At 40.3% G+C, this 72,089-nt stretch overlaps 1 pseudogene; it reads right to left on the bottom strand.

Annotated features, from left to right (window-relative positions):
- Positions 1-21,727: 21,727 nt before the first annotated feature.
- LOC112298057 (UDP-N-acetylglucosamine--dolichyl-phosphate N-acetylglucosaminephosphotransferase pseudogene) lies at positions 21,728-33,280 on the bottom strand (annotated as a pseudogene).
- Positions 33,281-72,089: the final 38,809 nt, after the last annotated feature.

The following is a 72,089-nucleotide window of genomic DNA, read 5'->3' as shown; positions in this document are numbered from 1 at the left end:
GAAAAGCAAGGTCAAGAGTTTGCATTTAGACTGGACAGAAGACAATTGTCCCTAGAAGATTTGGAATAACTGATTTATGTCCTCCATACAGCACATGCAAAGGATTGTTTTAGTGGCAATAAGAAGTAAGCAAGAAGAGATTGCCATAACTCATGGAATGAATAACCTAGATGTAAGCAGGGGCTTGAGAGAAGAGGAAAAAATGAATGACATGCAGGGGGAGCTGCTTGGACCTGCAACCTGATCTGTATAACAGACAAAGGAATGGGGGGATGACATTGTCAGTGATACCAGAGCCCAGGGGGGAAAGAAAGGATTTGCCTTTGCCCCATCCAAATTAGGATGGGTAAACAGAGGAACTGTATAATCGAAGTACGTAATGTGAGTAGGATGGTGAGAGATCATCTACTCCCTAGTTCCAGAGAGATCTTTCCATGGGCCTCCAGCTGAAGGGAAGCCTTAAGTTTACATAGATTTGGGGCTGGGGAGTTGAGTTATCTTTGGACTTATGAAACAGAAGGCCACAGGTTGGAAACGAGGAGCACTGGGTTCTAGAATCATCATGTCTTTTATCGCAAGCCACTGACTTCTTTGAGCTTTTGAAAAACAAGAGGAACAAACCCAATAACTTCTAAACAAGCTTCATATTCTGTGTTCTGTACTGAATTTCAGCTCACCATTGTTTGAGATTTGACAGCATGGTTTGGGTGGAAAATATAGCTTCTGTGGATTCAGCCTAGATAGCTGCACAGAACTCCTAGAATCGGAGGTCATGTTATCCAGTACCTACATTTTGTAATATGAATTAATTTGCATTAAATTTTGTTCTGGAATGTTTCTTTCAAGATTGCTTGTAGTTGACTTTGCTGCAGGGGAGCTATGTCAAATGTGACAGTGATGCAGGGTACTGGAAGACAGACGGGGAAGAAAAGAGAGATCTTGGAAGGAGAGCCACAATTTTAGTATGCTTTATTTACATGGGACTTTTGGGAGTGTGGGATGAAGGAGGTTGATCAATGAAACATCCAGAAATATGTTTACATCCTTACAGATGAGAGTTCAGTGTCTGTGCTTGCAGACCCATATTGATGCAGTTTATTTTTCTTCAGCTTGGAGATTTTAACTGTGTGAGTTTCAACACCCTTTGTTTGGGTTATTTGTTGTAAATGAAATGGTGCCTCACTAGAGCTTAGAATTTCCCAGGCACTTTTTTGAATGTATTGTGTATATATAAGATATCAGTCAATACATGAATACATTTTGTTGACTGATGGTTAAAAATACTATTCATACTTGAATCTGATGAGGCTTCTCCCTCCAGCTACCAATGTACAGGAGAGAGGAAAATGTTAAACTGTATTAGGGGATGCAATCAGCTACATCTAGACTACAGGAAAATCTTTAGACCATGCTACCTGATTTCTTAACAAATGCATTATAAGAAAGACAAAAGAAAAATGAGATGAAACCCATAAATCAAGAGACACGTCAAGTACTTATAAATGAATTGCAATATGTAGACTTCATTTGCATCCTAATTCAAACATACAAATTTAAAAACTATGACATTTATGCAACAATTGTAAATGGAAACACTGGCTAGATAATTTGATAAATATTTTTTAAATATTGCCAATTTTAAAGGCTGCAGCTGGTGGGCAAGGCAGCAGCTGGTGGACCTGGTGAGGTGGCAGATTGCGGACTGGGCAGTCCCACATTTGCGTGCAGATAAACTGGGAGGAACAACTGGGGAGTGAGACAGATGGTGCAACTCAGGGTTCCAGTGTGGGGAAAAAAAGACTCCAACCACTGATTGAAAACACTTGTGGAGGTTGAGGTGGCAGCTGAAGAAACTCCCAGCCTTGCAGGAGAGTTCGTTGGAGAGACCCACAGGGTCCTAGAATGTACACAAACCCACCCACCCAGGAATCAGCACCAGAAGGGCCCAATTTGATTGTGGGTAGCAGTGTAAGTGACTGAAAACCATCAGAGAGTGGAACAAGTGGCACTGTTCCCTCTCGGACCCCTCCCCCCACATACAGCATCACAGCACAGTGACATGGGTTGCCCCACCCTGGTGAACACCTAAGGCTCTGCCCCTTACTACATAACAGGTGCACCAAGACAGAAAAAAATGGCCCAAATGAAAGAACAGATCAAAGCGCCAGAAAAAATACAGCTAAGTGATGAAGAGATAGCCAACCTATCGGATGAACAGTTCAAAACACTGGTAATCAGGATGCTCACAGAATTGGTTGAATATGGTCACAAAACAGATGAAAAAATGAAGGCTATGCTAAGTGAAAAAAGGAAAATATACAGGGAACCAACAGTGACAGGAAGGAAACTGGGACTCAAATCAACGGTGTCGTCCAGAAGGAAGAAAGAAACATCCAACCAGAACAGAATGAAGAAACAAGAATTCAAAAAAATGAGGAGAGGCTTAGGAACCTCTAGGACATCTTTAAACATTCCAACATCTGAATTATAGGGGTGCCAGAAGGAGAAGAGGAAGAGCAAGAAATTGAAAACTTATTTGAACAAATAATGAAGGAGAATTTCCCTAATCTGGCAAAGGAAATAGACTTCCAGGAAGTCCAGGAAGCTCAGAGTCCCAAAGAAGCTGGACCTGAGGAGGAATGGGGCAGGGACCTCCTCACTCTGGGGAATGCACGTCACCCTGTTCTCTGTGCTAACCCCAGAGGACTGCAACCTCAAAGAACTTGGCATACAGAAGTTACTCACTATCCCCCAGGAATTTAACCACACTGGCAATATATACGTACAATTTTTTGAATTGTGATGATAATTTAAAGTCATCCATACACAAACACCTTATGCAAAACAGGCCTGCAGTCCCACACCCCTTGGTCTTATACAAAGACCATTATGGGAAGGAAAATGGGAAGGCCCAGTTGCACTATTAACTTGGGGAAGAGGGTATGCTTCTGTTTTCTCTCCAGAAGGACCTTTGGAGCTGCATCGAAGAGGACAATGATGAAGTCATATGCGAAAAGACTTCCCTGGCAGCGACCCACCTCCACCCCATTGGACTCTTCTGATCCAGGATTCTCCAAGCTGTACATCACCCACCCTGAAGTGCAATTCCATCCAGTACTCCTGGAGTCATATTCAACATCACCTAGAGGGACTTTTCCTACCAATTTAAAAGGACAAATTGATAAGTTGCAGCTAGAATTACATCAGCAGCTGCAAGACATTCGATGCTTGATTAAGCAAGAGGTTTTTCAAACCCTCTGTGATAATCTCAGCTGGCTAAACCCAAACAACTTGTTTGATGAACTTAACCAAAATGTGGGTCTTTGGAGCTACTGGTTGCTTACTGATTATAATAATGGTCTGTGTACTTTGCTGCATTTGCAAATTATTTTGCCAGGGTCGTGTGAGAGACCAGCAAGTAGCAAGCTTTATGGGATCTATAGTGGTCCTAACTAAAAACAAGGCAGGGAATATAGGGAACTATTTCACCAGTGGGAAATGTAGCCCAGCTCCCACTTGGAAAACCCAGTGGGTGTGAGGTCCAGCACACGGGACCCATGCCCATAGACAGATTCTCCCGTGGGGAATCAGGCCTGCATTGTACCTAGGCTGCTATGAGACTTGCTTTTGCTAAAACTCCCTCACCCTGGATTGAAGCAGCAAATGTTTACTGAGTATCTTTAACTTCCTAAAGTTTGTGTTAAACCTCCCAAGTATGGAGTGTAACCAGTTCAACCACTTTTTCCCTTGATCTGTAACATCCTTCTCTTTGAAGTAATTAACAGCATTCTGTCCTTTGTTATCTGTAAAAGGTAATCACCTACAGCAATCTGTGCATAGTAAATGGGGACCATTCTCAATGTAATGTGCCCAGAAAAGCAATAAAAGCCTGTCCAGGCAGGGGTTGGGCTCTCTCTCTGGCCCTCTTGCCCTCTCTCTCACTTAGATAGTGGCTGTGCAGTCCCTTTTCTCCACAGGATTTCTGTAGTCCATGTGAATTTGTCCATTGCTGCCACAACGCACAGATTCCACGGGCCAGGATCCGCATCAGAGAAATACACCAAGACACATCATAATTACATTAGCTAAGATTAAAGATAAGGAGAGAATCTTAAAAGCAGCAAGAGAAAAGGACACAGTTACCTACAAAGGAGTGCCCATAAGACTGTCAGTTGATTTCTCAAAAGAAACCTTGCAGGCAAGAAGAGGCTAGAAAGAAGTATTCAAAGTCATGAAAGGCAAGGACCTACATCCAAGATTACTCTGTCCAGCAAAGCTTTCATTTAGAATGGAAGGGCAGATAAAGTGCTTCCCAGATAACGTCAAGTTAAAGGAGTTCATCGTCACCAAGCCCTTATTATATTAAATGTTAAAGGGACTTATCTAAGAAAAAGAAGACATAAAATATGAACAGTAAAATGACAACAAGTTCACAGTTATTAACAACCACACCTAAAACAAAAACAAAAACAAAATAAGCAAACAACTAGAACAGGAACAGAATCACAGAAATGGACATCACATGGAGGGTTATCAGTGGGAGAGTGGAAGGGGGAGAAAGGAGGAAAAGGTACAGAGAATAAGTAGCATAAATGGTAGATAGAAAACAGACAGGGAGAGGTTAAGAATAGTATAGGAAATGTGGAAGCCAAAGAACTTGTATGTATCACCCATGAACATGAACTAAAGGAGGGGGAAGTGGGTGGGACGGGGTGTGCAGAGCAGAGGGGAATAAAGGGGGGGGAAATGGGACAACTGTAATAGCATAATCAATAAAATATATTAAAAAATAAATATTGCCAATTTAAAAAGCTGTGATAATGATATTGTGGTTTCTTAAAGATTCATTATCTTTTAAAGAGACATGAGTTATATACTGAAATATTTAAAGATAAAAGATATGATGTATAATGTGCTTCAAAATAATATGGGAGGGGGTATGGCTCCCTCCTATATTATTGTGGCTAAACCAAGATTGGCCACAAGTTGATTATTATTGAAGCTGGATGATGGGTATGCAGTAATGTATTGTATTATTCTGTTTGAAATTATCCACAATCAGAAAACAATTTTAATGCCATAATTTTGCATTGAGCATTTTTTAATTCTTTGAGCTTTTTAAGCATTCCCTCAAGTGACAGGTTAAATTGTTCCTAAAAGAATGGTATATAGATACTATTGCCCTTTGGGTAGAAAGTGTTATTAATGCTGAAATGGGGGAGCAATTGCTAACAGAAAATGTAATTTTTATTGTAAGAATGGATTTCTCCCCCAGTTTCCAAATTGGGATCAGGAGGGGAAAAAAAAGAACCTCACTGTTTCTAGCACTGTTGCTTCTATAAGGCAGTCCTTTTGGCCTTTTGTAGAAGCAAGTTTCTGACTGAGAGGGACCCCTGCATTGACCAGTTCTAGCTTGTAGACTCAGACTTAATTCCTGGATTTTATATGATTTCCAAGCAATCAATATACTTTAGAGAGACTTGGGACATTAGGAATTCAAATCAGGCAGCCATGGCTATGGTTTCTCTACCCTTTGCTTCCTGAAGCCCATAAAAAGTTGGACTGAGCATGCCTATTTGCCCTCACCTCCTTCCCAATAATCTCTGTCATAATATTTGTTGTCCTATGAGTATCCTGACTTTTACTGGTGGATTCTCTTCTCTTCTCCTTGGTTCTGCTAATGGACATTAGAGTAAGCTTATCCCACTCCCTGCTCTAGAGGTGGACTTGGATTGGTTTCTTCCAATCAGTACATTCCACTATCTTGGGTATGGCCATTGGTCCAATCAGTGTGTATCGCAGCACTGTTGTAACAGCAGGGCAGAAGACATCTCTCCTATTGGACTTGAACAAGGATAATTGCGTTCCTGACTTTGTCAGGCAGTTATTCTGCTACAACAAGGAGAGTGCATATTAGGATGGCTTCTATTGAAGATTGCTGAGTAGAAAAATAGAAAGAAATTGGGTCTTTGGAGACATGACTGAGATGCTGAACCAATCGACCACAAAGCTGCCTTTCCTTGAGACTATTGGTTTTGAGGGCAAATAAAGCTTGATTGTTTCAGCCAAATGAATTGTGTTTTTATCTGATTTGTAACTAAGAGCGTCTTATCACAAATGGAACATTCTTACTTATTAATGTGGAAATGATGGAGACACAATACCTTGATGAAGAATCCAGGGGTGAGAACAGACTGCTTGTGTGCCTCTTGAATTGGTCTATGTCACGTATCAGATATATTAAGACATATTGAGAAAACCTAGTTGGAGACATCAAATAAGTAAACATGTTAGGCAATTAGACAAAACTATACGCATGATTTTGCTGAGTCTGACCTGTCTGGTGAACCTAGAAATTTCTGAATAGTACCAAGTGAAAAAAATAGAGGTAATACTTCAACATAGGCAGGGTAACCTGTGTGGTGTTACTAGATGTTTGCGGCTAGGAGCATAAGGAAAGCTAAGTTTAAGCTTTTATTGTTTCTGTTTCCTCTTTGATAAAAAGCATGCCAGCTGTATAGGTCAGCATGCATGTCTCAGTGGCACCAAATTGCTCAATGGGCTGGGCTATGCTTGTCTTATTCACCTTTACATTCATTAAGTATTTTGACTGAATGCCATACATATGCTAGGCACTGCCCAAGGCACTAGGAAACATTCTAGTGTAAAGGAATTGGAGCAAGAGGCTAGACACGTGGATATATAGTCTCTCAGAGAGCATTAAGTGCTGGGGGGGGGGGAAGTAAAATAAAGCGGACTAAAGAGTACCAAGGAGGTGGGATATAACATATAGTTGTCAAGAAGATGACATTTAGCCCTGGCTGGCGTGGCTCAGTGGATTGAGTGCTGGCCTGCGAAACAAAGGATCACCAGTTCGATTCCCATTCAGGACACATGCCTGGGTTGTGGGCCAGGTCCCCAGTTGGGGGAGCACAAGAGACAAGCACACATTGATGTTTCTCTCCTTCTCTTGCTCCCTCCCTTCCCCTCTCTCTAAAAATAAATAAATAAGTAAATAAATAAAACTTAAAAAAGGATGCTGACACCTAAACAGAAATCTGAAAGACATGTGACGATCTGGAGGAAGAGCATTCCAGGAAGAGGAAATAACCAGTGTAAAGGATCAGGGGTGGGAGCTAGCTTAGCACATTTGAGGAATTTAATGAGTATGCAGAGGTAGTGGGCAGTGTGAATATGAGGGGCTTTGGATGTCCATCTAGGGACTTTGTCTGAATTATCAATTCTTTGGGATGCTATCAGAACAAGTTAAATTTGGGAACCAATTGTGTTTTACACACTTCAGTTTCAGAAGTGAATTCAATGCAAATTATAAATGTTCATGAAATAAGCCAAACAAACCGTTCTCTGCAAATTACTTTATTTATGTAACAATTTATTTATGTAACTTTATTTCATTTACCATGTCAATAGACACCTAATGCCATCCTGCCTGTCTTGCCACTTTATTGTTCCTCATTTTCTTGCATGTCTCATGCTGGAAGATGGGAACAAATGAGACCTATGATGTAAGTCAGTCTTCCTAAAACTTTCTCATATACTATTCCAGATGATGGAAATCATTGGAAATACTAAGAAACTATTTTGTAAAGATAGCCCACTTTTAATGCTGAATCAGAATTTCTTCCTATCTACCTATTTATCTACTTATCTATCTATCTATCTATCTATCTATCTATCTATCTATCTATCATCATTGGTTTTCACAGGACCCCAAAGTTATTTTGCCCAGAAATTTGGGACAAAAGTCACAAACAAGTATACATGAGAAAGAACCACAGAATTTTAGAATTAAAAGGTACTTAAGATACCATCTAAACTAACCTTGTTTTATTAATTTGGAAAGTATGCACTGAGTACCTAGTACTCTGTTGTCATCATAAAAGATGTTAGAGACAAAAAATTGTCTAGCACACAACCTCAGTATTCGTATTAACAGAAGGGCAAGCAAAAGCTCAAAGAGATTGGTAGGGTTTTCCAAGACATACTGGAATTGACAGATGAGATTTGAACACAGACCACCTGGCTTTTAGTACAGGGCTCTTTTCGTTGTATCTCATGGTCTGTGGCAGTTTTTAACAGTAATTAACTGAAAGACCAGTCCTGAGTGCTACCGTTTGTAAAAGGTCTTAGCCATTAGAAATCCGCATAGTGAATGAAATACTAGTCAGACAGCTCACATTTATTGGGAGCTGGTAATTTACTCTGAATAATCTTAGTGTAAAAATCTAATTTCAACCCATTTTCTCAGAGGGTAAATTTTATTCCATTTCCTTTTCTCAAGGCTCTGTCATTAGCATGTTAAACTAATGAGTGAATCAATTATTTAAAACTGGCAATATTTTTTATTATGTCTAATTAAGTGTTTAATCAGGACATTCTGGTCTTTAGTCTTCTGAAAGCAGCATTCACAAGAGGAGGAATGAAATGGCTGGGTGGAACTTTACTAAAAAACTCTTGTACTGAGAGGACTAGAGAGGAAGCTGGAGTCCGAAAGGGAAGGTGAACAGGAACAAGTCATGGAAGAGACAGGAAGAGGCAACAAGTCTTACCAGAAAGAAGCCACTGAAGATGATGATGAATGGGTTTAGCAGTGGAATAAGTGGGGGAAAAATGCCATATTTCGACTGAAACCTGACTTCTCAACAGTAACACTTAAATGACAAGAAAGTAATAATATCTTGGCTACTTACAAAGACAACGTTATTTTACAATTGCATGCCTACAAAAAATATCTTTCAAGAATAAGGCCAGGGTAAAAATATTTTAGACTGATACTAAGAACTTATCACCAAAGGAACCTCACAAAGGAAAGGCTAACAGATACACTTCAAGCAGAGGAAAATGATCTCAGATGGAAGATTTGAAAATGAAGGATGAGAACAAAAGTTGAAATGGCTAAACTTCCGCATTGACTATGTGAAATGTCAATTATGATATCTTAGCTGGTAAAAAACAGTACATTGAAACAATAGAATTAAGTCAAGAGCTGGATGTTATTTTGGAGGAAAGGAGAGTAAAGATATTGAAAAAATCAAATTTTTGTGAGATAAGCAGGCACAATAAATGTCTAGAATCAAAATATATTACTCTAAATTAGGAATGGGATAAACTAATGATAAAAATAGTTAAATTATGTAAAAGTCAGCAAGAAGGAAGAGAAAGAAATATTTTTTAAAATAGGACAAATAGAAAAAAAAAACTACCCTTTAGAGAACCAAGATGGCGGCGTAGGTAGACACACTGCGCCTCCTTGCACAACCAGAACTGACAGAGAATCGAACAGCAAGGGGGACCAACACCAAGAAAATAGAAAATAACCATTCATCCAGACTGGTAGGAGGGGCGGAGACGGGCACCGGGGTGGAGAGGACTCGCGTGGCTGTGGCGGGACTGAGACTGGCGGAGTGTGGGACAAATGGCAGTCCGAGCACTAGCAGACCCTGCGGCCCCACATCTGCGCAGATAAACCGAGAGGGCCGGACTCAGAGTGGCGGAGAGTGGGGCAGGCAGAGCAGTGGGTAGCACCCCGTGGCACCAAATTCGCCCACAGATAAACCTGACGAACGGCAGGCAACGAAGCAGACCGTGCAACCCAGGGCTCCAGCTCTGGGAAATAAAGCCTCAAACCTCTGATTGAAAGCGCCCCTGGGGGTTGGGGCAGCAGCAGGAGAGACTCCAAGCATCACAGAAGAGGTTGTTGGAGAGACCCACAGGGGCCTAGAGTGTGCACAGGCCCACTTACTCGGGAACCAGCACCAGAGTGGCCCAGTTTGATTGTGGGTAGCGGAGTGAAGGATTGAAATCCGGAGGAGAGTGAGGCGGGCGCCATTGCTCCCACTCGGCCCCTCCCCCTCGTACAGCATCACAGCTCAGCGACCAGCGTTACCCCGCCCTGGTGAACACCTACGGCTCCGCCCCTTAAAGTAACAGACGCGCCAAGACAAAAAAAAAAAAATGGCCCAAATGACAGAACACTTCAAAGCTCCAGAAAAAATACAACTAAGCGACGAAGAGATAGCCAACCTATCGGATGCACAGTTCAAAGCACTGGTTATCAATATGCTCACAGACTTGGTTGAATCTATTCGAAAAACAGATGAAAAAATGAAGCCTATGCTAAGAGAAACAAAGGAAAATGTACAGGGAACCAATAGTGATGAGAAGGAAACTGGGACTCAAATCAATGGTGTGGACCAGAAGGAAGAAACAAACATTCAACCAGAAAAGAATGAAGAAACAAGAACTTGGAAAAATGAGGAGAGGCTTAGGAACCTCCCGGACGCCTTGAAACGTTCCCACATCCGAATTATAGGGGTGCCAGAAGGAGAAGAGGAAGAACAAAAAATTGAAAACTTATTTGAACAAATAATGAAGGAGAACTTCCCTAATCTGGCAAAGGAAATAGACTTCCAGGAAGTCCAGGAAGCTCAGAGAGTCCCAAAGAAGCTGGACCCAAGGAGGAACACACCAAGGCACATCATAATTACATTACCCAAGATTAAACACAAGGACCTACATCCAAGATTACTGTATCCAGCAAAGCTATCACTTAGAATGGAAGGGAAGATAAAGTGCTTCTCAGATAAGGTCAAGTTAAAGAAGCTCATCATCACCAAGCCCTTATTATATGAAATGTTAAAGGGAGTTACCTAAGAAAAAGAAGATCAAAAATTGGAACAGTAAAAATGACAGCAAACTCACAGTTATTAACGGCCACACATAAAACAAAAACGAGAGCAAACTAGGCAAACAACTAGAACATGAGGGTTGTCATTAAGGGAGTGGGAGGGGGAGAGAGGGGGAAAGGTACAGAGAATAAGTAGCATAGATGATAGGTGGAAAATAGACAGGGGGAGGGTAAAAATAGTGTAGGAAATGTAGAAGCCAAAGAACTTATAAGTATGACCTATGGACATGAACTATAGGGGGGGAATGTGGGAGGGAGGGGGGTGGGCAGGATGGAGTGGAGTGGGGGGGGGAAATGGGACAACTGTAATAGCATAATCAATAAATATATTAAAAAAAATAGGACAAATAAATAGCCCATAATTAGATGCTTAAAACAATTCAAATATATTGGTAGCTATAATAAATGCAAATAAACTGAAAGTTCCAGTTTGTAAAAAATTGTTAGCCTAGATAAATATTCCAAACATCACTATACGCTGTTTAAAAGTCTTACAGCAAACCTACAAGGTAACGGAATGGTTGAAAATAATCAAATGGAAAAGGATATGCCAAGGTAAGTTCTAACTGAAAAAAGAGTATATGTATTAACATGTAGTAATGACAATATATATTATTTCATATGTAATAAAAGTTTATTATAATTAAATAACAGAATGTAAAGTAATGTGTTTTAGTAGGGATTAAGATGATCTTTACATATTAATAAAAGGTTAACTAGGCATATATAATAATTCCACCCTTCTGACAAACAAAAATACAGCCTCAGAATATCTACAGTGAAAACGAACAACAGTGTTATAGGGATAAATTTAATAATCAACATAGGGAGATATTTAATATACTTCTTTCAGAAACTGATAGAGCAAGCAGATAATAATCAGTATGGACACAGAAAATTTGCATGATGTAATTAACAGCTTTATTAGGTGGACTTATATAGAACAATGCAAGAAACAAATGCGGAATATTCTTTTCAAGCAAAAACATAACATTTACTAAAATGAAACACATATAATGGATTATAAAGCTAATTAATAAGAGTTTCAAATGAACAGTCCTGCTGACCACCTAATTTGACCACAGTGAAATTCTCTGAGATCAATAACAAAGCTGACTGGAAAAAACTTCATATATTTAGAAATTAAGAAAAACACTTTGACATGAATTGTAGGTAAGTGAATTAGACTACATTAAATTTAAACACAGAACTGCCAACATTCAACAGTTTTTGATGCACCGTGAAATACTATATAGCAGTGAAAATAGATGAACCATAGCTACGTATCTCAATGCGAATGGCTCTTGAAAACATACTGTAGAGGAAAAGAAGGAAGTCTCAGAAGAGTAGTTACAGTATGATTATATGTGTGTATACATATATAATCAAGAAGAGTGAAATCTAAATAATAAATGGTTTAGGAATATTGTTATATGGTAAAATCCTATAGAAAACTGAGCAAATCGCCCTGGCTGGTGTGGCTCAGTAGATGGAGTGCTGGCCTGTGAACCAAAGGGTCACTAGTTCAATTCCCAGTCAGGGCACATGCCTGGATTGCAGGCCAGGGCCCTGATAGGAGGCACAGGAGAGGCAAGCACACATTAATGTTTTTATCCCTCTCTTTCTCCCTCCCTTCCCCTCTCTCTAAAAATAAATAAATAAATCCATAAAATCTTAAAAAAAAAAGAAAAGTGAGGAAATCTAGGACAGTGGTTACTGCAGAGGGTGAGGGAGAAACACTCAGAAAAATGTGTAGGGGGATTCTCCTGTACTAGTAATGTTGTATTTCTTAAGCGGGGGATAAATGCACAAGTATTCATATTATTATTGCTTTATCTATGTTATACATCTACGTGATATGTACAAATATTTTATAATTTGCATGCATATATATTACTACAAAAATTTAAACATAAAATTTTAAAAAGAAAGGGAAAGGGCACGCCACACCCCATGGACAGCATATGCTAAGGTTCAGAGTCATGGTTCCATGAACCAAAGCTCACTCTTTGTCCTCACTTTATCTTCTCTTTTTGTACTTCAGTTTTGTAGATTTAAATCTCTCTTATATGCCGATAACTTCCAAATTTTGTGTCTCTCATTTACACCTCTCCCTTGAACCGCAGACTCACATGCCCAGTTGCCTTTTTGCCATGTCTGTTTGGGTGTCTAATAGACACCTCAGTCTTAGCCTGTCCACACCAGAACTCCTGCCACCTGCCCTGCACCCCCACCCCCAAGCCCTGCTTCCTTGACAGCCTGCCCCTTCTCCACCAGTAACAATGTCATCTTTGCAGTTGCTCAGGCAAAAGCAAACTACCTTGGATTCTTCCTGGACTTCTTTTTCTCACTCCCCACATGAATTCTATTAGTGAATCCTCTTGGCTCTACTTTCAAAATACATGCAGAATCTGACCACTCTCTTGACTTCTGTCACTACTGCCAGTGACATCTTTTCCCATATCCTACCCCTTTCCCCGTCTACCCACCTCTCCTTCACGTGGCTTTCCACATCACTCAAAGTCAAAGCTAAATTTTTAAGGATTTCCACGATCTGTACAACCCTTGCCTCCTGACTGCATCTCCACCACCCTCTCCCTCCAACACCTTGACCTCCTCACTGTTGAAAAGTCAAGCATGCTGCTTTCCCAGGCTTTTCGCACTAACTGTTCCCTCCGCCTGGCATGTCCTTTCCACTGACACACCACTTGGCTCCCTTCCTCAACCCCTTCGGTTTTTTGCTCCAATGACCCCTCTACTAAGTTTGGCCTTTCCTATCCACCCCTCCAACTTCACCACCTTCCCTGTTTGTGTTGCAGGGTAGTTACCACTATTTGACATGCTGTATAGTTTACATAAAGGGTGGGGGGAAAGTAGGTTTATAGTTGTTCATATGGAAAGAATACAATAATCAATAAATAACAATACAAGAACAAACTCTGTGTTTCACTTACAGTTGTAACCCTACTCTTGCCCCACCCCGGGTATGTTTATTCTGTCATTCCCAACTAGAGCGTCGCTCCAAGAAGGCAGGGAGTTTTGTCTGTTTGAGTCTCCTTGAACTGAGGCTCCTGCCTGCCACATAATACACGATCAATACTAATTTTGTGACTGAAAAAATGTGGTGCTTTGAGGGAATTTTTTTTTAATGGTTTGAATGTAACACAAAATGGATAAGAGACCAACTTGGAGACTTACACTGGAACCAAATCAAAATGCATATTTTTTGCCTTATTAACATGAAATAAGAATTACATAAGCTACATCTCTCAATTTAACAAACTTTCATGCTGCTAATAAAGAAAAGTCGATTCTGTCTGTACCCACAAGGGGTGCTGGCTGCCATGCATAGCGATTTTAAGTCTGAAATCAAAATATTCTGGTGCGGGTATTGTGTTTGAAGTACTATCTTTAATGCACATACACATAAATATAAATAGATCCCACATATGCACACACACATATACATACACAAAATGTATTCACTACCTACACGTACACATGAGTTTTTGAAATAAGCAAGAAGAGAGAGATGCAATCAATATCCAGAGCTCTCACGTAACAGCAGAAAGGTGAATAAAATGGATTGTTTGTTTGTGATCTGTTGAACTCAAAAACAAATGGATGTATAAACAGCCTTCCTGAACTAACCTATTTGTAAGTAGAAGATATTGTCTACACAGAGTTTTACTTAGTTGTAGTTTATAACCTGACTGTGGAAAATAATATCTTATAAGCTAAGTATCAGCAGGACAGAATTTTCAGTTACCTACAAGGCATTTATCCTGAATTGATTGGTTCTCCCATCACATACAGGCGTTTTGGCTGGCCCATTCTAAGCAAGAGTACTATTTAAAAAGCTCACTGCGGTAACCCTTTTACAACACTCCGATGGACCATTTGGAAAGGTAGACGTTTTGTTGGAACTAATATGTCCTAATCCTCAATGGACTCTGCCCAATAAGTTCACCTGGTAATTTCAGATTTATTTTTATCACCTTAGACTGCTTGTGTATTGTAATAATGTAACAACTAGTTTATCCACTTTCAGAAGGTCTGTTTGACTGTCCTGATATTTTTAGGGAATTAAAAAAAAACCCTGCCAATGAAAAGGCACTCTTTAAATGCTTTCACTACAACTCTTCAAATCTTACAGAGCTGAGGCTCTTTAGAAAACACGACTTACACACATATGCGAGTTGGCACCCTAGCTTGAGATGTAATTAAAGACACATTTCTCCATGGATTGAAGTGTTTTGTTTAGAAATACATTTCCCATTATACTTTTTGCACATTTTTTTCAGAAACGTTTCCTTTCATGGTTTTCTTTTTAAAAAATCTTATGTAATAGTGTGAGAGAAGGTCTGTTGTGGTTTGAGTGCAGCCACGCCAGTTGTGGTCCTTCAAATATTCCTGCATTGTAACAATCACAGCCTCTTTTACTGGAAACCATTCTGTTTTTCTCAGAAAAACTCATGAACGTTTGCTTCTTCCATCTTCCCTAAATCCGAGTCAATCGGGAGTGTAAATCTCAGTCAGGCTCTCGGTTTATACGACTCTGGGAACGAAAAGGCCCCGTATTGTTTAAGGGCTCCCTCCTGCGAGTCCAGCAATTTTGTGATATGGTGTTACCACCTCTTCTCGTGGCCTCTTCTGGGACAGCCACTCACTTGTGGGGGAAGGGCAAGAACCCACCGTCTCTGGAGAGAAGAGGCCATCAGCAAGAGAACATCTCGTTCACTGTTCAGCCCTACTCTGGGGAACAGTGCTTTATGTTGCTGGTGGAAAGTCAAGTGTGAAGCTAGTTTTTATGCTCTAGATGGCAAAAAAAAATGCAGCTAATTCCAAAGGGTTTCTCCTTCTTCCCTGGCAGCTGGTATGTTTACATAGTGGGGATGAAAGGCCTGACATCTGTGTTTACATTTCTACGTACAGGGTCCCCCCAAACCCACAGTTAGGAATCATTTATATCCAAGCACCTCTGCCCCAGAATTACAACAGCAAAGTCTTTCAACTTCTCCTCGGCAAGGGCCTTTGATCTCCCTGTGCAAAATGCTCTCTGATGAGTTGTGATTGGAAGAGGAGACTGGGAAGGTTTTATACTTTGACAACTTCCTCCTCTCTCTCCACCCCCAACCATATAGGAATATGACCCAGACTCCTAAGCACCCAGATCTCTTTCTAGAAATTCCATGGAGTCATCAGAATAAAATAAAAACCGACTGCTGTGGCCAAACTAGTGGGTCTCAAAAAAAATTGCATTTTAAATCAGCACTCCAGTTGACTCTGATTTCTGACTCCAGGTAGATTAGAATCACTTGAGTTGCTTATTAGGCATGAAAATTCCAGAACCCTATGCACACTGACTGAATGTGAATCTCTAGGTGTGGGCCCAGGAATATGTATTTTTCACATCTTGAGATGAATTTTATGTGTACATTTGGTTAAGAATCCTTCAGCTAGTTGGACACTGGGGGGTGGGGCTTTTCATTTGAGGGCCAGGTTATATTAGTCTCTGTTGCAAGACAGCGTCTCAATCTCTGACGCTTTCAATGAAATGGCGGTGGTCTTCCCAAGTTAGAATCACGTGAGCTGATTAGATGAAATAATTTTCTTTGAATGTTTGAGTGCCCTACATAATTTTGGACCACATGATATGATTTTCTATTCATAAATTTTTGGCTTGTAAGTTGATGCAAAGCAGTTTAGCAGAAGAAATATTTATGGAACCAATACTTCTGAAAGTTGATCTCGGACCTAAGTTTGCATTGCTTGGGTAAAGCTGTATCATTGAAATGATATTCTTCTTTTTTTAAGTCAAGTTTTTATTGAGGTAATCATAGATTCACATGCTGGATTTGTAACAGATAATACAGATAGATCCTCTGTATCCTTTATTTAGTTTCCCCCAGTGGTAACCTTTTCAAAAGTATAGTACAATATTATAACATGGATATTGAGATTGATAAAGTCCACAGATTTTATTCAGATTTCTCCAGTTTTACTTGTGCTCATTTGTACATGTGTGTTATGTAATTTTATCACATGTGTAGGTTTGAGTATCTGTCATAAAGTCAAGATACTGAACACACCCTGCCCTTACTGTTGTGGTTCAGTGGGTTGGGCATCATCTCCCAAACCAAAAGGTCACTGGTTCAATTCCTGGTCAGGGCACATGCCTGGGTTGTGAGCCAAGTCCTGGCAGGTGGCGTGCAAGAGGCAACTAATCAATGTTTCTCTTGTACATTGATGTTTCTCTCCTTCTCCTTCTCCCTCTTCCCTTCTCTCTAAACCTAAATTAATTTTTAAAAATTAAAAAAGAAGATACTCAGCACTTCCCTCATCACAAGGAGTCCTGGGGTTCCCTTTTTAACCATACCCATCTTTTTGCCCCCTCTCTGAACCCTTGACAAGCACTAATCTGTCCTCTGCTTCTAAGTGTTTGTCTTTTCAAAAGTGTTATATAAGTGGGATAATACAGTGGTTCATCTTTTGGGACTGGCTTATTTTCACTCAGCATAATTTGCTGGAGAATCATCCAAGTTGCAAATATCAATAGGTTTTCATTTTTACTGCTGAGTAGTATCCCATGGTATGAATGTACCACAATTTGTTTAACCCTTCACTTTCTGAAGGGCATCTGGAATGTTTCCAGTTTGGGGCTATGGTTTATAAAGCTTCTATGCACATTCATGTGTAAATTTTATTGTGCAGATGTTTTAATCAGCCTTTCCAAGTTTTATAATTTTGTAGGCCAATCACAAACTCTATCATATCTATACAATCTTTCTAGTTAACTTCAGTTAACCTATACCGTCTCCTTCCTGGATGCCAAAGCAACACCTGCCTGAACCAAACGTTTTATCATTTGCCTAAAGTCAAAATATTTTATGTTGTGTTGCTTGCCTTCTCAATGAGACTGAAAGTAGTAGTTTTTTTGTGTAGCCTATAGTGTTTACTACAGCTTTAGACATAGCAAATGAATAACCAAACAGACAATATTATTGTTATTTTCACTTAACTTGATTGTTGTGCCTCTGTGATGAACAGAATATATCTTATTACAAACTATATAGATACAAGAATGCATAAAGAACATGAAACTTCCCTTTACTGGATTTGCAATTTAGCTGGAAAACTAAAGCCGACAGTAATGCATTGAAGTTACAGAATGATGAGCTGCCGTGATTTTGATGTCAAATACATGGACAGAAAAGAGAGAGAAGAGGGTGGGGTGGAGAAATTGCAGCAGGTTTTATGGAGAACATGAACTTTAAATCAGTCCTTAAATAAGGAGGGGGAATGATATAAAAATTGATGAAAAAGAAGATTCTAAGGAGAAAAAGAAATCCCAAGCAGCGTTATTGGGGTGCTGTGTGGTGAGTTGCAGAAAAGAGTTGGTGACCAGAGTAGGGAGGTGAGATGTGACCTGACTGTGACAGACCTTGAGAGGTGCATATAACATACCTGTGCTGGTCCCATTTTCTGGAATGTAAAATTGGTAACAAAAGCCACAGGGACTAATCATGTTGAGGTGGGTCAATGTAACAGTTGGGCTGAACTTTAACTCTTAGACTTAGGATTTGCCTCTAGATGTTCTGGGAGTTTCTGAACTTTTAGGAGATACCATGAATCCTTGAAATTTATTTATTAATCCAGTAGATCTTTGACTTGCATGTGACACCTGTTAGAAAGAATTTGAGTTGTGTCCACAGACTTGTTCAATGTTCTAGTAGTCGCTGAAGGAGATATGACTAGGAGATAAGGCAATGGCACACTCCCTCCGCCAAAGGAAGGCACCAGGTGCTGACAGGACCAGGGTTATGAATATAAACGGGCTTGAAGGAGGAGGATCATGGGTCCTAGGCTTATGGTGAAGCTGTACATCTGTACATTATCAGCTCCTGCTGCTTCCTTTTCTCTTTTCCCCTCTCCTTTACATCTGGATAATTCTGCTATGAGAAAGTTCTTTGAGAAATTTCTGTGAAAAAGCCAATCACAAGGATCTAAAGGAGCTTTCTTATTGGGTATAGTGGAAGAAGCTGCCTAGAGCTCAGAGATCCAAGGGAGGATCAGTGGCTTTATAGATAGCAGCCTTGGGTCCAGCAGTGGTCCATGGGGCCAAAGATCACTAGAGCAGTGGGCATCAGAACAAGGCTGTGATCATCACTGCCACATTATCACCAGGACCCAAAGGCTCAAGATATGTGCAATTGTTATAAAGGATAGTTGTTCTCACTCAATAGTGAGGGCTGGGGAGGGATAGGCCCCATGTCTTCTGGAATTCTGGTGAAGACTGAATAGTGAATGTCAATGCCAGTCATGCCTTGGATATTGGCTGTGCTGATTTGTGGCCAGTTGCAGAAGAAATGTACATGCATCAACAGCAAACAGAAGTTAATACTCATAGGGTTTTGTTGATAGTTCTGCCCTTTACATTGCTGTTTGTTTCATTTCCATTTTCAATTGTGAAGACAAGGCGTTTATTAACAAATTCCTAGAGCTGTGTTTGTAGTTTTAGATGTCTGCAATAGGAGATTGTTCATAGCCTAAGGGTTCTGCAATAAAAAGCAAAATGTGTGTAATTTCTAAATACTTACGGAATTTTAAGCACAAATTCCCTTAGAGCATTAATGACTTTAATAAAGACAGACATCTAACTTAAAATCAACAAATCATTAGAGTTGTAGTAAAAGTGTAAGCAAGGCCTAATTAATATACTTGTTGATTATTTTCCTTGATAAAGACACTGGTTATTAAGTCTAATGGTGCCTCAAAGATCAACTGAATAGTAAGAAAGGCAACTAACCAATGACTTGAGGTCATTTAACCAAAAAAGTACTTTCTTGCTATTCTTCTCCATCAGAATGACATCAATTATTGTTAATGTCATTATCTTATGATTATTATTTGATCTTATTTTGTTTCTATCAGTAAATTCAAACACTTTGGAGTACAGACATAGACTCAACACACTCTATAAAATACAGTGAAAGACAGTGTAATAAAATTAGAAATACATGTTTTGTATTGTTCTTGAATAAACCTCCTTGGATTCAAGTTGCACTCTCAGCAGGGCCCTTTTTCACACTGGCTCTAGCCCATGGAGAAACAGGTGGCTGCCTTGGGATCACTGTGGAGAAAGTGAGCTCTATAAGCTCTGCTTTATAGGTGAGAAGTTCATATAAATTAGCCCAGTTCTCATGGCTAGCAAATGGTGGAACTGGAATTAGAAACTAGGTCTGTGTGACTCCCCAAACTCCCATTATTCTCCCGCTGCCCTGCTTGAGAAAGATGACCAGGTATCTGAGTCACTGGCCCTAGGCCTTTCTACCGAGCGTCTTCCATATCATGAGAGCAACTCCCTCCGTTGAGAAATGAGAAGTAAGCAAGCAAACAAATTCCTCGAGGAACACAAAATATTTAATTGCTCTCCATCACTTCTCTTACTCAGGACAAGATTAATTAACCCTGATCTTTTCATTTGTATGGGCCTAATGTGGATGGCTTAATAATGGCTTCTTAAAAAGAGGGACTTCTGAGAAAATACCATGTTAATAAGTCGGAACTGTCTTCACTCCATCCTACTGCCTGAACTTGTTTTAGACAAAAAAAAAAGTCTGTGATTTTTTTAAAAAGCCAAACATTTCAAATCTGATGGTGAAAACCCTTTTCATCATGCTCACAGATACCATCAAAGCCCAAGAAATACTGCAGTGTGGTAAAGTGTATATTTTGAGCTTGATGTAAGTGATAGGGTCTCAAGCTGCATTGTGACTCGAGGTCTAATTTAAGACAGTTCCCAAATTCTTTACAGTTCCACCCTGGAAGAAGCGTTGCACACAGGCTGCTGATTTGTCAAAAACTTAATTTTCCAGGACAACCTCCACTGAGGATTGAGAAAAGTCAATATCCTGGAGTTCACATCACCTTGGACAGCGGCTTGAAGATGGTACAATAAAGAACAAGACTGTAAACTCTTATAAGTAGTGATTTACCAATTAGATGTGAGAAAAATAAAGAATCGTTAAAATGACAAAATACCATGAGTCATTAAGGGCCAGCCTAATTAAATAATAGACCAATGTAAGCCAGAGATTTATGATCTGCCAGCTGCACAATGTGGGATTATCAAAATAATGGGAATTGACATACATGGCCCTACACACAGCCTCTCTTTAGCTGCCTCTTTTAACATTTATCAGGAGGTCACCCAGGGAAATATGCCTCCAACATAAACTAGCTGCTAGTCTTCCCGTTGTAATCCAGTCCTCAGTGGAACATTTATTACCTTGTCTTGCCTGGATGGTCTGGTGATTTTTCTTGAGTCTTAATGGCTTTCCTCGAACTGCAAGCTGCCTTTGCGTGTTTTGTTTTGCTCATTCATGTTTCCCAATAAAGTTTACATCTGAGTGTTTCTTTTGGCAAAATATCTAGAGCAGCAGGGCTCCCAGGGTGCCCTCAGGACCCTTTGGAAGGGTGTGGACCGGGTGGGATTCTTGCATGTCACTGGTGCTGCCCACCATGGCAGATTACATCTGCCAGATGGACCTGTGGCCACATGACCCTTGACCACACCAGTAAGTGACTTGACCTAGAGGATGGCAGCTTAAAGGTGTAATAGGCTTTTCTCCAAAAACAGCTTCTGTGCTCCTTTTTCTCTGTATAGTTAGCTTCTGACACCCCAAAGCCTAAGGTCACATGGGATTCCCTGCAATGTGACCACTATCAGTACAGCCTGCACGTCCACCATTAGAAGGTTACTTTTTGTTTGTTCTATTGTTTACCCCAATTTATTATTTGTCTTACATGGTTTAAAATGTTTATTTTTTCCCATCAGCTTCACCCTTATCAACTGTATTAGCTGAGGCATCAGTGACCACAGGGGAGAGGAAATGATAAGGGCAAAGTCTAGAGGAGAATGGAGGGTGGGAGAGGCTTGAGCTGAGAGGCAATCTTGGTCTAGAATGAGGCTGGCCTGAGCCAGGAACACTGGGGACTGTGAAAAAAAGGGCATGGTCAGGGGACTGGGACAATCATAGCAGAGCTGTACAGGCTGGTCTGAATGGAGAAGGTGACAGTACTGTCCAGGGTCTGTAGCAGTAGCAGTAGCAGTGTGAGATTTCTTTGGTGTATGGACCCAAAGTGTTTTTTTTTATTTTTAAAGATTTTATTTATTTATTTCTAGAGAGAGGGAAAAGGAGGGAGAAAGAGGGTGAGAAACATCAATGTGTAGTTGCCTCTTGTGCATCGCCGACTGGGGACCTGGCCCGTAACCCAGGCATGTGCCCTGACTGGGAATCGAACCAGCGACCCTTTGTTTCTCAGGTCAGCGCTCAATCCACTGAGGCACACCAGTCAGGGCTGGACCCAAAGTCTTTAAGTAGCAAGTTAACGAGGTGTCATGTTGTTATGCTCAGTGAAGGCACCGTCCTCATTCTTACTCTGGCACAGTCGCCAGCTGGAAGCTCTCTACTACCTCCTAGTTCCCCTGTTAGCTTTAGAATAAAGGTGCCCAGGAGAGGGAAGCCCTTGGTTTTGAATTTAGAATAGCTCATCTTCAGTTTGCCTGTCTTGGTATTGAGTCTGGGCACATGGTGGCAAGGGAAGGGGATGATATGTAGGAAGTGAGGAAGTTGAACACCTGGGGCATGAAGAAGAGTAGCATGGTCTTGCTGAAGTGTCCCAAAATGCCCACCATGGCAAAAGTCATGCCAGCAAAGGAACAGAAGGTATCTCCCACAGGTATGGTAGAGAAACCCCAATATGTTTTTAAAAAGAGGGTATCATGAAATAGAGGGAAAGGACAAGATCATCCTGGGAATAACCATTCAGGTCCACCAGGCTGAAGGTGATGATAGAAATGACTAGTGACTGGCCAGCCTCTAGGGCATTGATTTCTGCTAGAATATCGGTGGCATTGGTAGAGAACACTGTCAACAGCCCCATGTAGCCATATACAGGATCCCCCAATCCAGATGCAAGCCAAGAATTATAAAATTATTGTGATACAAGATAGTGGGTATTCTGGTTATCTATTATTCTATAACCAATCACCCCAAAATTTAGTGGCTTAAAACAACAACAACCACTATGTTGCTCATGAATCTACAATTTGGTCAGAGCTCAGTGACATCAGCTGGGACTTCTCAATTAGAAAAATTTAGAGAATCCCCTTCCAAGATTGTTCACTCCCATATCTAGCAAGTTGGTGCCAGCAGTTAGCTAAGAGATCAACCACGGCTGTTAGCTGGAGGCCACATTTGTCTCCATATGGGTCTTGTAATGAGAACACTTGAGTTCCCTTGTTACATGGAGGCTGGCTTCTAAGAATATTTCAAGTGACAGAGAGTGGAAGCTACCCTAAAAACCTGGACCCAGAAACTGGCACCATCACTTCCACCATAATCTATTGGTCAAGTAGTCACAGAGCCAGCCCAGTTTCTAAAGGAGAGGCTATGGGTCCCTCTAAACTTTTTAATGGGAGGAGGGAGAATTTGTAGCCACTGTAAATCTAGAACAGTGGGTTAAAAACTCAAGCTCTAAAATGTGTCCATTCTTTTTTACAAAATCCTGACTTGTTTGACTACAGCATATTTACACTTAAAAGCAATTTCTTTTTTCATTTGGAATCCTTGTGAGAGATAGGTAGAATACATAGTGTTACCAACACTCTTTAGGGAATTGAGACAGCGGGATTTTGACTTGCTTATGGAAACAATCATACTGCAGCAAACCTACGGAGGTTTGCTTCCTCCCAGGTCTCAGATGCTTCCTACGACCTTTTCCAGCTTGTGTTTGGGTTTTGACCAGTTATATAGACTGGGCTGTGGCTCAAGAAGAACATAATTTTAATGGTCAGACAAGTGCACCACAGGTACCCAAGTTTTATGATATCCAGCTGCAGAATGTATCATCATGTCTCTGAGGCCTCACTTATTGAGATCATTGTTCAGTTTGGGTGTACCATCTGTTGTCCGAATCCTCCTAAATGATTTTCTCGGCTGGCTTCCCTTCTCACTGGGAATAGAGGAGTTGTCAAAAGCCCAGTACATTCTTTTCTGCATTGTAAAGCCATCAGGACTTAATTAGGGAAAACTCTTCAACAACAATTGATTTGTTCAACTATCATTCAATTTGAAGTACCCTATTTTTATTAAAAATTACTTGAAAGTTATTGGATTCCCAGCTTTGTATTATTTTTTTGAGTATGTCTCCATCTATTTTACATCCTGCATTTAGCAAGTTGCTATAAGTAGATTGTAGTTTGAAAACTACTTCAGGATAGAATTTATTAGAAACTTTTATTTAACATCGATTATCTTTAGATACCTATGGATTCTGATAACTAAGTTAAAAAATAGAGTTGACTAAGCCTGAGAGTTTCAAGCTTTCGGAGAGTGCTTTAAACCATTATTCAGAGTCTAGGCCTTTGGAAAACCTAGTTCATGTTTGTCTTTAGCTCCTTCCCCTGAATTTTAAATCTCCTTTGTGTTTAGAGGAAAGTCGCAACCATATGTTTCTGATTCACTTATAACTAACATTTAGAGTCAGCTCATGAAGCTATTGTTTTGTAAGAACATGTCCTTTAAAGTTATATGAGAGTCATTTTGAGCCCCTTTTCTTCTTGGAACAAAGAAACAATTCTTTTTCAAACTTAACAATTCTTTTTCAAACTCTTCCTTAAAAATTAGTTTATTTTAAGATGCGGAGACATTGACAGTGCTGAAGGCATTGCCCCTGTCAGTCTTTCCGGGTTGGCCTCAGAATCAGTGTAGATAAGGATTTGTGAGCATGTCGTTGGATCACTGGGCCATGCTTAACCAGTTTGCAACTGATGTTTCTCCAGGAGCTAAGAGAACATTCATTTACCTGGCTGTGTACTTGCTTGGTTATTTCAAATTTTTAGAAGTCAAAAGAGTAATAGTTCCACAAGGAAAGATAAATACCTTTGTAAGCCCAAGAAAGAAACCATTTATTTGGATTAATTGCAGGTCAAAATATAAAGGAAATGAGAAAATAAAAACTTTGAAAAACTACATTACTGGAAGAGGGCCAGCAGAGAAATAGTAGGGACGAGGTGAGTCATGAATATTATAACAGTAGTTCTAAACCAAGTTAATATTAGGAGGCACTTGGAAAGTTACTTGTTTCAAAAATACAGATTCCTGGGCTTCAAGATGGGTTAGACTGGGCATCTATATTTTAAAAGCTCCTCACATGAGTCTGGTGATCAGCTTAGTTATTGAAAATGACTTCTGAACTCTTCACACACACACCCATACACACACAAACGCACAATTATCAAGAGGATATTGAGGTCCAATCGAGGCCACAACATTCTATCCTCGTTCCCTGGACTCTGCCCTTCTTCCAACTTTAAGAATCGATTTCAGGTAAATCGGCAGTTTTATTTCTGCACTTGTCTACACAATACAGAGTATTTCTTCCACCAGTTCTCAAACCAGGGCTGCAAGAGGGAGAACAAAACAAAATGGGTGGCTATAAGGACCCCTAACTATGGAGCAGCATTTCCCTGGCATTCCTTTAATCTTTCACTTCCAGCTCACTTTTCTATGTGCTTAATAACGAAGGTCCAGTGTCATCACTGGGCCACTGACAGATGCTTAAATCCTTTAAACCAGGGTTACATTATGTACATTTCATTGCCTTTTGGAAGCTTATCAATGTCGGCAATGGAATTTCTCAATGGTCTAAATGGAGTTCAGTAAACAGGTTGGTGATTGCTCCACGTCCAGGGTGCGAGGTAAAACCCTGAGCTGGGCAATTCTCTTTTCTGGTCGGGGCTGTGCCGTCTCAACATCTGCCTTGAGGAACACCCGGCACCAAGCTTGACTTTTAGTTTCAAGATAACGTGTGGGAATGGGTCCAACTTGATTTTAGCAATTAAATTCACCATGTAAAAGTTCTTATAATTTTACTTGACTAGCATTTTCAACAGCCATTAATGAGCTAAGTCCTCTGCAATTTTATAAATGAAGGGATTCAGACTATGATTATGTATAAATCCTCCCCAAAATACCTGCTCTAGTCAGAAGGCATGTGAAAAAGAAAACAATAATGTTTTGGAAAATGATGACATTCTGTAAATGAAATCTGGCAGCAAAAGTTCTTAGCAAAACCAATGCTCAAGTCAGCATGCCTCAATTTACTGCTCCATGAATCAGAAATTAATTCTTCCTCAATCATTCATATACTTCTGAACTGTGACATCATTAACGGAGTCTGAACACTCCACAGGTACCTAGACTGTTAATACAATAAGGCAAAATGAATATAAACGATGAAGAGGGAAGCAAATTAGTTTCCTTGAAATTTCCTGGAGAATTGAGTTTACATTAACTAGAATGTATGAGGCTGTCAAAGGGTATGGGGGTTAAGGAATGGGAGAAATAGAATAATAATAATTATTATTACTAATCCTCGCTCAAGGATATGTTTATTGATTTTTAGAGGGAGAAGAAGGGAGAGATAGAGACACATTGATTTGAGAGAAACATTAATTGATTGCCCCCTGTACATGCCCCAACAAGGGATCAAACTTGCAAACTAGGTGTGTGCCCTACTGAGGATTGAACCTGCAACCTTTTGGTACAAGGGATGATGCTCCAACCAAATGAGCCACCCACCTAAGGCAGAAGTGGAATTACTATGACTTTCCTGTCCATAGGGACTTTTGTGTTCCCTAGGTGATAACAGACACTGAATGTATATGTTGGCAAAGGAGACCTACATTGTTGCTGAAACTGTTTTTACATTCAACTTCTTTCATGACTTTTTCTGTCTCCAAGGAGTAATGCACACTCTGAAACTGCTTCTGGAGCTCTTTCCAGCCCATCCCTTCCCTTGACTGCTGACCTTCTAACCAAATATCAGAAAAGCATAAAAATATACATGTGTCCTGCTTAGGAAGGTATATGTGCTACTGATGTTGTTTGGCAAAACACCCTGATAGGGTAATTTGGCTGTGTGAGTAGCAAGAGACAGCAAGAGAGCAAGAGAGAGACTAAGAAACCCAGGAAAATCAGAAGCATTGAGCTACAAGGAGACCAAGGGAAAGAGAGTAGAATACCAACATGTGGGTATTGGGGCTGTCAGGGGCTTTTCATAAAAGTAATGTCTAATTCTACATTTTAAATTGTTTGCTGCACTGTTCAGTGCTGGAACAAGCCCCAGGAGGTACCGCTGAACTTAAGTAGAGTCGGCTATACACACCTCCTTGTGTTGTTGATCATCTGGCAGAGGAATTAAAATTATATGCGGCTGCATTCCACATTAGGGTCAATCTAGGCTGGTGAGAAGATTGTCACAGGACATGAGACACTGGATAGAGAGTCAGATTTCAGACAAAGCAGAATATCAGAGTAGGAGGGAATTCCAGGACAAGTAAGACCCTGAGACACCTCTACTCTTGTCTGAGTTGCCATCCATCCCAAGATAATCTTTCAACTGGTCTTGCTCTTCTCTCTCTTTTCCTGCTATAGTCCCTTCTCCATAACAGCAACTGAGCAGAACTTTGTAAAATATAAATTACAAGACAGGAGAATAGGACTTTCTTACTATCACCCTTCCATAGAACATTGATCTTGACAGCCTACAGATAAGAGTACTTTAGTGGGAGTCTGCTAGTTCAGTGGAGAAGTTCCAGCTCACTCTTGGAGCAAAAAACCCAAGAATAGCTGCATTGAGGAGGGTTAGAAGAACAGTTTCACTTTATCCATGCTATCCCTTCCCCAAAGCACCAGAGTTTAGTGCCAAGGTAGACTCCCTCAGCCTGTGATTTTCCCACAGGGAAAATTGTGAGTGAATCACCAACTTCCTTGGTTCTCTGGGATACTGCCCAAACGACCCACTTCTTCCTCATCGCACTCAGAACACCGAGGTGACTGACATAGCTGATAGGTTGGGAAGGCTGGTAGAAACCAGGACTCAGAGCTCATCAATGGGCCATGGATCTTACTACCATGCTTAGTAGAAGCCATCAGGAAGCTGCACACAAGCTGTTGGGGACTCATCACCTGTGGACCACCCCATGCCTCACCCACACAGGTTGGCTCCCCAAGTGCACCTCTGCAGACAGTGAATGCAAGCTTTTACAGATGGCCATGAGCACACAGATGAAGGTGGCCCAGCTCTGTAGGATTGGGAGAAGGCGCACAAACCTTAGCATCCCAGGGCGCTGCCCCTGGGATGCTCTCAGCATCTGACTTCGCAAGATTGACAGAAGTCCGACAGTGTAAAGGATTTCTTCTGAAGAGTGAACAAGAAGTATGGACACGAGAAAAAAGTATATGACAGGCCAAATCCCTGATGAATGTAGATGCAAAAATCCTCAACAAAATACCAGAAAACCGACTTCAATAGCACATTAAAAGGATCACATACCATGTGTGATCAAATGGGATTTATTCTTGTGATGCAAACATGTTTCAAGATATGCAAATCAATAAATGTAATACATCATATTAACAGAAGAAAGGGTAAAAATCATACCTCAAAAGATACATTTGACACAATACAGTATCTTTTCATGATAAAAACCCTCAGCAATTCACATATAAATGGAATGTATCTCAACATGATAAAGGTTGTATATGACAAGCCTATTGTAGGCATCATACTCAATGGTGAAAAACTGAAAGCTTTTCCTCCAAAATCAAGAATGCTGTACCAGTCAGATTAGAAGAATTGGCCCACTCTCACCATTCTATTCAACATGGTAGTGGAAGTCCTAGACAGAGCAATTAGTGAAGGAAAAGAAATAAAAGGCATCCAAATTAGGAAGAAAGAAGTAAAATTGTCTCTGTTTGCAGATGACAGGATCTTATAATAGAAAACCCTAAAGATTCCACTGTTAGAATTATTAGAGCATTCAGTGAAGTTGCAGGATACAAAGTCAACATAAAAAATCAGTGGCATTTCTGTGTCCTAACAACAAACTGCCTGAAAAAGCAATTAAGAAAACAATTCTTTTAATGATAGCATCAAAAAGAATAAGGTACTTAGGTGTACATTTAATCAGAGAGGTAAAAATTCTATACACTGAAAACTATAAAACACAGATTAAAAAGTGGTAGAAAATCCAAATAATGAGAAAGATATTCCATGTTGATGAATTAGAAGAGTTAATATTGTTAAGATGTCCATACCACTCAAAACAATCCACATATTCAATGCTATCCCTATCAAAATTTCAATGGCATTTTTCCTGAAATAAACAAAACAATCCTGAAAGTTCATATGGCACCACAAAAGATCTTGAATAGCTGAAATACTCTTGAGCAAGAAAAACAGAGTTGGAAGTGTCAAATTTTATGATTTTAAATATATTACAAATCGATAGTAATCAAAACAGTATGGTACTGGCATAGAAACAGACCAGTGGAATTTAAGAGAGCATTCAGAAATAAAGCCATATATGGTCAACTAATCTTCAACAAAAGCACTAAGAATACACAGTGTGTAAAGGATAGTCTCTTTAATAAATGGTGTTGGAAAGCTGGATATCCACATGCAACAGCTTCCTTTAGAATGAAATTGGACTCTTATCTTACACTGTATGCAAAAAAATCAACTCAAAATGGACTAAAGACTAAAACATAATACCTGAAACTGTAAAACTTCTAAAAGAAAACATAGGAGAAAAGCTCCTTGACATTAATCTTGATGACCATTTTTGTATTTGCTACCAAAAACATGGGCAATAAAAGCAAAAACAAGTAGGATTACATCAGACTAAAACATGTCTGCACAGAAAACAATCAATGAAATGAAAAAGTAACTTTCAGAACAGGAGAAAATATTTGAAAATTACCTGTCTGATAAGGTGTTAATATCCAAAATAAATAAGGAACTGATACAATTCAATAACAAAAACAATAATTAACCTAATTTAAAAAATTGGGAAAAGGCTGGCATAGATATTTTTGCAAAGAAGACACACAAATGACTAACAAGTATATGAAATGTATCCAACATCACTAATAATTGGGGAAATGCCAGTTAGAACCGTGAGATGTCACCTCACACCTGTTAGGTTGTCTATCATCAAAAAGACAACCAATACCAAGTGTTGGTAAGGATGTGGACATGAGGAAGCCCTCATGTACTGTTGGTAGAATTATAAATTGGTGCAGACACTATGGAAAACAGTGTAAAATTTCCTCCCAAAATGAAAAAATAATCAGATCTATCATATGATTCAACAATTTCACTTCTGGTATTTATGTGAAGAAAACAAAAACAAAAATTTTAAAAGATATATAACCCCCCACATTAATCGCAACATTATTTACAATAACCAAGATATAAAAACCTAGTTGTACATTAAAAGATGAATGAAAAATAGTGTGTGTGTGTGTGTGTGTGTGTATGGTCTGCCCAGAAGGTATCCATCTATGTAATATGAGAAATAGAGACATTTATTGTAGAAGATACAAGATACAGGAAACATTGTACATAGGGCAATGGTGCCTCAGTCCTGTTCAAAGTAGGGACCTTGGACCTCACACAGTTCTCCCAATTATCATCAGCTGCCCTGTCATATTTTCCTGAATCTCACTGATGGCCTAAAATCTTTTCCCTTTCAAAGGTGATTTTAATTTTGGGAAAAGCCAGAAGTCACAGGCCACCAAATCTGGGCTGTAGCAGGGCTGAGTCACCTGGGTGATTTGATGTTTCACAAAAAAAACTCTGCATGAGACATGATGCGTGAGCATTGTTGTGATAAAGCTGCCAATCACCAGTTGCCTGGAGCTGTGGTCTTCTGAATCATCTGGATAGTTTCTGTGGAAGAATGTTCAAGCTTAATGCAAAATTTGATGCAGATTTGTTGCTCTACTCATTCAGTCATTTTGAACGTGACGGCCACACAGTACACATGCTCACTCGACAACATCTACCACCCCCACTGACTAGTACAGTGAAGTCATCATTGTTCACACATGTGCATTCCAGTCCACTCTCCTTGGCTTCCATGTTACATTGATGCCACACAAACTGTTCTCGTTATATTAACATGGTTGGACTTTTTTGGGATAGACCTCAGATAATGGAATATTAGCCATAAAAAAGAATGAAATCTTGCTATTTGTGATGATATGAATGGCCAAATATTAAAAAATAAACCAAAACCTTGTCTATTGACCCATTTCTTTCTCTTCTTTACCCTGCTTCATTTTTTGTCAGAGCACTTTTCATCCCCTTCAGTTTTATTTATTTACTATCTAGCTCTGACTCTCGGTGATTGTCAGCTTCTAAAATGTCTTCCAAGATCCTTGTCTTCTGGTATGTATTTATGCCCTTGTGCAAATTCGAATCATCTTGAGTGTCAGTGGGACCTGGTAAGTAACTCCTGCCTAATGAACAGAACTCAGCAAAAGCAATGGGATGGTTACAAAAAGTCTGTGATTTCTATCTTGCTTTCTTCACCGCCCCTCTTGGAGTCATTGCTCTGGAGGCACCAGACTGATACGCTGTGATTAGCCTACAGAGTGGCCCACATGGCAAGGAACTGGTATCTCTGCCCTATAGCCAGTGAGCCCTGAGACCTATAAACAGCCACATGAGTGAGTCAGATCCTCTCCCAGCTGGGCCTTGAGATGACTGCAGCCCCAGCAGACACTTTGTACCCTTGGGACCCTGAATCAGAGGCCTCCAGCTCACCCTCAGAAACTATGGGATAATAAATACGTGTTGTTTGAAGTGGCTACATTTTGGGATAATTTGTTATAGAGCAGTTGATAGCTACCATCTCCACTGGAATGTAAGCTCCATGGAGGAAGGCACTCTCCCAAGCAGGTAGAATGATAAACACTGAGTTTCAATGAGTAATGAATATGGGGGCTGGGAGAGGGGCCCTCAAAGGGGCACTCCCTTTGGGTTTCACAAAATACGTGGGATGGAAGTTTGAGTCAATGTTGATGTTTACAGATAAGATTGTTCTTAGGGACAAAAGTGACTCCAGAAGTCTTAGAAATACTGAGGTAAAAGACGTTCTGGTAATTCCAGACTCACAGTACTAATCTCTTGACCTTGACTATTGACGCTGGTCCACGTTGCGTAGCAAAGCTTCACCAAGTGCCTGGACAAGCTCGAGCTGAAGGGGAGGAAAACTACGCAGTCGCTCTGCATTTGGAAGAATGACTCAAAGCTCCCACACTCTCCTCATCTGTGAAGATGTCACAGGGATGTTTGTACCACACAGAGTAAAATACATGGCTATGGTTTGTTCTCAATAAATGGTGGTGTCCTTCCCCTCAGCAAGCTTATTAGATGAGGGGATAAGATTCATACATAAAAAGATGACTAACGTGGGTGAAATATTTGTAATGCTAAGTACCAGATGTTTTGGGGGTAGGAGTCATAATAAAATAATTATTTTCTGATTCTTCCTTCTGTCGTGTGGGGTGTTGGGTGCACATTTGTAACTTGGGAATGCCACCAGGAAACTCCATAACTTTTCCTCACTGATGTTAGAAGAAAAAAAACCCTGCTGAACATGGTTTATAATTCCAACTTAGCTGGTAAGACCTGGAAAATAGCACAAAATGATGAGAGTGTAACAGATTTACTCCTACTGCTGATTAATTATCTTAGTGATAATTTTCATGTGGCTTTATGAATTCAGTGTTCATAAGGCCTAAGTATCCATTTCCAGGAAAGACAGAGCAGGATCTCGCAATCCAAACCTCCGCAGGAAGAGTCACACTAAAAATGATGCTTTCCTTCTCATGGCTTACTCTAAACTATATGAAGAGTTCTCTGGGTTTCAAAGGAAAACTACCACTTCTAATAATTATAAGAAGTATATTTTTTGCTCTGTGCTAATATTCAGATTGTGAGCAGCTCTTTTGGAAGGCGAGAGGAAAAATGGATGTGAGATCATTTTAGAAATTCCCAGCTTTCGGAAAGAAATTTTACTTTGAAAGGAAACTAACAGCGTAATAGGAACCACATTGGGATCAGCACATCCAGTGCTACGGAGAAAAAGCAACTGTAGCTGTCTACACATATAGGCGGGTCATTCAAGCTGGTTCGAAAATTCCATTTTCCATCCGTGGTCAGTGTGTCCACATGGTGACAAATGAGCCAAGCAAGGCTTTCGAGGTGTCGGCGCCACCAGTGAGTGCCAGATGGAGTGTGATGAAAGTTCTGATTTGTACCTTTCAGACCAGAGGTCCTTGCCAAAATGGATGGGTCCTTCTGGCCACCTCTTGTAAGTACAGCCACAGGTATTCAGTTGAAACCTGTGGGTGAGAAAGACATAAACAGGTGCTATAAATTTGTCAGACCAGGAAGCCACAGGCCATTTAGTAAATGGTAAATCCAATGGTCCAGAAAAACAAAGGGGTCTCTTTTCATCAGAACGATCAGGCTTACTCAACAAATATTTATTGAGCGCCTACTCTCTGCCAGACAGAATAGAGGCCAACGAGTGAGGTGAGGGAGCAAAACTCCAAATCACCTGGGATGGGGTGGACCTACCTGTGCACTGCGGCCTGATGGAAAGGAAGAGCCAGTGACCTGGGACAGGCCCGGCAGCCTGAGCATCGCGGCATCCTTCCTGCCCACGACTCTGGGGGTGCTGTGTGAGTTGCCCACCCTGGCTTGCTCAGGCCAAAACCTTTCATATTTTGGAGGAAATACAGCTTTTGCTGTAATATTTCACAAACAAATCAATAGTCTCAGTGGAAATGAAAAAGCATCACTTTTAAACTGAAATCTAAATTTCTGTCTTTGAATAGCAACTGTTGAGTCATAAAGCCAAAAGGGACGTTGAAAGTTAGTTTACTCAACACACTCGTGGCTTATATTCTTCTAAAAAAGGTGGAAATATTTCTAATTAAAGCAGACCTTCTGAGGAAAAGCCATTGTTCCTCATAGTAACATATTGTTGTATTTTGTTGCCTTCATAGTTACCGATTTTTAAATCATATTTAACCTAAGTCCCTCCAGCAGCATTTTACATCTAGTTTAAAATACACAGTTTGCCCCTGGACAGTTGAACGGCAGCTGATTTCAAGCCTTATATGATAACAGTTGTGTAATTGTCACCTTAGTGTTTTTCAGATCCAATTCCTCCTAATTAGTTCTTGGTAACACTAGTGCTTGTGAACGAGCATGCTGAATGGGACACCAAGAAGGATAACATTGAGCTGCCAGACGTTGTCCTAGATGTTTTATCTCGATTATCTCTATCATACCTTAAAGCAAGCCTCTGAGGTAGTGTTAATCATTCCCCCCATTTACAAATGGGAAAACTGAGGCTTTCAGAGGGGTTTGTGATGCTTGAGACCACAGCTAAGAAGCAGTGGAGTTCGGATGTGAATGTTAACAGTGCGGAAGTTTTCCAATTAATGGTAGACATAAGATTTCCTACCGTGTGTGCTAATAGATCCAAGTATTAAATTGAGTGTTGATAAATCAACATATCACTTTTAAAAATAAACTTGGTCATTTTCTAATGCCCATGTGTCACTCAAGTGTGTGCAAAACCAGGGGATTAGTTTTCCAGATTCTTACTCTTTTTCTAACTATAAGCTCTTGTTTAACCTATGTTTAATCTGGTGCTTCAAATCCACAAAAATAATGGCTGGTGATGCATCTAATACTCTTGCTATTTTCTTTGGGCATTCAAGTCTTTATACTTATTGTTTAAGCCAGAAGCCCTTAATCTTGGCTGAACATTCAAATCGTTTAGGGCAGCTTTTAAAGATCCTGATGCCAAGGCCGCACCCAAGACCAATTAAATTAGAATGTCTGTGGGTGATATCCAAGTGATTGCCATGAGCATCCAAGGTTGAAATCACTTATTTAAATAATTCTCCCCTAGACTTTCTCTATACAGATGTTCCTTGACTTACAGCGAGGTTATATCCTGATAAACCTATTATAATTGAAAATATCTTAAATCAAAGATGCATTTAATACACCTAAACTACTGAACATCGTAGCTTAGGCAAGCCTACTCTAAATGTGCTCAGAACACTTATATTAGCCCACAATTGGGCAATTATCTCAAGTTTTATCTCAAGAGTAATTGCCTTCTTTTTATCACCAGAAGCAAGAAACACAGATGAGCATTTTGTAGAAATGATGGGATATGAAAACAAAACAATATCCAAAAAAAAATGCTGGTGACACAGCACACTGTAGACTATTGGGCACCAGCTGTTCGTCCTGGTGACCACCGGCCTGACGGGGCTGCGGCTCGCTGCCACCGCTCAGCCTCACGAGAGACTATCGTACTGCATGCCACCACCCTGGGAAGAGACCAAAATTAAATATTTGAAGTACAGTTTCTGTTGAATGCATATCGTTTTTGCACCATCATTAAAAAAAAAAAGTCATAAGTCAAACCATCCTAAGGCAGAGAGCATCCGTACATCTGTTTCACCTGTGGATCTTCTGGCTTTCGCTCATCTAGCTAGAATGATGAGTTGATCAATTCAGTACCCCTTCCCAAATGCCATCTCATATGTGCCTCTACTACAGAGGCTGAAGAAGCTGAACGGTATCTTTCTCAGACTTTGAAGATGGAGAAGCTATGGGATACAGCTCTGGCCAATGAGAAGAAGGTAACTGCCTGCTGAGGGCTTCTGGGAAGCCCAGACATCCAAGGGTTCCAATAATTAATTAGTCCAGGTAGTTGGATTTTTCACTTTTATTTTGAATGTTTTATATTTATCTGAATGTTTCTGCAGGCAGAGATTGAGCACATGACTTGCATCAAAAGTAATTTAAAGGGGAAATCAAGGGAGAATTTGGTCTGTTCTTATAGATGTCTTTGTATCTCTCTGTTTCCTTGTACACACCTTGGAGTTCATGACAAAAATGTCCTAAGAGAAGGTAAAGGCTAAGGAATTTGAAAGCCCTCAGGTTTTCTTTGAAATTCTGGGGGAAGGTGATATGACTCCATCTAAAATGCTTGTTGGATGTAATTTTTGTGTTAGATGTATGATATTTATAGGGAGGAACCAAAAGATTATGGGTAATATAAAGTTTCAGGTAGCAAGCACTAAATCAGAGCATGTATATTGACAATATGTGTGTACATGTGTGATATGTTTGCTAATTTTTGTGTAACTTTTTGTGGGAGTTATAATGTACATACAGGAAAGTGTACCTATTACGAAGAAGAACTCAAAGAATTTTCACAAAGTAACACATCTTTGTACTAAAACCCAGGTCAAGAAGCAGAACATTGTCAGGACTCCACGAGTTCCCTTGTTCTCCCTTCTAAGGACTATTCCCTTGACCAAGGGTAATAACTAGACTGCCACTTCTTGTCTTCTTTTTCTTTTTTGTTTTTAGAACAAACCAATGTTCTAAATGTAGAAGTACACAATGTGTAGAAGTACAATGTCACCCCTTCTCCTGTTTTCACATGCCTCTGTTGAGATGAGGAAGTCAGACCTGTTCCACGGCACATTTAATTATGGGAAAATGAATAGAATGAAATAAACTCCAGACCAACAAAGCGAAGATTTAAGTTGGCATCACTTTCCATATAATCGTGATGCCGGCAGACACTCAATAAACATATCAGCATTGTTAAAATGATTTATCAGCCAAATAGTTGAATGTAAAATATTATCAATACAGGTGTCATCATTGATCTTTCTTGGGTCTCACTGCTGAAGAATGGGGCTGCTAGATGATTTCAACAAACAATCCTTGACAGGAAACCAGAGGCAACAAGGCACAGGGACAGACAGCTGACAAATGCAGTATGGGACCATTAAAGCATGTGATGAATTTGCCAGGAAAGTATATATTTGTGCAAGAGGTGAGCTCATATCTCCCATAAATTTGTCAGCCGTGACACAGTGTTCTCCGGCTTGGCATGAGTAATGCCTTGCTATTTGCTGCCTTTGTCTGGCAAAAGCTCTATCAGTCACTCCAGGGTTATTTACAAAGAAACGTGTCTATCAGTTACAAGGACATGACTTTGCCGCTAAAAGATAACAAAAGAGGAAATCAGGCAGTGGCCTCTCAGCGAGGGATACGTCTTTTCCAGACAAGCTCTGGACTGGAATGAATCAGATGGACGGCAATTGGCCAGGCTGGCCCTGTGCCTAGCATGACCAGTCTTAGTACATTTATCCACGCTGATTAGATTAGAAATTATTAATAGGGGGCTACGGAGTAGAGCAAAAGGTCATTTAGAGTTTAATTCTGTTCTCAGATAACTTCATTTCGGCTGATGGGATTGTTATTGTAGGGGTTTTATATGTTTATAGGAAACAATATACTCAATAATGAAGTCATGCCTCCTTCTGCAAGGTCAGGGAAGCTATTGTGTAACTAGATTGAAGTCTTCACAATTGTGTTAATTAAGTAACAGTGATTGGGCTTGGTCTCCTCTTGAAATGCATTTAAGGACCAAAAAGCTGCTGAGAATGTATTCTTTCAATATAAATATATAGGAAAGCAAGTGAGACCAGAAAGCAGCCTTCGATTGAGTAAACAGAAGAGCTGACACGAGGCTTTTACTTAAGGAAGAGAGGAGCCTGGTTGGCAGATGCAACTTCTTGCCACATAAATACAAATGTCTTGTCAGTTTTGGATTAAATGTAACAGGTCCTTTTTTCTCTACTCAATTCCTGATGAATCTGAAAGACAAAGTTATAGAATATGATGTTGATGGAATATTTTGTCTCATCAGTGATTTTATTCCCTCCCAGACCTGCCTGTTTGGAGCAGATGAACAGTGTGTTGTCACAGCCGAGCCTTTTTTGGATAAAGGGCCACCTCCTTGGTCTTGCCTAGTAGACCAGGGTCATTAGTGACAGAGAGCTCAGCTCTGTCCTCCACTGTCAATCCCCGTTTTTGGAGGGTTCACAATTCTGACACTAAATTTGCTGAAGATGATTCAATTTTGTTTGTTCAAAGAGACAAAAATCTCTTTTAAACAGCAAAAAAGTGTTTCATTGACTTTAAATGGAGTGTGGGTTCTTGGAAAGCAGTTTATTGTCATATGTTTCTAAAAGACCCAAAAGACCTTTGGGTTCTATTTGTAAGCAGATCTCCTTCTGTTTGTCCCTAGATGTAGATGTAGTGATATCCCCTTAAAGAAAAACGTGAAGTAAAACTTGGTGACCGGTGGTGACCGAGTCTAAGCTCTCCAACTCCTCCATCCCCCGACACACACACAAGCAAACTGCCATCTGAGACAGAGCTTGGTTTTACCAACAGGAAGACTGTTAAATAGGAATGGTATCTTCATTAACCTAAGTTCTTTTAATACCTCTAAAATAGTGGTTCCTGCAAAGGGTGATTCTGTCCCCCAGGGGACATTTGGAGATGTCTGGAAACCTTTTTTTTAATTGTAACAACCTGGGGTGGGGGGCAGTTGCTACTGGCATCTAGTGAGTAGAGGTCAGGGGTGCTGCAGAACATTCTACAATGCACAGGACTGCACCAGTAACAAAGAATTATCTGGCCTTCAATGTCAGGTGCCAAATTTGAGGAACCTTTGGAATCAATGAAGAGCGAGGCGCTGGGAGAGGTTATCTAGGGAGTGAGGCACACCTGAAGTTTCTGTTTAGAAATACAAGAAAACTATAATCTTGACATTATAAATAAATAATCATGTTTGGATTTGAATAGTAGAAGATTTCTTACAATGCCACTCATTTCAGTTAAAACTTGGGATCTAGAAAAAGAGCTCTTGTTTATCATAAGATGTGCCATGTGGTTTTAGAGTTAGCGTGGTGTACAGTAATGTCAAGACTCCAAAGCTGTGTATGAAACATGTGCATGGTGATATGATGTATTGGAAGCAAGGCTAAACCGCGATTCCAAATACCTCAGTGCTACCTTGTCACTGACTAACCGTGGGCCCGGCCAAGGGATTCCACCCATCCAAGCCTCAGGTGATGTTGTTTCTGGCCGGACTTTGAGACTGAAAAGCTTGACATCACTCCTTGACTTTTCCTTTTCCTTTAGCCACAGTCATAGCCAAGACAAGGGTTGCTCCTTAGTTTCCAGGTTCACAGTTACCCTGCCTTTCCACTTGCACCGGCCTGGTTTCGGCGCGCACCACTGTTGCTTCGCATCTGGGCTGTTGGAGTAGTTTCCTAGCTGATGTTCTCCCCTCAGACATATTCCATCAAATCCATCATCTTGTCTGTTTACACACCATTGCTTTGTTACATCACTTCTCTCAAATTTTCTAACGCCTGTGAAGTAAAAGTCACCATGGGTGTGAAATCCCAGTCCCTCTCCGATCTGCTCAACAACACTATTCTAGGCTAGTCTCAGCATTTTCCCTACTTGGACCTTCGCTGTCCCCGTCACATTACTGGATTTACTGACGTCTTCATAGTGGTATAATCTAGATCAACAATCTTTCTGCTGAGCCTGTGTTCTGTCTGGCACGTTCCCTCCTCTCTGTCCTCTCTCAGCCTCAAACTTCCTTCACATCTGAAGCCCCGTAGTCTCTTAGATTGCTAAGATTTCAATGCTATCTCTGTCCTCTAAGTTTATAGGCACTTATTGTTTGCACTATATATATGATATGATACTTACCACATTTGACCTTGTAGATGTATATGTATATAATTTTCTTCTATGAATTTCATTGACATCTTCCACTCCCTCTGAACTCTTCATGGGAAAAGAGACACAAACTATCACATTGAGGTAGGCTCTACCTGAGGTCCCATGGGAAAGGTAAGTAAATGTTTTGCATCATCCTCTGTATTCAATGCATATTCATGATTGGCTAAAACTAAGAGATTATTGGATACAGAGATACATTCACACATATAAATAGAAACACAAAGTCTTTCCAGTTAGGCTATGGGCCTCATCATGACAGGCGTGGTGCCCAAATCCTTTGTGTCCTTGGAGCTTTGGCATAGAAAGTGTCCAAAATAGGCTTATATGGCTGATTTTATTTTGCACATGCTTCTGTATGTCCAAGTGACCAGTATAGTGAAATAAAAATAGTAACTAGGCTAGGGGGACTTTTAAAAATTGAATTTATTCGGTGACATTGGTTAAAAATCATATCGATTTTAAGTGTACAGTTCTATAATACATCATCTGTATATTATATTGTGTGTGTACCACCCGGAGTCAAGTTTCATTCCATCACCTCTTATGCCCCCTTTACCCTTTTCTACCTCTCCCACCCCCTTTCCCTCTGGTAATCGCCATATTATTGTCTATGAGTTTTTTTTAAAATCCCTTCATCTTTTTCACCCAGCCCCCTCAAACCCTTCCTTTCTGACAGCTGTCAGTCTGTTCTCTATATCGATGAGTCTGTTTTTATTTTGCCTGCTAGTTTATTTTGTCCATAGATTCCACATATAAGTGAAGTCATTTATGGTGAATTAGTATTTGACAAAGGAGGTAAGAACATACAATGGGGTAAATATAGTTTCTTCAATAAATGTAATTGGGACAATTGGACAGATGCATATAAAATAATGAAACTAGACCACCTTGGTGTACCATACACAAGAATAAACTCAAAATGGTTCAAAATCTTAAATGTTAGACTTGAAACCATAAAAATCCTAGAAGAAAGCATAGGCAGTCAAATCTCAGACATTTCTCATAGGAATATATTTTTTCTGATATATCTCCTCTGGCAAAGGAAAAAAATAAACAATGGGACTATATCAAACTAAAAAGTTTTTGCCCAACAAAGGAAACCATCAACAAAATGAAAAGACAACCCACTGAATGGGAGAACAAACATATTTGCCAATGATACAGCTGATATATCTGATAAGGGGTTAATATCCAAAGAACTTATACAAATCAACACCAAAAACCAAACAGTCCAATTAAAATAGGGCAAAGGACCTGAATAAACACTTCTTCAAAGAGAATATACAGATGGCCCGTAGACATTAGAAAAGATGGGAGACTTTTTGGTTAATACATGACACAATTTGCATTTAAAATATTCTTTTACTAATATGTATATATGACATACCTCTTTAAATATGCATTTTGTGAGCCAAAAATAACAGTTTTCTTGTGAGCCGAGAATAAAAGTTTTCTTGAGGGTCTCAGTTGACTATTGTTACATATTTCAAAGACAATGGATTACACTAGATTTCTAAACTTAAATGAAATTTTCAGATTTTGACATGGAGTTGGCAAAGATTGTTCATATTGCTTAGTACATATACATATGCACATGCATACATACATACCTATATGTGTATATGTAACGTATATAAATGCAAGCTGTCTGGGGCACATATATATAGTGTGTGTGGTTTTATGCCCACAACTGCATCAAAGTATTCTTTTCATCTTTTTCCTTCTCACTTAAGCACATGCAGTGTAAACACATGCCAGTAGCTTTTACTGGTGCAGCTGTATGCCTTGTTCCACCTGTGAAAGTTTCTGTGTTCTCGCCTCATTTGTAAGTATGCAAAATTTCATTCTTCATATATAAAAAGGAGAGCATCTCTTCTTATATACTGCAAATATTCACTCCAGGGTTTCCAACTCTTGGCTGTGACTTTTTTAAGTGGTTTGTTATAGTTTTGCACGTTTCTTCATTATCATCTGGCTTCATCTCTTTCTAATCCATGCATTCAGTGATGTTGTTCTCCTCAAACTAGAATGGTCACCTGGTCAAAGGGTAACGTAGCTTCACGCAGTGATTCTCCAAGTGTGGTCTCTGGATCAGCACCTTCTGAGAACTTGTTGGAAAGGCAAATTCCCAGGTCTCACCTATTGAGCCAGGCACCCTGGGGCTGGGACGAGCAATCTGGGTTCTAACAAGCCCTTCAGGGAATTCACGTGCAAGATTAAGTTTGAAAACCACTGGTTTAGTTATTAACAGTATGAACTTTAGTCAGACTACCTAAATTCAAATATTTAACCTTTAGGTCATGTAACCTGCTTGTGCCTCAGTTTCCTCGTCAATGAATGAAATAATAACAGTACCGTCTGTATATAGTTGTGGTGAGACTAAATAGAGCTGATTCATGGGAAAAGTTTAACGAGGTCTGGCACCTGCTGAGCACTTCATACTTCTTAGCTATTATTGTTCAAATTCTGCCTATTTTCTAGTCCTAGGTACCTTCCTCTTGCTGAGCTGACCCCCTTTCCTCTCTTGCATGTCCTTGCCCCCTTTCTTCACCTCTTCTGACATTGCTGAACCAGGGGGCATGGATGCATATATTTTTTCTCTAGCCAAACACTGAGCTTCCTTTCACAAATGTATGTTTTTTCTTGAAAAATCAAACCTAACGATGAGCAAACATAGAGTACAATATATTTAATTTTCTTAGATCTGGTTTCTATTTTAACTATAATTTCCTTATAGCCCACCTGATTTTTTTCCATGCATTGGGCATGCAAACCAGTACTTATTTTCATGGCTGGTATAATTGATATACGGATGGACAGGGGTGTATTTTTGCCCTGTCTTCAGTGATGAATCATTCTTGTTTGTTCTAGATGCTTCTGGACTTGTTATCCTGTGTCATTTCTAACTGGTGCCAGTTTTTGACAAATGATAGCAGCAACGCATGGTGCGCTACCTCAGGTTGCTATTTTCCCTGAGTGTTTGGATGTAATAATTTTAGAGATGGCCACATGGCTAATGAGTCTTGCCCTCAGGAGCTCAGCACCAAGGGAGCCCTCACTAGCCTATCAGATGCCTCCTTTGAAAATGGTGGAAGTGTGAGAGAGCAAGATGAATGGACATTTGTGTATCTTATTCTTTGAGAATTGAATAGAGGATTTATGGTGTTCCCTGACTTGACACACTTCACACTTGTCATGTTGGCACATTGCATTATAGTCCCCTGCCCATGGGGCTTCTGATGATGTTTCAGAAACAGGTAATAGATGTCTCTGTGCTGAATCCACACATTTGCAGAGAAAGATCCAATATTAAAAACAAAGGTACAGTAGAAACCATCCCTACCCATCAAACACAAAAGCCTACCTCTGCTCTCTGTTGTCTTTTTTGCCTCAGTTCCTTACGTGGCCATAGAAAGCCCTTCTCCAGCCTGAGATGGTCTATCTAAAGTAATAAAGTAACCCATAATCAGTGCTATTTCTATATTCACATTTTCACTTCTACTTGGGGTATAACAATTGGCTATTACTATTGTGGCAGCCACACTGCAGTAGAAAAAACACTGAATTATTGGACCCTTCATTCTAAGCCTGACTTAGCTGAGGACCGGTTGTGTGTGAGCTTGGATGAATGTCTTATGCAACATCCCAATTACATCATCTCTAACATGGGCACCAGAATTCCTGACTAGCCTACCTCCCAGAAGGAATACATGAGAACTTGTTCAGAAAAGTATAGAAGTGAGAGAAAACTACCTATATGACTATTAATGAAACAGTTGGAAAACAAATGTATTTGCCCTCAGTTGTGCAGAAAGGAGAACAGAGCCATTAAAAGGGCGAGTGAGTTTTTTTTTAAAGAATGCTGTAAGTGATGGACAGAGGAGGTCTGGATTCCTGTTTTCAGCTCCTAACAGCATGCCCTGAGGTTACTACATCTACCTTAAACCCACACCCCATGTTCAAAGGGCCACTGCAGGCCTGGGCCCTGAAGAGTTAGCAGTAGCTACACTGCATTCGAGGTTAGAGGCCTCTCTCCATCTTTCAGGTGGAATTCTGCAGCAATCCTTGAAAAAGAAGAGCCTCCATAATGGCTGTTATCAAATTTCTCACTATCCAGGCAGGAGAGACACCACTGATGGGTTTATTTTTATAAAATTTTAAATGCATATTTCTTGTACAACTAAGTTAGTGAACTCAGAGTCTTACTGGTTGCACGTAAGTAACAAGCACTATCTGTTTACTACTTTCTGTGAAATCAGGACTCCCTGTTCTATATTTGTAGGTCTTTTTCGTATGTGTTTTGTTTTCATCATTTCAATGACATTAAGAATGAAAACTTTGATCTTTACTTCTTTGTCATCTTCTTAAATTCTGCAGGCCAATACTGGCTTATTATCTTCAAGTGAAAACAGGCTGAAAACACCTGGAATAAGAGGAAAAGAAAAATCTCTGAGCCTATAGTATCTCATCTCCCCTCCCCTCCAAATACCTTAGGATCCTTTTAAGACATTACGTGTCAGGACTCACTGTATATATTTCCCAACTCCAGGCCTTTTGTTCCCATTCAAGGATTTTGTAGGGCTGTGTAAGTTTCTTGTGAGCCCTCTTGTTAAATCCAGCGATGAAGGAGTAGCTAATAGCTTTGTGCAATGTGCCTGTCTAGCATCTCTGCTTCCCTATTTACATCACAGGGACGGCACCATCTTCCTTAGTGTCCTTCAAAAAATGTCAGGGATCAACAAAAAGGTCCTGAAAAACTACTAAGGGGACATCACAGAAAGTGGTGGTGGTGAAGACAAGATTTAATTTCTGGACCCTCCCATATGTAAGTCCCAGTCAATTATGCACTTTGGTTAGCATTTGGGTCATTACATTATACTGTTGAGTTAATGACAAAGGTACATGTTTTTTTTTTTTTTTTTTTTTTTTTTTTTTTTTTTTTTTTGAAATGATTTTTTTTTTTTATTGTTATGCAATTACAGTTGTATGCCTTTTCTCCCCATCCCTCTACCCCACCCCAGGTGAACCCACCTCCATCCCCCCTCTCCACCCTCCCCCTTGGTTTTGTCCATGTGTCCTTTATAGTAGTTCCTGTAATACCCTCTTCCCACTATCCCCGCCCCCACCCCCCACCCCCGCCCTGGCTATTGTTAGATTGTTCTTAACTTCAATGTCTCTGGTTATATTTTGTTTGCTTTTTTCTTCTATTGCTTATGTTCCAGTTAAAGGTGAGATCATATGGTACTTGTCCCTCACTTCCTGGCTTATTTCACTTAGCATAATGCTCTCCAGTTTCATCCATGCTGTTGCAAAGGGTATAAGCTCCTTCTTTCTCTCTGCTGCGTAGAATTCCATTGTGTAAATATACCATAGTTTTTGGATCCACTCGTTTGCTGATGGGCACTTCGGTTGCTTCCAGTACTTGGCTATTGTAAATTGTGCTGCTATGAACATTGGGGTGCACAGATTCTTTTGGATTGGTGTTTCAGTGTTCTTAGGGTATAATCCCAGCAGCGGAATTACTGGGTCAAAGGGCAGTTCCATTTTTAGTTTTCTGAGGAAATTCCATATTGTTTTCCACAGTGGCCTCACCAGTCTGCATTCCCACCAACAGTGCACAAGGGTTCCCTTTTCTCCGCATCCTCTCCAACATTTGTTTGTGGATTTGTTTATGTTGGCCATTCTGACTGGTGTGAGATGATACCTCATTGTGGTTTTAATTTGCATCTCTCTGATGGCTAGTGATGCTGAGCATCTTTTCATATGTCTCTGGGCCCTCTGTATGTCTTCCTTGGAGAAGTGTCTGTTCAAGTCCTTTGCCCATTTTTTAATTGGGTTGTTTGTCTTCCTGGAGTGGAGTCGAGTGAGTTCTTTATATATTTTGGAGATCAGGCCCTTCTCTGAGGTATCATTGGCAAATATGTTTTCCCATACTGTTGGTACTCTTTGTAATTTGGTGCTGTTTTCTTTAGCCATGCAGAAGCTTTTTATTCTGATGAGGTCCCATTTGTTTATTCTTTCCTTTATGTCCCTTGCTTTAGGGGATGTGTCTGTGAGGATGTTGCTGCGTGGAATGTCTGAGATTTTCCTGCCAATGTTTTCCTCAAGGACTTTTATGGTGTTACGGCTTATATTTAAGTCTTTTATCCATCTTGAGTTTATTTTCGTGTATGGCGTAAGTTGGTGATCGAGTTTCATTTTTTTGCACGTAGCTGTCCAGATCTCCCAACACCATCTGTTGAAGAGGCTGTTTTTGCTCCATTTTATGCTCCTGCCTCCTTTGTCAAATATTAATTGATCGTATAGACTTGAGTTTATTTCTGGGCTCTCTATTCTGTTCCATTGGTCTATGTGCCTGTTTTTATGCCAGTACCAGGCTGTTTTGATTACAGTGGCCTTGTAATACAGTTTGATATCAGGTATTGTGATCCCTCCTGCTTTGTTTTTCTTTCTCAAAATTGCTGCAGCTATTCGAGGTCGTTTATGGTTCCATATGAATTTCTGCAATGTTTGTTCTATATCTGTGAAATATGTCATGGGTACTCTAATAGGGATTGCATTGAATCTATAAATTGCTTTGGGTAGTATGGCCATTTTGATAATGTTGATTCTTCCAATCCATGAACATGGTACATGCTTCCATTTGTTTGTATCTTCCTTAATTTCTTTCTTCAGTGTTGTGTAGTTTTCTGAGTACAGGTCTTTTACCTCCTTGGTTAGGTTTATTCCTAGGTACTTTATTTTTCTTGTTGCTATATCGAATGGGATTTTTTTCCTGATTTCTGTTTCTGCAGTTTCGTTGCTGGTGTACAGGAATGCCTTTGATTTCTGGGTATTTACTCTGTATCCAGCTGTTTTGCCAAATTCATTTATTAGGTCGAGTAGTTTTTGAGTGGAGTCTATAGGGTTTTCCATGTACACTATCATGTCGTCTGCAAACAGTGACAGTTTCATTTCCTCCTTTCCAATTTGGATGCCTTTTATTGCTTTTTCTTGTCTGATTGCTGTGGCTAGGACTTCCAATACTATGTTGAATAGGAGTGGTGAGAGAGGGCATCCTTGTCTAGTTCCTGATCTTAGTGGGAAAGCTCTAAGTTTTTGTCCATTGAGTGTGATGTTGGCTGTAGGTCTCTCATATATGGCCTTAATTATGTTGAGGACTGCTCCCTTTATTCCCACTTTGCTGAGTGTTTTTATCAGAAATGGGTGCTGTATCTTATCAAATGCTTTTTCCGCATCTATTGATATGATCATGTGATTTTTGTCTTTGCTGTTGTTGATGTGATGTATTATGTTTATTGATTTGCGAATATTGTACCATCCTTGCATCCCTGGGATGAATCCCACTTGGTCATGGTGGATGATCTTTTTAATATATTGCTGGATGCGGTTTGCTAATATTTTGTTGAGAATTTTAGCGTCTATGTTCATCAGCGATATTGGCCTGAAGTTTTCTTTCTTCGTTGTGTCTTTATCTGGTTTTGGGATTAGGATGATGTTGGCTTCATAAAAAGAGTTTGGGAGTCTTCCATCAGTTTGGATTTTTTCGAATAGTCTGTGAAGGATAGGGGTTAGTTCTTCCTTAAATGCTTTGTAGAAATCTCCTGTGAAACCATCTGGTCCAGGGCTTTTGTGTGATGGGAGTTTCTTGATGACTTCTTCAATTTCCTTTGCTGATATTGGTCTGTTCAGGTTTTCTGCTTCTTCTTCATTCAGTTTTGGAAGATTATATTTTTCTAGAAATGTGTCCATTTCATCTAGGTTTTCAAATTTCTTAGCATACAGGTCTTCATAGTAATTTCTTACGATCCTTTGTATTTCTGTGGTATCAGTTGTAATCTCTCCACTTTCATTTCTAATTCTGTTTATTTGGATCCTCTCTCTTTTTTTCTTGATGAGCCTACTTAAAGGCTTGTCGATTTTGTTTATCTTTTCAAAGAACCAGCTCCTGGATTCATTGATCCTTACAATTGTGCTTTTAGTCTCTATGTCATTTAGTTCTGCTCTGATCTTGGTTATTTCCTTCCTTCTGCTTGCTCTGGGCTGTCTTTGTTGTTGTTCCTCCAGTTCTTGTAGGCGTAGGGTTAGGTTGTTTGTTTGAACTGTTTCTAACTTCTTAAGGTAGGCCTGTATTGCTATGAACTTCCCTCTCAGGACTGCCTTTGCTGTGTCCCATAGGTTTTGGGTTGTTGTGAGTTCGTTTTCATTTGTTTCCAGGAAGTTTTTGATTTCTTCCCTAATCTCATTCTTGACCCATTCATTGTTTAATAGCATGCTATTCAGTCTCCATGCTTTTGAGTGTTTTGGGTTTTTACCCTTGGCGTTGGTTTCTAGTTTCAGACCCTTGTGGTCAGAGAAGATGCTTGATATGATTTCAATTTTCTTGAATTTGTTGAGGCTTGCATTGTGTCCTATCATGTGGTCTATCTTTGAAAAAGTTCCATGGACACTTGAAAAGAACGTGTATTTTGCTTCTTTGGGATGAAAAGCTCTGTATATATCAGTTAAGTCCATTTCCTCTAAGGTATTGTTAAGTGACACAATATCTTTGTTGATCTTTTGTTTGGAAGACCTGTCCATTTTTGATAGTGGGGTGTTAAAATCCCCTACTATAATTGTGTTGCTGTCAATATCTTTCTTGAAATCCTCCAAGATTTTCTTTATGTATTTGGGTGCTCCTATGTTGGGTGCATATATATTTACAATGTTTATGTCTTCTTGGTGGATTCTTCCTTTGAGTATTATGAAGTGACCTTCTGGGTCTCTCTTTATGGCCCTTCTTTGGAAGTCTATTTTGTCAGATATGAGTATTGCTACCCCTGCTTTTTTTTCCTGTCCATTTGCTTGGAAGATTTGTTTCCAGCCCTTCACTTTCAGTCTGTGTAAGTCTTTTGTCCTGAGATGGGTTTCTTGTAGGCAGCATATGTGTGGGTCATGTTTTCTTATCCATTCAGCTGTTCTATGTCTTTTGATTGGAGCATTTAATCCATTTACATTTAAGGTTATTATCGATAGGTAGTTATTCATTGCCATTATTTCCTACCTGTGTTCCTCTGTCTTTCTCTTTTCCTTCCTTTCCTTAAAGCAGTCCCTTTAGCATCTCTTGCAGAGCTGGTTTGGTGGAGCTGTATTCTTTTAGACTTCTTTTGTCTGGGAAACTCTTTATTTGGTCTTCTATCTTGATTGAGAGCCTTGCTGGGTAAAGTAGTCTTGGTTGCAGGCCTCTGGTTCTCAGTACTTGGAATATTTTTTGCCATTCTCTTCTGGCTTGGAGCGTTTCCATTGAGAAGTCAGTTGCTAACCTTATTGGGGCTCCCTTGTATGTTACTTCCTTTTTCTCCCTTGCTGCCTTTAAGATCCTCTCTTTGTCTTGGAAATTTGCCATTTTAATTATGATGTGTCTTGCAGTGGGTCTCTTTGGGTTCCTCTTGTTTGGGACTCTCTGTGATTCCTGGATTTGGGTGACTTTTTCTCTTCTCAGATTAGGGAAATTTTCCATCATTACTTTTTCAAACAGGTTTTCTATCCCTTGCTCTTCTTCTTCTCCTTCTGGTATTCCTATTATACGGATATTGTTACGTTTCATGTTGTCCTGCATTTCCCTTATTGCCTCTTCATTCTTTCTGAGCCTCTTTTCCTTTTCTTGCTCCTTCTGGGTGTTTTTTTCTACTTTGTCCTCCAGCTCGCTGATCCGATCCTCTGCTTCGTCAAGTCTGCTTTTAATTCCTTCTACTGTGTTCTTCAATTCAGAAATTGTATTCTTCATTTCCTCTTGGCTCTTGTTGATATTTTCTATTTCCTTTTTCATGTTGATATAGTTTGCAGTGAGTTCATTGTAGTTTCCTTGTAGTTTCTGGTAGTTCTCTTTGAGCTCAGAGAGCTCAGTGAGTTTCCTGATGACCATTGCTTTGAACTCAGTATCTGATAGTTGACTTGCCTCTTTTTCGGTTAGTATTCTTTCTGAGGCTTCCTCCTTTCCTTTCATTTGGGAATTGTTTCTTTGTCTTCCCATTGTTTGTGAGGCTCTTCTTGTTGGCCTCTGCGTCTTAAATTGCTTTGTTCTGACTCCCTGGATTTATGATATGAACTTCTATGGTAGAATGCCAATGGGATTCGGTGGTGCTGTCTCCTTACTCTCCTGTGCTCACTGGTCTTGAGCTGACGTTTATGTGTTTAACACGGTCTAACTCTAGTCTTTTCAGCTCTCCAGGTTTTGTTGTCTCACCTGTGGGAAAAAGAGAAAGGGGGGGCAAAAGAAAAGAAAAAAAAAAAACACACACACACACACACACACACAAAACAAACCAAAACAAAGATGGGAAGGAGGGAAAAAGGAAATAGGAAAGGAGGAAAGGAAGGAAGGAGGGAAGAAGGAATAAAGAAAGATCGGAGGCAAGATAAGAAGGAATTTTAGCAAAAATTAAAACATAGAAATAGATAAAAGAAGGCAGGAAGAAGACATAAAAATGGTAAAGGATGGGAGGAAGAAGGAATGAAAAAAAAGAAAAAAAGAGAGAGGAAGAAGGAATTCAGGGGGAAAGGAAAAAAAAGAAAAAAGATAAAAAAAAAAAAATCTTCTGTTGGCTTTAAACCGGTCAGGTTATTTCTGCTGGTGTCCTGTCTGTGCTACGGGAGGGGGTGGTTGGAAGGATTGGTTTCACTTTTCTCTCTTCCTGGGTCACACTCTTCGCTGTTTTGTAGGTGTGGTCCCTGGCAGTCAATCAGTCCGTTGATCAGCCAATCCAGCCGCTTTGGCTTGTGACGCGTGCGTGCGCAGCAGGGGAATCCAGCCGCTTTGGGTCTGTGACGTTATTTTGTGCCCTGAGCGCGCAGCCGGCGGACCAATCGAGCCGCCAGGGCTTGGAACGCTGGCGCGCAGGTGGCGGATTCAGCCGCCTTGGGGTTAGGACACTCGCCAGCAGCTTTGTATTTGGAAAACAGGCACCCAGCCGGCCCTGTGCTTGGTGAGCGCGCGCAGCCCGCTGAGCCACAGGCTCTGTGCTTGGGGGCCGATCCAGCCGCCCTGGGCTTGAGTCTCTCGGGCGGGCGGGGCCACCCTGGGACTGAATCACGCGGCACTGGGTTCCGAGGTTTTGGGCCTGTGGGTGGAGCAGCTAGTCTCTGCTCCAAATTATCTCAGAGGTTTCAGGTGTGGGCGCCCCTCCGGGGTTTCAAGTGTGGGTCCCGTTCGCTAATCTGCTCGCGCGCGACCGGACCTCAGGTGAGCGTAGCAGACCAGGGGTGGAGGGGGAGGGGCGCCAGGGGCCTCGGCTACTACCAAGAGTTCTCTAATTAGCCCCTGAGTGTCTCTATTTTCTTTTTCTTTTTGAGAAATTCCTCCTTTTCAAGCCCCCCTGGTCTAATCAAGCACCTGGCTGCTCACAGCGCAGCCTGGCCCTCTCCCAAGACTCCTGCAGGAGCCCCTGCGCCAGGGCTGGCGCTTCTGCCGCCCTTGTACCGCGCGGTCCTGGGTCCCGTGGACCTTATTGTCCTTGAGCACTCTTCTTACCGTCAGATCTTTCAGTGTCCTCTATCTTTGGTCTCTGATCTTCGTATATGCTGGAATACTGTTGGCTGTTCGCTCTGCTCCTCAGATCAGCTAGGTATTTCCCTGGCGTTGAGGGGAAGTGGACTCCGCTCCCACCTATGTTGCCGCCATCTTCAAGGTACATGTTTTAACAGCAAAACATTAGCCTATGTAAGTAAATCAAAGTAATTTGTTTTTTGTACATGCTGACAATGGCTTTGTATTACTTACCTATTGCAGTATAACAAATTATGCCAAAATTTAGCAGCTTAAGACAGTATACATTTATTGTCTCAGTATCTATGCTGCAGGAATCCAGACACAGCTTAGCTGAACCTTCTACTTAAGTGTTTCTTAAAGACTGCAATCAAGGTGTTAGTCCAGGGGCTACATTCTCATCTGAATGCTGAGCTGGGGAAGGTTCTGCTTCCAAGCTCGCTCACATGGTTGGTGGTAGGATTCAGTTCCTCTCAGGGTGTTATTGGACTGAAGGTTTCAGTTCCTTGCTGGCTATCAGCTGAAGGCCACCCTCAGCCCCTTTCTGCCTGGGTCTGTGCAACACGGCAGTTTGGTTCGTCAAAGCATGCAAGCCTAGAAAGCAGTGAAGAGAAACTGCTAGCAAGATGGAAGTCACAATATTTTATGACCCAATCACAAAGTGACATCCTATCTCTTTGGCCTTATTCTATTTATTAGAAAGCAAGTCACTAGGTCCAGTCTACCTTCATGGGGAGGGAATGCCTCAATAAGGGAGCACTATGAGATGGAGATCACTGGAGTCTGTCTTAGAAGTCTGCCTACCAAAGCCTTCCATATCCACCTCTGAAAAAGAGAATCCATAATGGTTATTGAAGGTGTCCTGAGCACTGGGTTTGGATAATGCTAAGCAGAATCAAGTTATTTGTCCAGAAAATCCTTAATGGAAGAGTCTGCCTTTAGTCTATTTTTTTCATTTTTGAAAATAATTATTTGAAACTTTAGTAACAATACTACTTCATGTAAGCATCAGAATATAAAATTCTCCCCCATTTTCTAGGAGCTGTTAGAGCATTACTTTACCTTGTTGGTGCAGTAAATGACTCTCCTGGTTCTTGGTCAAGGTTGCCCATTCATTGTGCTGGTGGTTTGGGCCCACCAAGAGGCTAGAGTTAGGATATTCATAGGGTAAAGATTATTGGATCCAGAATTGGGGTGGCCTAAACTTACCTTTCCATGTACCTTGTCTCTTCTATCTGCAAATTATAAGCTCAAATATCTTCTCTGAGCTGGCTACAGTATAGTTTGGGGATTAGATAAAAATCTGAGCTCTTTATAGAGCTGCACTAAATAAATATTGGAGGTTATTATTTGATGAAATGAGCTAGTTCTGGAGTCTCCCTTTTTTCTCCATTATATTGCCACTCTCTTCTATCAGTCACTGCTCATTTTTTGCCCTGTTCTCCTCCCCATCTATTCGTCACACTGCAGTTAGTAATATTTATGAGATTCTAGTTGGATCATATCACTCCTCTACTTAAAATTCAACAATCACATGCAAGAATCATCACCATATAGGGTCTTGAGAACAAAGCTGGATTATATACACATACTGCACATATATTCAAAGCATATTTCCTGAAGGATACTCTGGAAACTTGTGTTGGTGGTTTCCATGTCTAGGGGAGGGAGGGGAGACAGAATCTCTCTTTAACTGTAAACCTTTTGTACTTTAAAATTTTATGCCATGTGACTATAGGGCCTAATTACAAAATAAAACAAAACTCTTCCATGGCCCTTAATACCTTGAGGAAAAGTTCAAATTCTTAACCTGGAGGACTCATGATTGGTCCCTTTGCCCACTAAGCACCATCATCTTCAGCCGCTTCCTCTCCCCACCCCCTCCCCGACATACAGCCCCTCCCAAGCATGCTAATGCACCTCCCAAGCATGCTAATCTGTGGCCATATGCCATGGCTCTGCTGCAGACCTACTGAGCCAGGTGCAGGCTCCCACCTGTTATGACTCCTGAACCTTTTTCTTCATGATCCCTTCTTCTGAGCGTGATTTCCACCACTCTTCACCCAACCAGTTTCCTCCTCATTCTTTAGGAAGCTCTTTCTGATTCCTCCACCATGGACCATGTGCCACGTCTTTGTGCAAATTTTGATTGTAGCATTTATTGCATATTTGCAGCAGGTATCAGGATCAAGCTATAAACTCAAGGATGCAAGAAGTAAATATTATATATTTTTTCTATAACTAAATTTACTTTCTTTTCTTTTCTAAGTTTACTTTCTATGAGCACTCCTATCTTAGGTCAGGTTCTTCAGAAGCAGCCCCTGAGAGGAAGATATGTGTGCAAGCAATTTATTAAGGAAATGCTCCTGGAAGAAACCAAGAAAGGGGGTCGGGGGCAGGACTAGTAAGGAGAAGGCATCAAGCAGGGTTACAGTTTCAGACAAAGCCCCAGAGAGGGTGACTTCAGCCTGATCCTTCAGGGCAACAAACTGTACAGCCAACTCATAACTGTGGTTCACTATTTATTGTCTGTGTCCTTTAACAAAATATAAGCTCTAAGCTCTTGTTCAAGGGTACATTCCAAGCAATTAGAACAGTGCTTGTGAATTGCAGTCAGTTACTGAATGAATGAATAAATGGCTAGCCTCTCCTCGTTGTTTCAATAAAATTTGTGAAGCTTATTCATATATTGTTTGCCTAAATTATTGGTACCTACTATGTCCCAGACACTGTTTTAGGCCTGGAAATATAATAGCAGATAAAACATTAATAACCCTGACCCCTGCCCTCATGGAGTTTCTAATGGGAAATATGGGAACAGCATCTCCTTAGCACAGAGAAAATCTCCAATGACATCGCAGCCCTGTCTGCATAGACAACCTCTGTTGAGTCCTTCCTGATTTGGTGCCAAGGGCTACATGAGACCCACCACCTCCCACGACTTTGTCCTGGTGATCTCACCAGTGCTGCAGATACCAGCTACTGATGCTGATGACACCAAATTCATTTCCCCCATTCGGACCTTTTTCCCAAATGCCAGAATCATCTAGCCAGTTGCCCAGAAAGCAAGGTGTGGCCTTCTCTGCCCTTGAATGTTTCCAAAGTGTCTGTCACAGGGACCCTCTCAGGAGACTCACACCAGCCTCCTACTCTTTGCTTCTCCTCTTACTCTCTTCCTCTGCTCCCAGACTAAGTGATCTTCATCTCACTGAGGAGGTGGTGGTTGGGTTGGTGGCAGGAGGAGGGCTATGTGGGACTTTGTGTCATGCTGTATTCTTCCAAATCTACTCTGGTGTACCCATTATGCCCTGGGTCATCCAGACTCTGGAGGTTGCTCTTCAAAAAGTCTCTCTTCTACTTTTCTTCTTTAGTAATCTTGATATCTAGTTTTTAACTGTTATTTCTTTTTTTAATTGTTGTTCAAGTACAGTTGTCACCACTTTCCCTCTACCACTTTTCCCTGCCCCACCAGCCCTTACCTCTCACCCTCAATCCTACCCCCCTTTGGTTTGTCCATGGGTCCCTTATACATGTTCCTTGATGACCCTTCCCCATCTTTCCCCTATTATCCCCTGCCCCCTTTCCTCTGGTTACTGTCCATTTATTCTTTATTTCAATGTCTCTGGTTATATTTTGCTTGCTAGTTTGTTTTGTTGATTAGGTTCCACTTATAGGTGAGATCATTGGTATTTGTCTTTCATCGCCTGGCTTATTTCACTCAGCATAATGCTCTCCAGCTCCATTCATGCGGTTGTGAAGGGCAGGAGCTCCTTCTTTCTTTCTATTGTGTATTCCATCATGTAATTGTACCATAGTTTTTTGATCCCCTCATTTACTGATGGACACTTAGGCTGTTTCCAGCACTTGGCTATCGTAAATTGTGCTGCTATGAGCGTTGGGGTGCATAGGTTCTTTTGAATTGGTGTTTCAGGATTCTTAGGATATAATACCAGCAATCGAATTGCTGGATCAAAAGGCAATTTTTAGTTCAATTTTTAGTTTTTTGAGGAAATTCCATAATGTTTCCACAGTGGCTGAACCTGTCTGTATTCCCACCAACAGCATACTAGAGTTCCCTTTTCTTCACAACCTCAATAGCACGTGTTTATTGATTTGTTTATGATGACCATTCTGACTGGTGTGAAGTGGTATCTCATTGTGGTTTTAATATGTATCTCTCTGATGGCTAGTGATGCTGTATGTCCTCCTTAGAGATGTATATGTTCAGGTTCTTTGCCCATTTTTTAATTGGGTTGTTCGTCTTCCTGGAGTGGAGTCATGTGAGTTCTTTATATATTTGGGAGATCAGACCCTTGTCTGAGGTATCATTGCCAAATATGTTTTCCCATATAGTTGGTTTCCTTTTCATTTTGCTGATGTTTTCTTTAGCTTTGCATAAGCTTTTTGTTATGATGAAGTCCCATTTGTTTATTCCTTACTTTATGTCCTTTGCTCTAGGGGACATATCAGTGAAAATATTGCTGTGTGGAATATCTGAGATTTTCCTCTCTATATTCTCCTCCAGGACTTTTATGGTGTAGCGATTTATATGTAGGTCTTTTATCCATGTTGAGTTTATATTTGTGTATGGTGTAAGTTAGTGATCAAGTTTCCTTCTTTCTTTCTTTTCTTTTCTTTTTTTTTTTTTTTGCATGTAGCTGTCCAGATCTCCCAATACCATTTGTTGAAGAGGTTATTTTTACTCCATTTTATGCTTCTGCCCCCTTTGTTGGATATTAATTGACCATAGAGACGTGAGTTTATTTCTGGGCTCTCTATTCTGTTCCATTGATCTATGTGTCTGTTCTTATGTCAGTACCAGGCTGTTTTGATCACAGTGGCCTTGTAATATAGTTTGATATCAGATATTGTGATTCCCTCCTATTTTGTTCTTCTATCTCAAAATTGCTGCAGCTATTTGGGGTTGTTTATAGTTGCATCTAAATTTTTGAACTGTTTGTTCTATATCTGTGAAATATATAATTGGTATTTTAATAGGAATTGCATTGAATCTATAGATTGCATTGGGTAGCATGGACATTTTGATGATATTAATTCTTCTAATCCATGAACATGGTACATGCTTCCATTTGTTTGTGTCTTCCTTAATTTCTTTCTTCAGTGTTTTGTAGTTTTCTGAGTACAGGTCTTTTACCTCTTGATTAGGTTTATTCCTAGGAACTTTATTTTTCTTGTTGGTATAGCAAATGGGATTTTTCCCCTGATTTCTGTTTCTGATATATTGTTGGTGGTGTACAAAAATGTCTTCGATATCTGAATATTGACTTTGTATCCCACTGTTTTGCCAAATTCACCTATTAGGTCGAGCAGTGTTTTGGTGGAGTCTATAGGGTTTTCTATACACACTATCATGTCATCTGCAAATAATGACAGTGTTACTTCCTCATCTCCAATTTGGATGCCCTTTATTTCTTTATCTTGTTTGATTGCTGTGGCTAGCAATCAAACTTCCAATACTATGTTGAATATAAGTGGTGAGAGCAGACATTCTTCTCTTATTCCTGGTCTTAGTGGGAAAGCTTTTAGTTTTTGCCCATTGAGTATGATGTTGGCTGTAGGTTCTCATATATGGCCTTCATTATGTTGAAGTATGCTCCCTCTACTCCCACTTTGCTGAGGGTTTTATCATAAATGTGTGCTGTAACTAATCAAATGCTTTTTCTGCATCTATTGATATGATCATATGATTTTTGTCTTTCCTTTTGTTTATGTGATATATTACATTTATTGATTTGTGAATATTGTACCATCCTTGCATCCCTGGGATGAATCCCACTTGATCATGGTATATGATCTTTTTAACGTATTGCTGGATGCAGTTTGTCAATATTTTGTTGAGGATTTTGGCAACCATGTTCATCAGTGATATTGGCCTGTAGTTTTCTTTCTTTGTTTCATCTTTATCTGGTTTTGGGATTAGGATGATGCTGTTCTAATCAAAAGCGTTTGAGAGTCTTCCTTCTTCTTGGATTTTTGGGAATAGTCTGAGAAGGATAGAGGTTAGCTCTTCCTGAAATGTTTTGTAAAATTCTCTTGTGAAACTGTCCAGTCCAGGGCTTTTGTGTGCCAGGAGTTTTTTTGATTACTGCTTCAATTTTACTACCTGTTATTGGTGTGTTCAGGACTTCTGTTTCTTGTTCACCCAGTTTTGGAAGATTATATTTTTCTAGAAATTTGTCCATTTTGCTCAGGTTTTCAAATTTCTTGGCATATAGATATTCATAGTAATTTCTTACAATCCTTTGTATTTCTGTGGTATCAGTCATAATCTCTCCTCTTTCATTTCTGATTTTATTTATTTGGGTTGCCTCTCTTTTTTTTTTCTTGATGAGTCTGGTTAAAGGCTTGTTGATTTTGTTTCTTTTCGAAGAACCATCTCCTGGATTTATTGATCCTTAGAATTGTGCTTTTAGTCTCTATGTCATTTAATTGTGCTCTGATCTTGGTTATTTCCTTCCTTCTACTTGCTCTGGGCTGTCTTTGTTGTTGTTCCTCCAGTTCTTATAGATTTAGGGTTAGGTTGTTTATTTGAAATGTTTCTATCTTTTTTAGGTAGGCCTGTATCGCTATGGACTTCTCTCTCAGGAGTGCCTTCACTGTGTCCCATAGGTTTTGGACTGCTATGTGTTTATTTTCATTTGTTTCCAGAAACTTTTTGATTTCTTCTTTGGTCTCATTGTTAACTTGTTCATTGTTTAATAGCATGCTATTCAATCTCCATGAATTTTAATTTTTTTGAGTTTTTTTCCTTGAGGTTGGTTTCTAGTTTCAGGCCCTTGTGGCCTGAGAAAATGCTTGATATGATTTCAATTTTCTTGAATTTGTTGAGGCTTGTTTTGTGCCATATCACGTGGTCCATATTTGGAAATGTTCCATGTGCATTTGCAAAGAATGTGTATTTGCTTCTTTGGGATGAAAGGTTCTATATATATCAGTTTAGTCCATTTGATCTAGGACATTGTTCAATGCCACAATATCCTTGGTTGATATTTTGTTTGGAAGATCTATCCATTGTTGACAGTGGGGTGTTAAAATCCCCTAGTATAGGTGTGTTGCTGTCTATATCTTTCTTGAAGTCCTCCAAGATTTTCCTTATATATTTGGGTTTTCCTGTGTTGGGTGCATATGTGTTTATGTCTTCTTGATGGATTCTTTCCTTGAGTATTATGAAGTGCCCTTTTGTGTCTCTTTTTATGGCCTTTGTTTTGATGTCTGTTTTGTCTGATATAAGTATTGCTACCCTGGCTTTTTTTCCTGTCCATTTGCTTGTAATATTTTCTTCCAACCCTTCACATTCAGTCTGTGTAAGTCTTTTGTTCTGAGGTGGGTCTCTTGTAGGCAGCATATGTGTGGGTCATAATTTCTTATCCATTCAGCTATTCCATGTCTTTTGATTGGAGCATTTAATCCATTTACATTTAAGATTATTATTGATAGGTATTTATTCATTTTCCCCCTTTGAACCTATGTTCCTCTCTCTCTCTCTCTTCCTCTTCTTAAAGCAGTCCCTTTAGCATCTCTTGCAGTGCTGGTTAGGTGGAGTTGTATTCTTTGAGCCTTCTTTTGTCTGGGCAACTCCTTATTTCACCTTCTATTTTAATTGAGAGCCTTGCTGGGTAGAGTAGTCTTGGTTACAGGCCTTTGTTTTTTATTACTTGGAATATTTCTTGCCATTCCCTTCTGGCTTGTAGTGTTTCTGTTGAGAAGTCAGCTGCTAGACTTATTAGAGCTTCCTTGTATATTACTTCCTGTTTCTTCCTTGCTGCCTTTAAGATTCTCTCTTTGTCTTTAATACTTGGCATTTTAATTATGATGTATCTTGGAGTAGGCCTCTTTAGGTTCATCTTGATTTGGACCCTCTGTGCTTCCTGAACTTGTGTGGCTTTTCCCCTCTCCAGGTTAAGAAAGTTTTCTGTCATTATTTTTTCAAACAGGTTTGCTATGCCCTGTTCCCTTTCTTCTCCTTCTGATATTCCCATGATTCAAATGTTGTTGCATTTCATGTTGTTCTGCAGTTCCCTTAAGTTATCTTCATTTTTTGAGTCTTTTTTCGTGCAGCTGCTCTACCTGGGTATTTCTTTCTACCTTGTCTTCCAGCCCACCAATTTGGTCCTCTGCTTCATCCAGCTTGCTTGTAATTCCTTCTAGTGTATTTTTTTTTATCTCAGGTATTATATTCTTAATTTCTTCCTAGTTCTTGTTTATAGTTTTATGTCCTTTTTCATACTGTTGTAGTTCCCACTCAGTTCCTTGTAGTTGTCACTGAGTTCCTTGAGCATCTTTATAACTATTGTTTTGAACTCTATATTGATAGTTTGCTTGCCTCCATTTCATTTAGCTCTTTTACTGGGGAATCTTCCATTCTTTTCTATTGTGGGTTCTTCCTTTGTCTCCCCATTTTAGGTAACTGTTTTTATTTGATTCTGCAATTCCAGATGCTCTGCTTTGCCAGCTGTCTTTGTAGGGTGAAATTCTGTGGGACTCAGTGGTGTGGTCTCTTTGATCTCCTTGTCTGGATGCTCTAGGGTTGTCCTTTCTTCTGTTTGTGTGGGCTCTCTTGTTGTACTTGGGTTTACCTCTTGATGACTCCTTTGTTGGTGGGTTCTCCCCTCCTGTGGGTTTACTGGTATTCACAACTCCCACCTTGTCTTGTATGCTGTTATACAGGTGTTGGTTAACAAAGAAGTATTACCAGACAACCAAACCTACACCAGCAAAAAGAACCCCCCTAGTACATCAGCAGTCTCTTCCGCAATTGAACTAAGATTAATAAAGGTGAAGAGAGATTGTGGATATTATAAGATATGACAAAGGGAATATTTGGTGACTAAAAGAGGGGGAAATATTGTTGTATGGTAAGAGGGAGGAGAATTGAGTAGGGATAGAACCGAGGTGAAGAAAGGGAGAGAGCAAAATTTGCAATGTAAGTAAAACATGAAAGGGCAATGGGAACAATGGGGTAAGGAGAGGGAAGAGTATACTATGATGTTTGAAGTAAAACTGAAAAGGTACTGGACCAACAGGAGCAAAATTGCAGAAAAAACAAGGCCATGTTGATAGCAGTGACTGCTGAATGAAATTTTTAAAAATGTGGAATGGGAGTAAGAATATTCTAGAAAAGCAAAAAGGGAATATGAGATGTCTAGAGTAAAGAAAAGTAATTATGAGAGGATGGGAGAAGCAAACTAATAAGAGTAAGGAGCAAAGCCCAGGCTGAAAGAGGGGGAAAAGAAAGAAAAGAAAAAGAAAAAAGGGAGACAGAAAACAATGAAATAAAATTCCTTACTCAACTGATCATGGGCAGGGTGAAGGCGAAATGGAGTAAGACAGCGGGAGAGTATTCCGTGGGATTTAAAGTACAAACAAGTAGTGAACAAATAGCAGTTCCTTTGGAGAAGTACAGCAATAACTGTGACATTTCACCCAAGTAGCCACTATTTATAGAAGGTGAAAAAGAAATGAGACTCTTATTAGAATGGAAAAAGAATGTGAGCTGACTTAAGAAAGAAGAGCGCTTATGCGAGGCTAGATGGAGGAGGAACTGAGAGTCAGGGATAGAAACTGGCGTAGTGTGAGAGAAAACGAAGTTAACCACAACAGCAGTGAAGCTCAGGAAGATGGCGAAATGGACTAAGACCAGGGAAGGGTGCTGTGTGGGGTTTGGAATAACAGCAATACGATAAGAAATACAAAATCTGAATAAAAAGACTAAAAAGTAAAAGACCAAGAGTAGTGTGTCATATGGAATATGCGTGAAGTGAAAGAAGAAAAATTAAAATGCAATAGGAAAGGGAGAATAAAAAAAACATATCAACCAATAAAACAACACAAAAAAACTAAATAAACAGAAAGAAGAGAAATAAACAAAAATGTGCAAGTTCTGAAAGATAGCAAAGTGAAATTTGTCTCAGCTGTTGGTATTCACCTGACTTCTTTGTGAATCCCTCCAGGATTGTCTTATTCTTGAAAAGAAAAAAAAAAAAAGCCTCCTGTTCATTTTACACTTGCCAAACCAGTTTTGCAGGTCTTCCTGGATCCTGTAGACAGGGGAAGTGGGGGGGGGGGGGGGGATTGTTTTCCTTTCCTGTGGTTCCAAAAGGATGGGGGCTCAGTCTGGGTTACAGTAACCACAGGTGCCCACTTTCCAGCCCCCGCCCTCAGAGCACTGTGCGCCCACACTGTCCACTCTGCGCATTTGCTCCAGGCCGTTGCTGAATTATCCACCTCGTTTTGTGACCCTGTGATCAGTCTGTGAGGCAGCCTGAGTGGGAGCGAATCCCGCCCCCACTCCTCCGTTTTTGCTGGCACTTTCGAGGTCCCTGCTCACAAGGTCCCTGCACAGCTGTCAGTTCTTTTTTTTGAGAAAAGTCTCGTTGGGTGCTGCCTGCCCCTCCTAACAAGCGCCCGGCTTTCCACAGTCCAACTCTCTGACCGGCTGAGAGTCTATCTGGGTCACGCCCAGTCGCTGCCCATCTGTTCTCCCAGCTCCAGATGTCACCCAGCTCCCCAATTTCTCTGGTGCTGTTCCAGCCGGCCACCACCACCGCAGCTAGGTAAGCCACTGGCTGCCTTTTTATCCCCCCAGTGACTTTACGCGTCCAGGTCTCACTCCACTGGCAGAGGTCTGAGACTTCCCGGAGGTGAGGGAGCTCCTCGCTGGCTATTATCAACCCGCCTCTCTACTAATGCCGCAGTCTCTGGTGCAAGGCCAGGGGTGGGGGCAGGGGGAGACACCTTCTTCCCATTGGCCTACAAAATCTCACTGCCCGTTTTTAAGCATCCTCTGCACATTTTGGCTTCCAAACCTCATATCAACTGTCATTCTGGTGGCTGTTCACTGTTCTTCGGAGATTGGCGAGGTATCCCCGCTGCGTGCACAAGCAAGTGGGCTGAGCTCCCACCTACATTGCTGCCGTCTTCCTCCCCTCTGGGCCATGGAGTAAAATATTAAATAGTACTATTAATTACAGGGATTAAGAAAAATCAGCTAACATATCCAAACGTCATTTCATATTATATTGGAATTAGATATTTAAGGCTCTCCCCCTTGTTTTATTTTAAGAAACGTGGGGGCAAGAACTGAGCCATATTCATATTTCACACATCAGCACTCAGTACAATATCTGATCCACAATAGATGAACTGTTGAACTAAAACAAGCGTATTTGTTTGAACTGAAACAAGGGTACTTGAATACTCCACATCTCTACATCCTTATACCTTTTTGTTCCTAGCAAGAAAAGGCAGTATATTACAGGAGTCAAGGGCGTGGACTCCAAACACAGACCGCCTGAGTTAACAGTCTGGGTCTGCCCATTATCAGCTTTTTGAGCTTGATCAATTTATTACTCTGTTCCTGTCCCACTTTCCTTACCTGTAAAACAGGCGTGTGGGTGATGATTTGGCTTCTTCTCTGCTAGGGTTGTTGTGCAGTTACTTGAGTTAATACATGTAAATTACTGAGACCAGTTCTTGCTACAGAGTGAATATGATAAGTGTTGGCAATGATTCTTCCCTCCTCTTAAAACACCCCTGTCTTTGTCAATCTAGTTAATTCGTGCTTCCTCATCTTCAAGTGTCCTTTGGAAAGACTTCTTTTTATATCCTGTCTCTCCCAGAAAGTATCCCTTTCCCCCTGGGTAAGTTGAGTACTGCTCCTTTATTCTCCTTTCCTTAGTTGTGTGTTCTTCAACCTTTCATAAGACCATCCCATCATACTATAAAGGTGATAATTCCGTACATACTTTAGACTGGCCTACACCTTGTTATTCATCTTTATGTCCCCAGCACTTATCACAGGGCTTGGCACATAACAGATACCAAACAAATGGCATCAGAGAAGTGGAGAAACATTCATCTGCTCTAAATACTGCTCCCACAGCTAGTTTACAGGCTTTGCTTATGCTCAATGCCTGGGATCAGTCTTGCCCACAATCAATGGGATTTTTGGTTCCTTCAATAAGCTCAGAGAATGTGGCGCACCACGGGCAGAATGCCTTTGAAGAAGATATGTGTGCTGGTCCCCTCTTTGAACTGTATTATAGAATGATTCATCTTCCATGAGCCATATAACCTCAAATCAGGGCTCCCATCCACCCTCATCTTTCATTCCTTCTTCAGTTGCCCATTTTTTTTCTCCCCTCTTCCTGTTTCATCCGTCTCACCTCCCGCCAGGCCTGTGCAGACACACAGACGTGCACACACACCTTTGATCCCGCTGACACCAATGGCACTAAGGAAAGAAGTTCAATATGTCCACTGGCGTCAAAATATAGCAATAACAATCCTTCAAAATGACAATCACAGGCAGCCCAGGGGCACTCAGGGGCTCTTCTGCTCTGTGCTTTCTGCAGGCTTTAGTGTTTTTCTTTGGTGTTTAAAAGCAGAGGTAGCTGTAGTTTGCTCTACCTGAGAGGTGCTAGTGAGCTGGTATTCAACAAAGATAGTTACAGCATTCCGGTGGTGATGAACAGGCAGTGTAGGGGGCTGTTTTGTGCCCCATCCCACAGACTCCAGCGGAGCATGATCCCCTGTTTGCAACCAGTTACTCAGCTGCATTTCATGTTTGTGATTGTGTTGACAAGGGGAAAAGCACCATTTCTGGCAGCATCTCTTAGCTTCCTGCACTGCCTCAGGCACTTGGAGAATGCAGGAGGCCCAAACTGCCTTCGATGCCACCTGACACCTCTTCTGCTCATCTATGCCCAGAGTGCCCATTGGGAGTCTACAAGCAGCATCCCACCACGTCTTAACTAGGCAGCTGTTCCTTGGATCTCCGTTCATCTTCCTATAGCCCCGGCTGCTCCCCTCCTGCCAAATATAACCAACATCCAGGGGCAGAGAAAATAGACTGTGTGCCTCCTGACTCCCAGGACAAGCCAGGTTCAACTCTGATAAAGGAGAACCAAGGCAGACGCTGTCAATATTTTCTTTTGTTTTTCCTGATTTTCTATTGCTATTTTCTGTCAGCAGGAGCAAGGAAAACCTGGAACCTCAAAATCAGATCCCACCCTGAGCCACACTGAGCTGGCAGTTTCTAACTCCGATTTGAAATTTAATGTTTTGTTTTATGACAGGAAAAATATAGCTTTCTGGTTTGGGGTGGTGGCTGATTAAGGGAATCATAAAACAACGTGGATGTTTCTTGGTGATCCACCAGCTATGTTAACTCAACATTTGATGATTTATAAGTCAATGAGACACATACAGATTAGATTTTATTTCGAATACACACTGACATGGACAACAGTGACAAAGATAGTCTTGATTTAGTCTTGATTCAGTCTTGATTTAGTCTTGATTTAGTGTTGTCTAGGGCACTTGAAACACAGGTTGCCAAATCTGAAGAAGGGGCATTCCTAGTTTCATTGGCATCTAGCCTGGTGTAATTGTGTTGAGTGATATTTTTTTCTGGTTGTTTTGATTGGACATTGGAATGATGTTAGTGTCTGTGCATTTTCACCACAATTTCAAAGATGAGAATTTAACCGTTTTCTGTTACAGTAACCAAATAAAGAAAAAAAAATCAAGAGCAGGAGTCCAGAGTTTATAAAACTCAGCTTCTATATAATTAAAACATTTTTTACCTAAATATTTTCATGGAAACATACAGGCTTGGTGGTGGGGGTGGGAGAATCTTATGTTAAAGTTGGTAGAAATTTTCAGTAAAGTAACGTAAAAAATATTAGGCATTTTCTTAACTTTCAAAACTGCTTTACCAATGATTTAAGTAAGATAGAATTAGCAATATATTTAGATTTTAAAATTGTCCAAAATAGTTTGGAAAAAAACTACCAAAGTATGAATATGTATCCCATTTTGACAATTACCTTTAATACATAATTTTTGGATATGGAAGTTCTGTTTAAACTACACTAACCTATGGGTTATTTGGAAAGCTAACAACAAGCTAAGAGTAATGATCTATGTTTGTCACCTGCAAATCAATTTCTAAGCTATAGTTTTTAAATAGCCAGTTATCTGGACTTCAGCCATCCACTTCTGTGATGGAAGGGTTGAAGTGTTTTGGCTCCATACCTATGAAAAATGTAATAATAGTTAACTCAGGTTAAATGCTTATAATGGGCCCAGCATTCTCCTAAGCCCCTCAAATTATTCTCCCAGTTAATCATCGTAGGATCCTTATGAATTCAGTTACTATTGATGTCCCCATTTTGCAGATCAGAACATTAAGACAGAGAAAAGCTAAATTAACGTGCCACAAGGATAGCGTGGAGATTTGAACTCAGCACTCTGCTAAAACAAATAATCAGAATTGAATGATTTCTTAGAAATAATTCTCCCAGAGATGAGAAAATTCAGATTCAAAATGAAAGTATTTTGCTTAGGTTTATATGACTAACAGGGAAGGATGTGGAATTTGGTGAGAAGAGAACCCAACACAGATTCCAGGCAAGAGTAAGGTTTGTTTCAGGTGGCATTATTTCTTACTGTGTGACCTGAGAAAGTCACTTTGTCTGGTAGATACTCAATGTCGGTACATGCAGAAATGAGGTCATTTAATATTTAGCCAATATGTACCAAATTCTTTACATGTGCTATTTGTGGGAGTAGAACATAGCCCCCAGCCCCTGGAAGCACTTACAGTCCAGTGGGGCAGCAGATGGAAACATGGAGTGATGTAAGAGCTACGTTATATCAGACAGGCACTTGCAAGGCCCAATGGCATAGTTTGGTTCTTGGAGCTGGACTTGGGCAATGTAGATAATTCAGTATGTTGGATGGTAGGCCACTCATGTGAATAAGTGGTAAGAAGTGATTTCAGAGAGGTACGTGGGGCAGACCCTGCATATTATTCTAAGTAGTTTAAACTTGGTCATGCAGGTCATGGGAAGTTATTCAAGAATTTTGAGCATGGGTGTGATTATTCAGTTTTGCATTTAAGAATGTTTATATTGCTGGCACCGTGAGAAATGGCTTGAAGGTGGTAGCACTGGCGATAAAAGGCTGTAAGAATTTAACTGAGCAGTGACGGCATGCACGAAGCAGAGGTGGACACCAGGGAGGGAACAAAAGGGCTTGAGAGGTTTTTAGGAGGAAGAGTCCAAAGAACCTGGTTATTAGATATGATAAGAATCAGGGCTATATGATGATTTCATGGCTCGAGTCCCTTTTCGTGGGCTGGTGGCTCATGACACCATTCAACAAGGTGGGGAACACAGACTGATGACCGGCATGGTCATGTGCACTCTGAGAAAGACACTTTCTGCTTTTCACATGTACAGCCAGTGAACAAGTAAGACATCTAGGAGAGTTCCGGGAGGCTGTTTGAAATGTGGGTCAGGAACTCTGGTGAGTTATCTGTGCCATAAATACAGATTTGAGTCATCCCTGCCAAAGCCACGAGCATGAATGTCATCTCCAGGGAAAGTGAATGTAATAGGAAAGAAAGGAAGTGGGGCCCTGAGACGCTGGCATTTAAGGCAGATAAAGGGCTAGCAGAGGGCCCAGAGAAAATCCATTTATAGCAAGGGGATGGGGAGAAGACAGTGCAAGCAAATGGATGAAAGATCTCTAAGAAGATGGTTGCTCAGAGGGTTGAGGGCTCCTGAGACTCTGGGATGACCAGGGCTGGCAATAAGGAGGCCATGATGACACTGGTGGGGGAGTTCCAGGAACAGGGAAAGGCTATAATATGGCAAGATGAGGGGCAAATGACATGTGAGACAGTGAGTGGAGGCCACTCTTTCAAGTTCGTTCTGTGCTCATAGCCACAGAGCAAAGCTGTGAGAAGGTGCAGGAGCTAGAAGAGGCTATAGCATTCAAGGAGGATTTCCTAATACAGGGAATGTGAGTATGTTTCTAACCCTCAGAGAAGGAGCCAGCAGAAAAGGACTTGATGCCATAGAAGAGAAGTTGATGGAGTGAGGAAGTCGAACTGGGTGAACCCCAGGGCACAGGCGCAAGCGTCAACCTTAGCCCAAACAAGGGTGTTTTGTTTGCTAACTTAAACAACTATTGGCTTATACACGTGTATACGTAGTAGGAAATCTCATAGTACCAAAGTAGACTATGTAAAACAGTAATCTTCTCTACCACTTTTCTACCCTCAGTTCCATTAGAAAGAAAGGGGATATTTTTACAATAAAAATAGACTTACTGTTTTGTACTGATTATGTAAATAACACACATTCACTAAAATTTTAACAGTACATACAAATATAAAGAAATAAAGGTTGCTTAAAATTCTAACCTCCTAAAACAATCCCACTGAGGGGACCATACTTTTACATTATTTGTACACTTCTTTGCCCACATCAGCTTTGTACCACTTTCCTAACTATACTGTAAGCCCTGTAAACAACTCAATGGGTGGTCTTCTGTATAGTTTATACACTTACATAATTATATACAGGTGTGGGCAAAGGTAGGTTTACAGTTGTTCACATGGAAAAGGGAGTGCAGATTTTGATTATTACAATAGCTTTATTAACTCAAAAGAGTGTCACAGTGCAACTATAAACCTACTTTTGCCCACTCCTGTATTTATACACCTTTTCTTGGCCATTGTTTTACCAAAAAATAAATGGGATTACATAACATGTACATACATTCTTGCACCTTGCTTTTCTCACTCAATAGTGCATTGTGGAATCATTCCGAGTCATCTGGTATTGCCCTAATTCACTCTTCTGCCATATTTCAATATATCCAGCCATTCTTTCATTGAAGGACATTTACTTTCAGTCTACTAGAAATAATTCTGCAACAAATGGCATTGTACATATGCTCTTTTGTGTGAGTACTTCTATTTCTATGGAATAGATTACCAGGGTAAAAAGCACAGGATCAAAGGATTACCTTTCTTTTTAATTGTTATAGCTGTTGCCTGGTTGCCTGGACATGGTGGTTCTTCTCGTGTGCCTTCCTGTACCGCAGAGGTCAGAAATCTCAAACCTATGCTTCCCAGAATCCATTGCAGCCAGAATGTGACTTACATTGGCCAAAATTGCGCAAGATTTGAAATGCAAAATTGAGGTGGAGATCTTATTTCTGCTGACTACAAAATTTTTAGATGGAATGTAAGGACAGGAAAATGTTTATTTATTTGTTTTACTACAGTAGCATTAAGAGAAGCTTGCATGTCAAGAAATAAACACATGTCCAACAAAAGAATAGAAATTAAGTTATAAAATAGGCATTAGAGTACTATGCATCAGTGGAAGTGAATTAGCTAAAACTACTAATATCAACCCAGAATATCTTAATAACATGCTCTGGAGGGAAAGAAGAAACTCATGAAAGAATACATACAGTGTAGCCAGCACTTGTGGTGCCCCTCAATCCATATCCCTTTAGCTCACGTGACTTCAGGCAAGTGTGGTGGACAGTCCCATGCAGTGACCAGTGGCACCACAGGTCACAATGACAAGCCTCTGCTTTTCTTCCTCAAGCCTTTCTTGGAACCATGGGAAGCCACTCAGCCTAAATGTGCAAGGGAGTTAAGCCACTGAGAGCAACTCTAACCAAATGGAGGTAAAGTCTGTGAGCAATGCCAAGTCTCCTCTCCTTTGGTCTGATGGGCCAGTTATGGAATGCGTTGTACATATTCTCACAGCAGGTACACCCAGCAGGACTCTCCTCGGTTGCCCACAGCAGGGACCAGCACAATAAATGTACTTTTGTTTTCTTCCTCCTCTAGTCTCTACTCCTGCCCTTCCACCTCCAAAATATACTACCTGCACCCAAATCCTTTTCTCAGGCGCTGCTTTCAAGGAAACCCAAATTATGACATATAGTATGGTTGCATTTGTACGCAGCCCCCAAACAGGCAAGATTAAATATTGTATAGGGAGATATGCATGTCAAATAAAGTATGAAGAAAAGCTAGAGAATGGTTGGTATAAAATTAATGTAATATGCTCACATCTGGGAGAAGGGAAGAAGCTATTTTCTAGCCAGAACATACAGTGGCTTCAAAGATGCTAGTCATGTTTTATTCTTTAAGTTATGGGTTAAATGCATGGCATCTTTTTTATTATGCTTTAAATTATTGGTTCTCAACTTTTTGGTCTCAGGCCCACTTTCCACTCTTAAAAATTATTGTAGACTCCAAAGGACTTCTATTTATGAGTTTTGTCTAATGATATTTACTGTATTCAAAAATAAAACTGAGCAAAATTAAGACTTCATTTGAAAATTATAATAATAAGCTTATTACTTGATAACATAAATAATTTTTAAATGAATATCACTATTTTTCAAAACAAGCAAAAACAAAATTGAAGGAGCAGGGCAGGATCATTTTTCATTTTTCCAAATATCTTTAATGTCTGGCTTAATACAAGACACCTAGATTCTCATATTTGGTTTTTCTATCTATTCAATCTTTAAAATCATGGGATTTAGTTGAAGCATCTGGAGAAAAATCTAGCCCCACATAACTATGCAGTTGGAAAATATAGGTATATTGCCATAGCTTTTTTTTTTTTTAAACTTAACTGGATATTCTTTGATACTCCATCCAGACTTGACACATGGTAGTTCCTGAAAGGGTGGTTTCCATGTAGTATCTAAAACTATGTCATTGACTCTTAATACTCTGTTATAGTAAAAACCATCAGTCTTCTTGCACTTTGAGTGGATCTTTCACCCATGCATAATTTTATACCAACATGCATTGGTCATTTGCAAAATAACAGTTCACTGAGTTACGCAGATATTCTAATGTTGACACATTTTATTCTACAACATTAAAAAAATAACATTCATCAATATCACCACTGATATAAAAAGGAAAACCTTTAAATATTGGAAACTGTCAAGCTCATACAACTTTTCCAACATTCTGATTACTTGCTTGAATACTCAAAATTTTCAATTGACAAATAGTGTCGGTTGTTTTCCTTGAAGTGACAGGCTCACTTCATTCATTCTTAAGAAAATGGCTGCCAGCTGCCCGAGCCTGAGCGATCAGTGTGTCTGTCAGTCATTCGTTCAAATACACAGCAAGCTCCTTGAACAAGCCAGCTAGTTCAGCTCACCACCCAACAGTCGCAGACTGCTTCAGCAGAGACAATGCCGTACTTTCTCCATGGGCAGCAGAACTGCCTCGTGCACATGCCCCATTTCATCATGTGTACTGGGGCCAAGATTTAACAAAACGGATCGGTTTTACAGTTTTATCAAAGACATTCTTAGGTGAAACTGGCACTCCCATATTTGCAAGTGAGTGCACCCTGGAGAAGAACATGGTGACCACCGGTGCTGTTTGGTTCCACTGCCCCCGTTCGGGCTCCAGCATCTTTACCCACCGTTGTTTTGGCATAGTCTGCAAACATCAGCACCGTGAAGAGGCAAATGATCCTCTGTATTGTTATGAAAATAGCTTGGCCCCCTGAAAGGGTCTCAGGACACTCTGTACTATGCTTTGAAAACTTTAAGTTGTTTTATATTATATAACATTTAATGTTTATTTCTCGATAATTAAAAAGACAAGTCAGTTTCCTTTGCCGCTGATAGACATTATATAAAACAGTTTCACCTCCTTTGCTAATTGTGTAACAAGCAGATTTCTTGTTAAATGGGGCTTCCTCCTCTCTTCTTTTGGCAACACTACCAAATATTACCAGTCCCTTCCCCTTCCCCCAGTCACACAAGCATTTCATTTTTTTTAAATTAAGAAGCAATATTTTTAGAGAAAGTTTAGGCATAGCAAAATTGTGCAGCAGGTAGAGAGTTCATGTATATCCCCTGTGCCCCCCAAAAGAAAAACAAACTCCTCCTCTGTTGATATTCTGTGCCACAGAGGCACATCCATCACAACCAGTGAACCTGCACCAACCCATCACTGTCACCCAAAGTCCGTAGTTTACGTTAGGGTTCACTCTTGGTGTTGCACATTCTATGGGTTTTGAGAAAAAGAATGGTAACGGGTACCCACCACTGTAGTACCATATGGAGCAGTCTCAAAGGCCCTGAAAGTCTTCTGCGCCCTGCCTGTTCTCCCTCTTGCCCCCCAAACCCTGGCAATCACTGATTCTTCTACTATCTCTGTAGTTTTGCCTTTTCCAGATGTCAGAGTGTTGGAGTCATGTGGTATGTGGCCTTTTCAGATTGGCTTCTCTTGATTAGTAACATGCACTCAGCTTTCCTGCATATCTTCTCATGGCTTGATAGTTCATTTCTTTTTAGCCTTAAACTCCATTGTCTGAATGTAACATTTTATCAATTCTTTCACCAACCAAAGGACACCTTGGTTGCTTTCAACTCTTGGCAATTATGAATAAGCTCCTATAAACATCATTGTGCATTTTTTTGTGGACACAAGTTTCCAGTTCATTTGGGTAAATACCAAGGAGTGTGATTGCTGAATCCTGTGGAAAGAGCATGTTTGGTTTTGCAGGAAAACTCCAAACCGCCTCCCAAAGCGGATGCACCATGTGGCATTTCTGCCAGCAATGACTGAGAGTTCCTGTTTCTCCACATCCTCGCCGGCACCTGGTGGTGTCAGCACTTTGGACTGCGACTGTTCTAATAACCGTGCAGTGGCGCCTCATTGTTCGATTCGAAATCCCTTCTGACATGTGATTGTGAACAAATTTTCATAGGTTTACTTCCCATCTGTATATCTTCTTTGGTAAAGTGTCCTTTCAGGTTTTTGGTCTTCTTTTTAAATTGAGCTGTTTGTTTTCTTAATGATTTTAAGAGGTTTTTCTGTAAATTGTATAACAGCCCTTTATCGGTTGTGACTTTTGCAAATATTTTCTCCTAGTCTATGGCTTGTCTTCTCATTCTGCTGGCATTGCCTTTCACAGAGCTGTTTTAAATTTTAATGAAGTCCAGCTTATCCATTATTTCCTTCACACATCATGCCTTTGATGTTATAGCTAAAAAGTCATCGCCATACCTAGAGCCAATTATGTTTTCTCCTATGGACCTTGTAGACGTCTTACAGTTTTGTGTCTTACATCTCAGTCTGTAATCCATTTTAGTTACTTTTTTGTGAAGGGTGGAAAGTCTGTGTGTGAAGTCATTTTTTTTGCATGTCCCGTTGTTCCAGCGCCTTTCATTGAAAAGATTACCTTTGCTCCACTACATTGCCTTTGCTCCTTTGTCACAGATTAGTTGGCTAGATTTATATGGTCTATTTCTGGTCTCTCCCTTCTATTTTATTAATCTATTTGTCTATTCTTTTGCCAATACTGCAATGTCTTTATCACGGTAGTTTTATATTAAGTCCTGAAGATGGGTCAGTCTTCCAACTTTGTTCTTGACCTTCAGCAATCA

Source organism: Desmodus rotundus, chromosome 5, assembly GCF_022682495.2.
Source record: "Desmodus rotundus isolate HL8 chromosome 5, HLdesRot8A.1, whole genome shotgun sequence".
NCBI lineage: Eukaryota > Metazoa > Chordata > Mammalia > Chiroptera > Phyllostomidae > Desmodus > Desmodus rotundus.
This window is presented reverse-complemented; position numbering and strand designations above follow the sequence as displayed.